General features: G+C 40.8%; 7 protein-coding genes across 8 annotated transcripts; 4 read left to right on the top strand and 3 right to left on the bottom strand.

Moving 5' to 3' along the window:
- Positions 1–1,396: 1,396 nt before the first annotated feature.
- On the top strand, positions 1,397–4,562 carry LOC104448200 (ribonuclease 3-like protein 2). Its single transcript, XM_010061990.3, has 4 exons — positions 1,397–1,906; positions 2,997–3,149; positions 3,270–3,643; positions 4,022–4,562. Exons 1-4 carry the CDS (start codon positions 1,517–1,519, stop codon positions 4,191–4,193), a joined length of 1,089 nt encoding a protein of 362 aa, XP_010060292.1. The 5' UTR covers positions 1,397–1,516; the 3' UTR covers positions 4,194–4,562.
- Positions 4,563–23,638: 19,076 nt separating this feature from the next.
- On the top strand, positions 23,639–26,524 carry LOC104448198 (GDP-L-galactose phosphorylase 2). Its single transcript, XM_010061988.3, has 7 exons — positions 23,639–24,323; positions 24,458–24,579; positions 24,716–24,775; positions 24,916–25,158; positions 25,255–25,440; positions 25,547–25,795; positions 25,887–26,524. Exons 1-7 carry the CDS (start codon positions 24,206–24,208, stop codon positions 26,226–26,228), a joined length of 1,320 nt encoding a protein of 439 aa, XP_010060290.2. The 5' UTR covers positions 23,639–24,205; the 3' UTR covers positions 26,229–26,524.
- A 2,328-nt stretch (positions 26,525–28,852) lies between these two features.
- LOC104448197 lies at positions 28,853–31,620 on the top strand. 2 transcript variants are annotated; one of them, XM_039315027.1, is made up of 2 exons: positions 28,853–29,075; positions 31,057–31,620. In XM_039315027.1, the coding sequence occupies exon 2, from the start codon at positions 31,068–31,070 to the stop codon at positions 31,272–31,274; it is 207 nt and encodes a 68-aa protein (XP_039170961.1). In that variant the 5' UTR covers positions 28,853–29,075; positions 31,057–31,067; the 3' UTR covers positions 31,275–31,620. The 2 variants fall into 2 exon arrangements, with proteins under 2 accessions (XP_039170961.1, XP_010060289.2); XM_010061987.3 differs by lacking the exon at positions 28,853–29,075 and adding an exon at positions 29,103–29,291.
- Positions 31,621–32,894: 1,274 nt separating this feature from the next.
- LOC104451330 (stigma-specific STIG1-like protein 4) lies at positions 32,895–33,542 on the top strand. The gene has a single exon (XM_010066024.2). The coding sequence runs from the start codon at positions 32,895–32,897 to the stop codon at positions 33,540–33,542; it is 648 nt and encodes a 215-aa protein (XP_010064326.2).
- Positions 33,543–34,400: 858 nt separating this feature from the next.
- On the bottom strand, positions 34,401–37,908 carry LOC104448196 (adenylyltransferase and sulfurtransferase MOCS3). The gene is made up of 11 exons (XM_039316184.1): positions 37,452–37,908; positions 37,212–37,304; positions 37,035–37,090; positions 36,846–36,910; positions 36,695–36,761; positions 36,484–36,570; positions 36,086–36,124; positions 35,873–35,981; positions 35,558–35,676; positions 35,302–35,418; positions 34,401–34,931 (listed from the first exon to the last, which is right to left on the bottom strand). Exons 1-11 carry the CDS (start codon positions 37,726–37,728, stop codon positions 34,554–34,556), a joined length of 1,407 nt encoding a protein of 468 aa, XP_039172118.1. The 5' UTR covers positions 37,729–37,908; the 3' UTR covers positions 34,401–34,553.
- A 2,662-nt stretch (positions 37,909–40,570) lies between these two features.
- On the bottom strand, positions 40,571–43,066 carry LOC104448195 (endoglucanase 11). The gene is made up of 5 exons (XM_010061984.3): positions 42,805–43,066; positions 42,458–42,670; positions 42,006–42,206; positions 41,542–41,796; positions 40,571–41,325 (listed from the first exon to the last, which is right to left on the bottom strand). The coding sequence occupies exons 1-5, from the start codon at positions 43,048–43,050 to the stop codon at positions 40,642–40,644; spliced, it is 1,599 nt and encodes a 532-aa protein (XP_010060286.3). The 5' UTR covers positions 43,051–43,066; the 3' UTR covers positions 40,571–40,641.
- Positions 43,067–49,451: 6,385 nt separating this feature from the next.
- On the bottom strand, positions 49,452–52,096 carry LOC120294286. The gene is made up of 4 exons (XM_039314292.1): positions 51,778–52,096; positions 49,998–50,143; positions 49,737–49,909; positions 49,452–49,583 (listed from the first exon to the last, which is right to left on the bottom strand). Exons 2-4 carry the CDS (start codon positions 50,092–50,094, stop codon positions 49,452–49,454), a joined length of 402 nt encoding a protein of 133 aa, XP_039170226.1. The 5' UTR covers positions 50,095–50,143; positions 51,778–52,096.
- Between the last annotated feature and the right edge of the window lie 8,852 nt (positions 52,097–60,948).

Here is a 60,948-nt window from a genome sequence, read left to right as displayed (position 1 = left end):
TATGGCAGTTGAATCTCTACATTCACGGCAGTTTTTTTTTTTTTTTGGTCGGACACATTTATGGCAGTTAAATCGCTAAATTTGTGAACAATTCTTAATAAGTGAGGATATCATTAATAAAAACGAGATCTCCAGAATTAAACTATCGCGTTTTCGCAAATGTGCAAGGAATTGACATTTTAATGATTAAGCAAATTATTTTGCTGCGAAATAAGCAAACCATTAAATATTGGAACAAATTATTGATAAAATTACTCAATAAAAAATTATAGATATATGCAGAAAGAGAAAGATATTTGAGATTTCAAATTTTTTAGGAAGGTAATTGTGGAGTAGAGAATGTCTAAATTTTGGCTATAACAACAAGTGAGAGACATGGAATGATTATTGACCTACGCAGCTGTCCATAGACAAAATGTTCATAAAATGAGTAGCTAAGCTGTATTTAGGGAAGGAAAAAAAACGATTGAAGTTTCTTCGAAGAAGAATATTCATTTTACTTCATATGTTAGTTTGATATAAATTAAAATTACAAATATAGTCGGCGGAGAAAAAAAAAAAAACTTCTCCGAAGGATCTTGGTGCCATTGTTAGAACAGTTGGAAATTGAAAGAAGCGGGAAAAGGGTCAAAGGCAGCTGCTTAGCAACAAAGAGAGCTGTCGTCAAAGAGAAGGTGCGAGTTCGAACTTGCAAACAACATCAAAATTCGAATAGGATTTGAGTATGAGTAAATTTAAGTGATTTAAGAAAAGTCTTTATGTCGATATTTAGGAAAGGGGAACCCTATCCCAAGCATCTCCTAGAAAGGGGGCTTCCCATGTTTGGAGTGAAAGGATGTTGTCATCTCTTCAGCCTGTGGGCTTCCCATGTTTGGAGTGAAAGGATGTTGTCATCTCTTAAGGCTTAGAGATCCTGAAAAAGATGCTCTTTTTTTCTTTCTTTTTCACTTAATCGAAAACTGGTGTCCTTATTAAGGGATAGTCCGTCGAATGAATTTTTCATTATCAAAAACGATGGTAATGTGCACTTAGCATTGACTCCAACCAGATTTTTGTTGCCTATTTTATCGAGTAAATGCACATGATTAGCTATGGAAGGCAAATAAAAACTAAATCATCCATTCATTAGGATAAATATGAATAGATTACTCAATATATACATATTGGCAAAAGTGGTGGTAACGTGCACTTCGCATTGACGCCAACTAGACTTTTGTTGCCTATTTTATCGAGTAATTGCACATGATAAGCTATGGAAGGGAAATAAATACTAAATCATCTCATTTTGAGGATAAATAAATAAATATATATATATATATATTTTTGGTCAGAAAGGATAAATATATAAATGAATTACTCAATATATGTACTGGCAAAAGTGACCTGCCCACCTAATAACGACCAAATTCAAAACGCACCAAAGCACGCTCTCTCTCTCTCTCTCTCTCTCTCTCTCTGTCTGCGGAGTAAAAATCCGAACTTGATCACAGAACTTGCCTAGATTCCAGACAAAGGGATGTTTTTTCCGAGCCACCGCTTCGTCTCAGGCGACCCCGCTCCCCTCCCTTCGCCGCCGCCGCCGCCGGCGGAGGAGAGGAGCCCCTCGGTCTCCGCCGTCGAGGCCATCCTGAAATACAGGTTCAAGGAGCCGAAGCTGCTGGCGGAGGCCCTGACGCACTCCTCCTTCCCGGACGCGCCGTCCTACGAGCGGCTCGAGTTCGTCGGCGACTCCGTCCTGGAGCTCGCGATCAGCAACCACCTGTTCCTGGCGCACCCGGGGCTCGATCAGGGGCAGCTCTCGAACCTGCGGTCGGTGAACGTCAGCACCGAGAAGCTCGCGCGGGTGGCCGTGCGGCACGGGATGTATCGGTTCCTCAGGCACAATGTGCAGTCCATGGATGACAAGGCGAGTGCTAATGAAAATTTTGATTCTTTTTGTGTTCGTTTTTGTTCGTCAAGAAATCGGCTCTGTTGGGTGAATTACAGAGTGTACGGTATGAGATGAGCAGTTGCTTCCTGAGTATTAATTAATCTGTGAAGTCGAATGTTGGTGAGTAAAGTTCGAGGGGCAAGCAACCAGGCGTCAGTCACCAGTGTAGTTTTGTCAGACAATTGTCCTTTGTTATCAATTCTTTGTCCCAAAGTATAATCCTTGGTTTTTTTAGAGAGTTCTACCAACATGGCCTTGATGCAGTGGTAACAACACGCATGTGTCTTGGGCATCACGCGATCTGACCACAAGGTTGGCCGATGGGTGACTTGAATTTAAGGAGGCTCATTGCATCTAGCACAACTTATCACAAGTTGTTCTTTTTAACATTCCATCAATGTTGGTGGATTGGAGAGTAGCAACCAACGTGGTATGTGGGTAACAGATTTGTTCTAGATCAGTGATTGTCGTTGGTTTATATGGCTGAGCTCACTCAGAAATTGTTCGAGTACCATGTTTGTGTGACTGGGTGACTAAAAACGAGTGTAATTTTGGTGAAACGGCTTCAAAGCTTAGAATTCTGACTTTTTGCTGTGTTTTGCTGAGCAACACTTTAGCTTTTGGTGCTGATTTGGTGATGAGACTTGATAAAGTGAGGCCAATAGTCAGATGTCTATGTATGTTCGATTTTCAGAAGCATGAACTTTCTTTCTCTTTTGAGTTAATAAGCTTCAGCGGGTCCGCTGATCGAACTGATGGATAAAATAAAAGCCCTGGATGGCCACTTTGGGGCTGCTCAGATGTTGAAGGTAGCCACAATGTTCTTGGTGGTCCTGGATGGCTTTTCGGTGGTTGGAATATTGCTTGCAAATTTTTGTTTGTCTGGAAAGTTGGAAGAATAATGGCTGGATGAAATGCAACAATCTATTTATCTGTTTTAACTCTGTGCAACTGTGAATGTACGAATTGTATAATATGGGAATGAGATGTAGATCAAGTTTCTATCTGTTACTTCTTAGTATCTCTATCACTCTTTTTCATTGGGATGTTTCTAGTTATTTTGCAGGTTAGAGAGTTTGCTAGAGCAGTTGAGGAGGAAGATGACACTGTTGCACATGGGGGGTCAGTTAAAGCCCCAAAAGTTCTTGCAGATATTGTGGAATCTGTGGCAGCTGCTATCTATATCGATGTTGACTTTGATCTAAAGAGATTGTGGGTGGTACGGTGTTTCTTTCTTCAATGTGATGATTCCTTTTTCCTTTTTTCTTTTTTTATCATCAAGTTATCTCTTTTGTTATCATCGTCATCTTTAGAACAGATTTGTTTGGTATATGTACAGATTTTCAGAGGTTTACTGGAGCCTATTGTTGGCCCTGAAGAATTGCAGCAGCAGCCTCAACCGATCACAATGCTATTTGAGGTTTGTCAAAAGCAGGGAAAGAAGTTAGAGATAAGGCAAGGGAAGAAAGGTTCAACTAATATAGCCAGTGTCTATGTAGATGGCGAGTTTGTTGCCTCATGTTCTTCTGAGCATAAGGAAATTGCTAAGCTTAATGCTGCCCGGAGATCTTTGTCTCAATTAGCACAATCAAAGCCCATCAAATGTGGAATGATCGAAATAGATGGGTTTGATGGCCCATTTGAAATTGAGGGAGCCAAACAAAAGTTGCATGAGCTCTGTGACAAAAAGAAATGGCCCAAACCTATCTACCGGTACAGTTCCTTCTTCATTTGGTTTATTTACCATTGTTGTGCACGCTTTGCAGCTGTTTCCAGGCAGTTTTCTTTCCTCTCTGCCTCTTCTTTTGGATTTTATTGCAAGAACCAGCGACATGTCCAATCTTCTTATTATGTTATTGATTATTACTCGCTTCAAGGTAGTCTTGCATATACTCTACAAAAAGATATATGAGTGATAACCTTGGCAAGAGTTTATCATGGCCATAATGTTTTTGGTATTTTCCAAATGAGATGTAATGCCCAATGCCTCTTTTTTCCTATCTTTCCCAATTGTGAGTGCTCTCTTCTGTTTCTTTCTGCTGAAATTTCATGTAAAATTATTCTCTTGACATCAGTCCTTTTGACTTGCAGAAAGGGTGAGTCAGGCCCTCCTCATAATAAGAAATTTGCTTGTACAGTTCAAATAGCTACAAGCGATGGTGTCTACACTATGGAGGGCGAAACAAGATCAAGAGTAAAAGATGCGGAGAACTGTGCTGCTTCCCTAATGTGCCGTGCCTTGCACCAATATAATTATCTATGAGTCTCCCCCAAGCATAAGAATGTGAAGAGAAATGCTTTGCTAATTCTTTGCAGCAGCTTCGTCCAGAAGATAACCCCATAACCAAGGGGGGTTCTCTGTCTTGTGATGGAGCTTGCAAAGAAGCAACTATAAAAGGATGCATTCTTTCATATTATTATGGTTGGTTGAGACTCATAGTTAATTAGATTTGTTCAAAGCATGGAATGTTTGGGTGGGTTGATTATTAGAATAACTGTTGTTTTTACCATTGGATTTCAAATTTCTCAATGCTCTTAGTTCTCTTTCCTTTTGTTAAGAACTGGCATAAATGTTTAGGTTACCATTTCAAATAATTAGTCATTTAAATAATCAATTTGGTAGTCAGTATGATCTTTACTGCAGAAGTCCTAAAGGACTCAATATTGCATACTGACGGTATCTTCATTCATTACCACCTCGTTTACAGTTGAAAACTCTGATGAATCCTTGGGGACTCTGTTTCATTGCTTCAGAAAAATCTCAATGAGATGAAAAATATGCAACTTAAGCAACATTATTGCCCTATCTCAACAGGTTTTTAATTTTTCTAAGCTTATTTGTTTCCGAGTAAATTATTTTCAAAATGAAAACAAATTCATTAGAAAACATTTGGCTGGAGAACCATTTACAAACCATCTTTTCCTCGAAGGTTTGAAAGATGGTGGTCAGTGCTCGACCTGGAAAACTTAAGTGGTGGCTGAGAAGACAATGACTTGCTCACAGTTGTAGGAGGAAGTGGCTGCCTCTGCCAAATGGTGGCGGTGATGGGTTTGGCGGCACTAGTAATTGGCTATTATGGTTGTGGTGTTGACGGTGGCAAGTGGTGGCAGTGGCCGCTGGTGGTGGTCAGGTGAAATACTAAGCCAAGATCAGTTAGAAAATAACTTCCACCTCTTGAAGTCAGGGATTATGCAGACTTCAGAGTTTCTGACTAAATGAACTTCCGGGAAGCTCTTCAAGCCTATTCCATCGGCCACATTGCATCTTGTGGTTTCAAAAAAGTCACTAATCATCTACACCAGGAGTTGTTCAGCCCGAATCTCATTCTTCTCTTGTTAAGCTGATGCCAAATACCAAAACATGAAAACTGACGCAAAAGGAAAGATGAGGAACAAATATCCACGCAAGCAGCAAACATTCGTGGACAGTGTTGCGAACGCTGACTCTTCTCATTATTGGCAAAGATTGAAAAAGTAAAAAGGTACTTCGCTTTATAAAGAACATACAAAGGATGATCGTTTCAACGTGCGTACAGCAAGAACATTCTATTGAAACGAACTCCTCGCATGAATCCAAGGGTGTTTGTGGACGACATCAAGTGGTGGGTAGACAGAGAACACTGCGTGGTTCTCAGAGAGTGCTTTCAATCAATTCTAGCGGAAGAGGAATTTGTATTCACGGTTCCTCCAGAAAAGGCGCACTGCAGTGTTGATTCTGTATACCACCATGAGCTGATCTGAATTTCTATAGTTAACTCTGAGATGTTGCAAGAAAAAGATAACATCGTAAAAAGGAAATATTAAAAAAAGATGTTTCGTGAACTACAACTTTAATGCTTTAATGACCATATTAAAATTCGAAAATAGTGATGATGACCGTGGCTTCTAGTAGAATTTCGTGTAGAGAGAACTATCAATGTCACTGTTAGCATCTGTTCTCCACTAAATTAGTCTTTTCGAGTTAACGAAATAAGGCAAGTTGACCGCTTCTAACTGCCGCTGATGATGTGACCGATTGGGATAAACTGAACAGAAAGACAAATAAGCCAGACACTGTTGTGCGTAGTCACGGTGTCAAAAAATCGTACGCTGCAATATCCATATCCGCCTCCTACATGGATTGCAGTGGAAGAAATGAGGTCTCCCTCCTCCATAGAATCCCGTTACATGAAATTGCTTACAAAAACCAAGTAAATTCTGATGAACAATGATGTATATCAGCAATCGTAATTGGATAACTGCATTGATATATTAGTTTGGTACAAATGACGTCCCTTTATCAGGTTCCAAAAGACCCGAGCAGATTCTCCTAATTGCCATCTTGACTAGCTAGACTGATCTGATATTCCTACAGAGGAATGATCAATGTGGAGTAATATAGAAGAGATACTGCATAATCTCGACAGACTTCTAGACATGACTAGTAGAACCTACTTACAAAATATAGTTGGAGAAAGATGAATGAAATGATACTTTGCCTTCTTTTCATATCCTTGCCCACAGAACCAATGATCCTAACAAAGATACTGTAGTAAATATATGATAATATAGTTATGTGATTATATGATACGTGAACTAACTGATCTTCAAAAGGCTTTCTGATAAAACCCATGGATCTTCTTCCACGATTCTTCCCTCTGCATCTTCAGCTGCCTGTAAAGTTCCCGATGAAGGTCTCAGCTTTGGTGAACAGCTCTTGCCCGCTGATCCCCTCGGCTGGCTCTGTCTCTTCGTCTTCTTCACTGTCCTCCTCACACTCGTATTTCTCTGCCTCAGCCTCTCCACCACCAATGAAGAACAGGCTCGGCATGGAGGGGCACTTCTTGACCTTCTCCTTCTTTGCTGCAAGGGCACTCATCTTCGCAGAAGCAGATTTATGCACAAGCGAGTCTTCCTTTCATTGCTTTCGGGAGTTTCCTTCTCGATGCTTTCGGAAGCAACAACGGGTTTCTCTACGGTAGTATCTCCTTTATTAGGAATCGGAGCTGCATCTGGAGAAGCACTCACGGCGGTGATTGGTTTCGGCACATAATTTGCAGGTTTTTTGTCATCTGAAGGTTTTGAGAAGACGGAGAGAAGGCCAGCTTCTGCTCCGAGTGCTATGATGAGGAGGTTGAAGACGAAGTAGAGGTACGGAGACCTCAAGTTTGAGGAGAGAAGCGGTGTCACCATGAGAAGTGCAAGCAGAAGGGTGAGCATCAACACTTGGGACTTCTTGAACTTCTCCATTAGGTGGTGTCTTGGAGGGAATTGGCGCTGGGTTTGTGGCTTATTTGTCTGATAGTGAGATGATCTGAATGTTAACTCTTGGGGCTTGTGGAAGTGGGGACTATCCAGTGAAGGTCCTCAGACAAATATATAGAGCAGGCAGGCGCGGGAGAGAGAGAGAGAGAGAGAGAGATGGACATTTTCTTGGAAATTCTGTCCGAAGAAAAATTTGAGAGCTGCCAAAAAGTGGAGAAGGTGTGCATTGACTGACCAAATGGGCGGTTATCGATTGCCAAAGACGTTCATCCAGTCCTGACCTTGGATTTGATATGGAAATGACTCGGTGTTTATCCAGTAGCTCATAATAATTCTTGAACTAATGGCCCTCTGAAAGTTCAGCTGTGAAATCTTTTAGTTGTTTGCTGAATGAATGGATCATGAGTGAACTTGTTAAAATGGTCATAAATTCATTTCTTAACTTTTATATTCAGTCAAGCCTAAAAAATATATAGGTGTTAAACGGTTCATAATTTTTTTTTGGTAAAATAAATGATTCATACTTTATCCAAATCTAACCCAACTTTGTGTCATCACCTTTATTTAAAAGATCAAAACAGCATCTTTTTTTTCTCCAATATTTTTTATTTTTTATGTTGTTTCGCCTATTAGTTATTGGAGTATATCTTTCCTTGATCGCCTTTCATATTGTTATTTTTACGTATCGTTCTAATCTTAACTTTGCCATTACAATTCATGGTCAACATGAATTATCTTCTTCAATATCTTATTCATTTCCTCCATGTTTATCTGTTGCTGTAATTTAATAAATTCACCACTAAGTACTAAGTTTCTCTTATTCTTCTTGTGAACATTGAAAGCCAATTATTTAGTATCTTACGGTCTACATAGCGATTTTAGGTGGATACAAATTTTCATAAGTTGAATCGAGTATGGTAATATTTAAGTAAATGGGTAAAGAAGGATATAGTATAAATTACTAAATTTATAGATGAGTCGATATTAGTCTGATCATTTCCACCGAACTCAAACTTGACTTGACCAATTCATTTGACTGCCCTAATCGCGGGTTACAAACTTGAAAGAGTAAACTATACGGCATTTCACCAACCAACCAATCATCATCAATCACATACACCCCTAGAAGACGAATGCTCTAGAGAATCGGATGATGCGCGGTGCATTAGTATCGAAACGAGCGCGACGGGCACGTACTTCACATTAGCAGGCCCCTGCAACGATTGATAATCCGGAATCCTTGAAGCTAAAAGCAAAGCAAGCACCAAATGAGATAACTATTGACGTTCGCATGCATGCTCAAGGAGAGGCATAACAAGATAAGTCACGCCCTACTTCTAGAAGAAAAAAAAAATCAATAAAGTGTAGAGAGAGAGAGATAAGGTCGGTAAAAGCATTATTCTTTGGGGGCTCAAGAGCACCAACCTTTTCATTTTCTTTTTTCCTTTTTTTTGTGGGGCTGGATGGATGATCGTGGCCGAGCGAGCAAGGCGCCAATTTTTTTATTTTGGCTTCGTGGGGGCTTTGCCGGACGTGAACATGGTAGTCACACGTGGGCCCCGCGTCAGGTTGCCGTGGGCCCCACTAAAAAAGGGAGCATTTGAAAGATTTAAGGATCTGTTTTTTGGCCATTTTGGACCCCCTTCCACGGAATCCCTGCCCCTCCCTGGAATTCTCCACTGACCCACTTGTGCCTCGGTGCGGTTCTAGACCCCTGCGGAGGTCGATAAGGTACCGCACCATTCTAATTAATAAATAAAAAATCGGAATTTGAAAATTCAAATTTGAACTTAATCGAGATAAATATCACACGAATAATATAATTGATCAATCTCAAAAAATTACCAAAATAGTTCTAGCATTTTTCAATTCAATCATAAATATTTTTTTTGTCAATTTTTTTTTTAAAATTTTTTTTGTCAATTGAATCATAAACATTTTACTATTATCTAACCATTTTTGGCCAACCAACACTGATGTACATAATTTTTTTAATAATATTTTGTTTTATTAAAAAAAAATTATTTTTCCTTTTTTTTCCTATGAGTCTCTTTTTTTTTTCTCACTTCCTTCTCCCTTCCTCCAGTGACGACTAGTTGGAGGCAAGGTCAACAAGGGACCTAGTTGGCCTTGAGTAAGCTTAGTTGTGGTTGTGCGACACTATGGCTAGGCGACCTCGCCCAAGCCGCTTGCTAGGCTAGCTCACCACCCCTTGCGTCGGCCATGAGCGAGGCCCAACTTGTCGAAAGGCCGCAAGATTGAACGTTGTGACCTTGCACAATCTCTAATGAGGGCTGCCAATAGCTGGGTGACAGCCAAGCCTCATTGACCATGGGCGAGGCCTGACCTTGCACGTGGTCTCTGGCAAGGGTCAAGCCTCGCCAACTAGGGTGATTTGACCATGGCAATGCCCAACCTCACCAAATTTGGTGAGGCCGCGCCTCACTAGAGGCCGTGAGGTCGAAGGGCCCAACCTCATGCGACCCCTGGCCTTGGTGAACCTCGTCGGCCATGGGTAGGTCGCAGCCTTGTCATGGTTAGATGAGGCTGAGCCTTGCCAAAACTAACAAGGCCAAATGAAGGAAGAATGAGGAAAAAAAGGAAAAATAAAAATAATTTAAAAATCTCAAAAATTAAAATAAAAATAAAATACTATTAGTAAATTATCCACGTGTCGGCATCGGTCGAACAGCCAACATCAATTGACATCCACGTCGATGTCAACTAACAAAATTAGCCAATGGATAAATTAAGTACAATTGCAAAAAATTTAAGATTAAATTAATCATAAAAAAATTAGGACTAAATTGGAAAATTTGCAAAAGGTTTAAAACTGTTTTGATAATTTTTTTCGATCAATTTCACCATTTTCCCTATGCAAGCGATACTTTGGATACTTCTCTTTCCAACACATTCGTTTTCTTAGCACGATGCGCCGGAGATATTTTTATGTGCAAGCAAGACCAAACATCATTTGAATAACCTTCACGATCATAAAATGCCATCTCATCTTTACTTGAGATGCTTTATCACTCGATTCCTAACAAGCCACGGTCCACAAAATGTCCCATTCATGAATAATGCACATGCATATTACTCGAATCAAATATATCAAAATCGGACCTTTTCGATTGCTATAAAAGAACGCGAAAGGCAGATTTAATACTCTGACCTTTCAGAGGCTACTTGTATACCCCCAACTATGATTTCCTTAGACTATGTTCGGCAAATCTATTATTTAGACACACCTTTTATCTTGAAAGAAGGATCAATCTACAATTAGTATGTCTTGATCCAATGACCTCAATATAAACTCTAGCAACTTTACATATATATAACTTTTTTGGTTGAACCATGTACAAGTGGCCTATTCGGATGGCCTCTAATATTGTTTCCAAAACATTGCTCAAATCCCATTGCACACGAGTTGAAAATCGAACTCAACTCCCTACTTAAAGATTGAATTAGTTCTATCATTATTTGTAAGTTGGAATGCTCTAACATCATCATAGCTTAATTTGAACATCTACGAAACAGTCAATCTCGTTCTCACAGCCTACTCATCGTTGCCCAACACATGACTATATTTACATTATTAAATCCGTCAATAAAAACCGTGACATAAATCTTATCTAAGATCAAGAATACATAGTTGTTGGACTTGGACATAAGAGTAGCTAGAGATTAACCATGATATGCTTATGATCTCGCACTTTTATGGGAGATGTCGGGAGATGTCGTCTAGAGGCAGCTTATCCCTTACCCTGCTTGTGTTTATCTGTATTTCTTTTCGTCTAATGCCCTTCCGTCTTTTCACATTTGGCCCCGTTACTTTTCTTTTATTCCCAAACACATCTCCATTTTTTAGGGGAATGCACTTGAAGTCAAACGAGTAAAGGAAATCTTCCATTTTCTGGCCCGCATTCATGTCCAAGTTCTATAAAAAAAAAGTGCCTAAAAGCAACCAAGCATATATTCCTCAGGTAACCAAAAGACACTGGTCACGATCCCTACATTTAGTAAGTTAAAAATCCTTTGATAATATTATCATAATCACTTTCTTATCTAGTCAAGATTTTGTGGATGTGGGTGCGTCGTGCTTATGTCCATTGGATTTGGGCATAAAATGAATAAATAATGTTATCGTCATATATACCTTCTTTTTTTTTTTAACGGAAACCCTCATAGTATTAAGAGGAAAAGCCCTTACATCCCGCGGCTAGTGCATCCGCGCATAACAAGTTCAAGAGAGCAGGGGGCAAATTAAGAGCCCAATTACAAGTCAAAGAGGTACGATTATGGGCCTTGCAAGCCCAGTCAGCGACGGAATTCGCTTCTCTTCGGCAGAACCCTAGCGTGAGGTTGGGAAATAAGGTTAGGAGGAAAGCTGCCTCTGCGAAGAGAGAGCGATCCATCCATGGCGGCTGTGAGTGGCTGTTCAGAGTTTCGACTAGAGTAAGGTTGTCTGATTCAACGACGACTGTTGCTGTTTGAAATCCTTGGTGCAGAAGATGGCGAAGCGAGAAAGATAGAGCTTGAATCTCAACCTGAAGAGCAGAGACGGCCACTACCCCTAAGGAAAACCCATCGGTAAGCCGGCCTTGATGATCCCTACTAATACAAGCTATCGATCCTTTGTTACTGCCCTGATGAAATGAGCCATCTATATTGACTTTCAATACCCCAAGATCTGGAGGACGCCATAGATGAGATCGCCAGACGAAATTGTTTTGATGCAGATTTGAGGCTGAAGATGATCGATCCGCTTGAGCACCAGTCAATGCTGCTTCTACAACTTGAGATGGTTTGGGATAAGTACCTCGGAAGACGAAGGCATTCCGAGCGCGCCAGATCTGCCACAAAAGATGAGAAATAAAGGCCAGCCGAGGTAATCGATTTCCCCGTCCCAATCGTAGAAGCGATCCATGAATCCGGACGGTGGATGTTAATGGGAAGGATTGAAATCCGGATCCGGGATGATTCCACACCTGTTGAGTCCACGAGCAGAGTAAGAGTAAGTGCTCTAAAGTTTCTGGAGTGTTTCCTTTACACACTGTACAGCAAGGACTATCTAAAATGTGTCGTCGATACAAGTTTTCTCTCGTCACCAAGGCATTATTGCATATGGACCAGAGGAAGACTCGGATTTTGGGGGCAGCAGGCATTTTCCAGATAGAATGCCATAACCAGGTAGGAATTTGGTGTGAAGATGATGCATTTAAGGTTGAGATACCTGATTGTGTGTGAGTGAGTACATAATATGCAGATTTCACCGAAAATATGCCTTGCTTGGTTGCTGTCCATATGAGTGTATCTGTGGTGAAGTTAGGTCTGAGTTGAATGTCTGTGATCTGTTGAATAATTGGCATATCGAAAAATCTGGATAATGAATCAATTTTCCATGAACTGGTAGTTTGGTCAATAAGATCAGCTACTAGTGTAGGTTCATCAGGGGCTTTAGGTCCATTTAGAATTCCCATAGGAAGCCATCTGTCTTCTCTTATCTTGATGCTTGTTCCATCTCCAACAGACCAACTAACATGAGGTGATATTGCATTCCTTCCACATAATAAGCTTTGCCAGCCCCATGATGGGCGAGAACCCTTGTTTGCTTTTAAAAAAGTGGAAGAATGGAAATATAATCCCCTAAAAAGCTTACTCAACAATGATGATGGCTGATTCGGTAGACGCCATGCTTGCTTACCAAGCATGGCGTGATTAAAACTCACTAAATCCCGAATCCCAATCCACCAAGTTCTTTTCGGTTCTCAGTAGATGTTTCCGGCTCGCTAATGTACTCCGGATCTGTTTGTATCATTACTCCACCAGAATTTGGCCATTCTTTTCTCAATAACTTTACATAAGGATATAGGGATTTTAAACACGGACATTGCATACTGAGGGATAGATTGAATAACCGCCTTTAAGAGAACTTCTTTCCCTCCCTTAGATATTAGCTTCTCCTTCCATCCTTCTAGTTTCGATTGAACTCTACTCAGCAGCCAAGAAAACATATCTCTTTTAGATCTTCCCCAATCAGTAGGTATCCCTAGGTACTTCCCACAACGCTGTAAAATCGGTACCCGTAATTCAGCAGCTAAATTTTCCTGAAGGTCAATAGGGCAAGAGGGACTAAAGAAAACTCCAGATTTGTTACGATTGATTGTTTGTCCTGAAGCCAAGCAATATTGGTTTAAAATGTTAGAAAGGTTCTGACACTCCAAGAAGGTACCATCTAGAAAAAACACAGCATTGTCGGCGAAAAAAAGATGTGAGAGAGTAGGACACCTTTGGTTCAACTTGATACCTTTGAGAGAGCCCATATTCATAGCATTCCTTATGAGGAGGGATAAGAGATTTGCAATGATGATAAACAAGTAGGGGGATAAGGGATCTCCCTGCCTCAACCCATGAGTTGGTTGGAAACTCGGTAAAAACTCCCCATTCATCTTAACAGAGAAGGATGGCGTGGAGATACACTGCATTATTAGGTGGACCCAATGAGAATGAAATCCCAAGCGAAGTAAATAATCTCGGAGAAAGTCCCACTCAACACAGTCGTAAGCTTTCTACATATCTACCTTTAGAATGGCTTTAAAATGACGTTTCCGTTTCCTTGTTTTGAGCTGGTGAATGATTTCCTGTACAACTAGAACATTATCCTGAATTTGTCTGTCAGCAACAAAGGCACTCTGCTCCTCGGTGATCAGAATAGGCAGCAAGGGTTTCAATCGATTAGCAAGCACTTTAGCGAAAATTTTATAGCCATAGTTGCATAAGCTAATAGGGCGATACTGATCCAAGCTTTCCGGGTTAGGAGTTTTGGGAATCAGGGTTATAGCAGTGCTGTTTAGAGATGGGGGTAATGTGCCATTCTGAAAAAATTGATGTACTGCTCTGTGAATGTCCACTTTAATAATTTCCCAATGCGATCGGTAGAATAATCCGTTCAAACCATCGGGTCCTGGTGCCTTTGAAGCACCTAGTTGAAAAGTAGCAGCGCGAACCTCTTCAAGAGTGGGGTGAGCGAGAAGGCCTGCATTCATTTCTGCATCCACCAGCTGTGGACATTGTTCTAAGATCTGTGCATAAGGTCTAGATCCTGAAGTGGTGTATAGCTGTGAGTAATAAAGGTTAGTCATATGTTTGATATGTTCACGATCCCTAACCCATTGCTGATTGTCATCTTTCAATATAGTAATCTGATTTCGTTGCCTTCTTTGAAGAGTGGTAGCATGGAAGAACTTAGTATTACGGTCTCCCCATTGTAACCAGTTTATCCTCGATCGCATTGCCCAATATTGCTCTTCCCTTTGCCATGCTTGTTGAAGTTCTGCTTTAATCCTCTGTTGCTGAGATAGGTTCATTGAAGTAGGTTGCTGATTTGATAAAGATTGTAACTGCTGATCTAATTCCATTGCCTTTTGCCTGTTACCTTATCCGTGCATGTTCATCAATTATCTGCCCCCACCAATTCCAAATGGTGTTCCTCACAATGCTGAACTCATCACATGCGCAATTACCTTGTTTTGGAATGGAAATACTTCGAAACTTATATATGGCTTTTTATCTTTCAAGGAAAAAATTACATAAATTAATCTTAAACTTTGGCTCAATATACAATATTATCATTGGATTTTTAATTTTTGCAAGGGTAAATACAATGAAAAATCCTAGACCGCTACACGTGTGATAAATTTTCCCAAAACTAGAGTAGTATCGTTTTTGGTTGTTCGTCAATTCCAATCTAAAATAAATATCTATGGACTCTATTGTTCCTTGGGTTTTGACACGTGTAGATATACATTTTGAAACACAAGGAATTTTTTATCCTAAATTAAAACATAAAAATAAGAGGTTGGTCTTTCTCAACGTGGTGTATAGCACGAAAAACCTTTCGAGACAAGATAGAGCCGTTCACATGAAAGAAGAGAATCAAGGATTGATTCTCTTCCCATATAGATTATGAAGAAAAGACCTTTTCGAAGTTTCTATATCAATTTCATTATGAAACCGAGATAGTTACCTTTGAGAAAATTCTAGCAATAGTAGAAATGTCTATGCTTTATTCTTCTGGAGGTGGGGGTGGCTTCATCGGCTTGGATTGGAAGGAAGGGCTTTTCTTTCTGATCACTTTTTGAGGCCGATTTGGATGAGCGTAAGCCATCTCCTTATTGGTAAGAAAAAAGATGGCAGACTAACAGAAATTTCGATCAGTTAATGAAAGAGCCCAATGCAAAAAAAAAAAGGCATGTTGATGGGAAAAGTACCGGCTTGGACCCCCAAAAAAAGAGATCACCATCAAGACCGGTATTGCTACTAGATTACCCCTATAAAGTAAACACTTTTTTTATCACAAAAAACTACAAACTAGTACACTTATGATAAATTTACTCCAAATGACCATAAAAGATCTCAAACTAGTACACATATGATAAATTTATCTCAAACCGTTTTTTTACTGCCAAAACCCTAAATTTGAATATTTATGACAAATATACCCTCTATTAAATCAGATTAATACAAAATAATCACAAAACGGTACAATTGTGACAAATAAAGAGTAAAATCTCAAATTGGTATACTAGTCAACTGTTATGCATTATTCAACTCAACAATTTTATAGTAAAATTTAATGAAACTAATAAAGGATAAATTTTATTACAAGTGTACCAGTCTAGGGTAAATTTGTCAAAAATATACTAATTTAGGGTTTTTTGTGATGTTAACTTTTTTTTTCAACGTCCTTACCAAAAAAAAAAAAAAAAAAAGCTCTTTTTCAATGTGATCCCCAGACTATTGGTAAATGTTCAATGTAGTCCTTTGTTGCCCAAGGATTACCATATGCTAAGTCGGAGTATTAAAAATTACAAGTTGTCATCCATCATTTTATCTACATACTTTAGAAAAGGAAAAAGAAAATTAGGGCATCGGCAAAGCCATCGTAATTTAATGATGTGGATTGTTATATCTTGAATTGAGATGAGTTTTTAACTTGGATAATCCACATGTAACATTTTTGTAGTTCACCATTTTAAACTTGGATCGAAAGCCGAATTAGCAAATTTTGCTAACTTGAATTCATGGAATTGCAATATTAAACATTTTCATATAATTGAGAAAGTAAATTGAACATTTACCAATAATTCCAAGACTATATTGAATAAATTAAAAGTTTATGAGCGACATTGCCCATTGGATCAAAGTTCAAATATCGTCCATGACAATTTCCCTCTTTTTGCAATCCTAAATTATGTTTGGTAACATTTCTATTCCTCTCAATTTATGTTGTTTTGTTCTCCATAACAAAAAAAGAATAAAAATCCGTTTGATAATGTAAATTAATTTTTCTATTCCTTTTGAATAAAAAAAAGTGGTTGGGGAATGGATTTGGAATAGAAATAAAAAGTAAAAAAAAAAAAATTAACTTCTTGTTTTCAAGAACAATTTTTAGAAATAAGTTTTTTTTTTTCTTTTCTTCTTCCTTCTTTGCCCTCGCCACCGCCCCGCCCCCGCCCTGGCTCGCCCGCCGCCGCCACCCGCCCTCATCGGCAGATCGCCGCGCTGACCACTGCTCGTCACCCATCGGTCGACCACCTCCCACCATTGCCCGCCACGGCCCACCGCCAATGACCATCGATGCTGCTATTGGCCGCTCGCCACCCATTGTCACCGCTGCCAGCCACCACCCACCGTCGATGACTATTGACGCTTCCACCGTCGCCAACCGTTAGCGATGGTAGCAGTCGACGATGATGAGAAAGAATAAGAAATAAATTAAAAGAAATTCTATATTAAATCTTATCAAACACATCTTATTCTTTTCTCATTCCGAGAATATAAATTTTCTATAGTTATTAAACGCGTTTTTTTATTGAGAAATTGTTCCGGGGAATAGAAATATAAAAAGACTATTTTTTAAAAGAAATTATTCTCCGGAACATAAGTGTTATCAAACATACCCATAATTTACTAAATTCTATTTAAGGAGGTCTAGGATCATACTCATATTTCATACAGCTTGACTTGGCCCACGGTAACAAACAATTCACAAAAACGAGCTCTGGGCCGACTTGATACTTGAGCCCAATGGGCTTGGACACAGCAGCCCATTAGCAACGAAACAAACTTGTTTAATCAAGAGCCTGTACTTTAAGTCTCCTGTAAATATGATATGTACAGAGGTAAGCATTGCTGGCGAGAAGCTTACAAGAGTTTGCAAAACATATATATACAAGATGTCCACAACATGGGGCTGAGCAGTCATCTACCCCTTATTAGTTACTACTCGTGAACGTATACACATTAATAAGCACATAGAAACCCAAAACTTCTGAGGTATTATCACTTGCTCACCTCTTTTGTTTATTAACAAAGGTGTGTAAATTATATTTAAGAACTATGAAATGTCGGTATAAGATTCATTATTTTCATTGTTAATCGAGAAACTTGTCTCAGCGATTGCTTATCTTTATAATTAGCATACCGAATATGCACCTTCCTTTGGAAAAGTTCATCAATAAGAACATTTACATTTTTAAGGTTTTCCCACGTGAGATTGTCTTTTAATTTGTTGGGCCCGACCATAAAATTGGATCACAATGCTGTGGACCACGATTATTTCTTAGGCAGAAGTACGCAAGAGAGGAAGGTTCCTAGACGTTTCATCAGCTGACGTTGGCCTCTCACCCATAATTGGAGAATCAAGCTAACCATCAAAAGGATAATTAGATGTATTGCGAAACTTATTCTAAGAGAGACTGCTATACAATTAGGAAAATGTTGGTTTTATTAAATGATGGATATATACCTAACTGGTCTTATCATTAGAATGATAATAAACAAAATTATACCTAAACTCACATGGGCTGCATTTATTTTGTCACGTTCAGATGGCTTATTTCTTAATCAATGAAAGATCTGGACTTGATTCGAAGCTTACCTGGAAGTATGGGTTCTCCGACAGATGTAGATTTTTAAGAAGTGCAGCGTTAAATTCGCGATGGATTGATTTGCTGGGGGAATTCGAGAAGAAGTTGTGAAAAACATTAGAAAAAAAGGGTGGAAAGAAAGCTAGGCATAAGTTTATTTTACAGAAAATGGTACATTTCTAGAAAATATTTTTTAGAAAAATGATAATATTTTTTTTTTATTTAGTTCATAAATATACCTATACTATTTGAGCTAGTAACATGCGTACGGCTTGCCAAGGACCCAAGCATGAGCATTATGATCCCAGATCCGACCTCATAGACCTTGACTCAGGTGTCGAGAATTTGGCATGGGCCCATACGTAAATCCCCACCATTCAAGCCTTATTCCGCAAAAGCTAAGTGCAAAACCCTAATGCCCTAGCCTAGGCCCATGTCTATAGAGGCCAAGCTAGGGACCTAGCACTCAAGCTTGGGTCCCTGTTACTAGAGCCTTGGTCCATCGAGACTAGTCTTGAGATGTTAGTACATGTGCATGAGTCCCCAACAATCAAGCTTGGGTTCTCGATGCCCAAGCCCAAGTCCATTGAGGTTGAGCCTAGGACCCTAGTCCTCGTTCTTGGGTCCTTGGTGCTCAAGCTCGAGACCTCAGTGCCTATGCTCGAATCTCAAGCGCCCAAGCTTGAGCACAGATGGACTTGGACACGGCATTGAAGTCCCAAGCCATGATCTCAATAGACTCTTGTTCGAGTCTTAGGCTGCGTTTGGCAGTCGGGATAAAATTCAGGATAGGATAAATTATATCATATCCTATGTTTGGTGCTCACTCGGGATAGGATAAAGTCGGATATAAGGGGGATATAGACAGGATAAAATTATCCCATGGGGGAGGTGGGATAAAGGTGGATAGGATTTCTAATTATTTTCTTGAATAAAAACTTATTAAATTAACAAAATTGAAATTATATTTCAATATAAATAATATTTGAATTCTAATTTAAGAAAATAAAAATAAAAATATATTTTTAATTAGTCTTATTTTAATTTATATATTCAATTTTAATTCTATTTTATAATAAACATTCAATCTATAAATTAAATATTTATATTTATTATATATTTTAGGTATTTTTGTATTTTAAATATTTTAGTACAGTTTACTATTTGATAATTTTTTTTAAAAATGATGAAAGGGAAAAAGAAATAATAATGAAAATAATATAAAAAAAAAGGAAAAATATAATAAATAATAAATAATAAATAAATTAAGGAATAGTGTTACGAGATATTTTCACCGTCTTCATTTATGAAGATTTAGGTTCATTTATAATGATATATATATATATATATATATATATATATATATATATATATATATATATATATATATATATATATGATGTGAACATATCCGACTTTAATACTTTGCGATTCACCAAACACTAGACATGATATAAAAAAATCCTGGATTTTATATCCTATCCTATCCAATCCTATCCCGATTATAAATCCTGGCGACCAAACGTAGCCTTAGGGTATCTACACAGGATACTAAAATCTCAGACCCTATCTCAATATAGTTATAATTTAGGAAAATTACCTATCTACAACATGATATACTTGGCATGTGGAAAATCTCAACAACCCAAGATGGTGGGGAAGAACATCTTGGCGCTAAAAATAATCAAGAATTGGTTTACGTTGACGTATTCAAAATTTTAAAAAGAGTCAATCATGACAGCACTCGGAGAGAAGCATGCCCCTATGAGATTCCGAATCCGGTCGCTCTGTGTGGCAAGTTTCTTCTTGGTCTCTCGCTTTATTAGTTGTTAAATCCCACTTCATCAAATTATTTGCCCTGTGAAATGTTGATATCTTCAACTTTTGATAGCTGCCCAGTCCGATCAATTAATTTATGCCGGATGACGTTGAATAGCGCTTTGAGAAAAAAACCGTCGAACACACTCGATAAAGAAATATTATAGACGGGAATTTATGGCGCTCTTTACTTTGTTACTTAGATCAAATCACAACGATACTTTCTAGTAAAATTCGCCATAATTCACCCCGCCGTTAATTGAATCGATTTTTAATTCTAAATTATATCTGGGATTATCTGTTGCGTGATCTTTGCAAATCGATTTGTCCTGGCCGTTTCCTCAATTTATTATTATTAATTTCTTTTGGGTAAGGGAAAATGCTGGGGCCCCACGTGTTTTGAGCGCGGAGCACGTGGTGGAAAACAGTGCCGCGGGGGGCAACTCGCGTGAAACGCGATGGCCCCATATCACGAGAAAGTTCCAATCAGCAATTGGAGATAAGTGGGGCCCCCACCACCACCACCACCACCACCACCGCGACGAGACCCGGCTGGCGTACGACCGGGTTTGCGTGGCCCGGGCTCGGACCCTCCCCCGGCCCGAAACTTCCTCGCCTGGACTCTTGCGAAGAATTTTCAGCTTCCTTCCTCTCCACTTCTCGCCAAAACATTTGCCAACTTCCAAAAAAATTTGCAGCGACTTCCTTCCTTGGGCACGTTACAAGAAGCTTCGCCGGGCTTGGAGGTGACCGGGAGAGCGGGACGGCAAGAAGCTTCGTCGAGCAATGGGCGAGTTTACTCTCGTGTGACTTGACTTCGCATTCACGGAATAATTGCGTACGCCTGTCTTGATCGTTACATCTAATCTTTTGTTAGTGTTGGCATTGAAGCTTATATCTTGTCCGGACTTAGGAACGGCATTGTTTGGTTTCCATGTTATATATTTTTGACAAGGTATATATGGATGCAATAACCTCCACTCACCAAAATCGTGATTGATGAATTTAAAGTTCAAGAGTTTAATTGCACATGCTATTCTCTTAAATGGATTGGACCAAACTCAAATTTGGGGTTTGTTTATTTGAGAAAAAACTGATTTCAAAAAATCATTTTTTGACCTTTCAATATTTAGAGATGGTGCAATAGTCGATATAAAGAAAATATTTTACATAAACCAAAAATAGTAAGTTTAAATTAGAGAAATATAATTTCTCTTCTTGACAATAAGAAAATCAATTTTTCAAAATTACTATATAAATAAAAACTAACTATTTTTCTTAAAAATGAGTTTCATAAAAAAATATATTTTTCTTTTATCATCAATGTTTTTTAGCGAAACGACCCATTCTTGAGCATTGAAAGGTTTGCAGTCTCCTTAGTCAATATTGTGTGTGAAAATAAAATAAAAACACGACACGTGTCTTGTTTTAACCTGGAGAAAAAAGTGATGATGCACGCGTAACAGCATAGATACAAAATTCCAAAGAATCAGAGGGTGAGAAAAACAATCGATTGACCGCAAAGTCACTATTTTCTCTTCGTCGGCTTTTGGACACATCTGCGGGGCCTCTACTCTTGATAAGACAACAATCGAACCGGACACATAAATCCATCGTCAAGGATGGTATCGCGGTCTTGCGTTCCCACTCATCGTCTTTCTTAATTGACAAATTTCAACATCGTTGGGCCAGGTGGTTGTGGCAAAAGGGATGGACCATGCTGCCTTAGGGAAGACGCACTCCCCTTTCCTCGTCATAGTTCCACGCCTCTTTTAAGTTAATAATTCACCTTATTATATTTGCTAGTCCATTTTCAACTAGATACGACATCTAGAAACCAACCATGGTTTCGTTAATAATTTCTCTTTTATGATAATGTTTTAAATGTGGCTTATTTTCTATTCTTTTCCATTTCCTTTCGGGATCGTACCATCTCTTGAAATTTGGGATTTTTGAAGTCGGCATTTTGTCTAATTTTTTTCCAACCACCTTTTGTTAATTTCAACTTTCAAAAGATTTTTTCAGGTGTTTAGCTACTAAAAAGATAGTTTGACAATTAACGCCATGTTTGATTCAATTTGCCTAAGGGGCTTTCAACTTCAAAGATTCCTTAAGTCAAAAGCCCCTTAGGAAAATATTAACATGTTCAGCAAGACTTTCCAAGTAGCTTTCGGCCAAATTCTATCCTTGGGAAGGTTGAAACTAGGATTAAGTAATCTTTTTCTTTCAAAAATTGTCGTTACCTATTCATTAGTTTTCCGATTTTGCCCTCCTTGTCACTGCACATCTTTGCACGAGGGTGGTCAAGAGGGGTTGCTCGGGTCACATGACTCTTACCAGGGGTTGCTCGACCTTGAGGGACCTGAGCCAATGACCATTGACACCAAATTTGGTTCAACAGCAGCTTGAGCTCCAGCAAAGGATTTGAGTAATTTTTTAATAAAAAAATGCAGCCAAAACTCCTTATAAATTTCTTTTTTGCCAAACATTACTTGAATTCAAAGTCACTTTACAAATAGCTTTTACCAAATGCAATTCATATTTCTTTGAAGGGCTTTATTTTTAGGATTTGCACGACACACAAAACCTATTTTCTAAGTTGAACCAAACTAATCATGATTCTAATCATGTTTAGAATGATGACATGTGTTATAAATGCTTAAACTATTAAATAAATGTGTGGCTTAATATTTAATGTGATTTGTGATTTAATATTTAATTATTCTAACACTCCCTTTCACGCTTAATCTAGTATTTAGAAATTTAATTTGGAAGATAAATGGGACTTGGAAAGATTCGTATTTTGGGCTTTCGGCTATGATATTATGTGAGATTTGATAAGATTACCATCAATTTTTTTAAAAAGTTTAAGATGTTAAATAAAGATGTGATTTATTATATAATATTCTAATATTTTTCCTCATGTTTAATTGAGTCTAAACATGAAATATAATTGGGGAGGATTTTTTGCAGAGAAATTATATTTTGTTCATTGACTAATAAATAATTCATGTGCTTATTTATAGGTTTCAAATAAAATTTCTTTGCTTTCCCAAAAGCGTACCCACGAAGGAATAAGCCCAGGGAGGTAAAAGCCATATCTTGCAAATGGGTATCAATGAGAATATACATAATCATAAAATCATAGAATATTCTAAATATCCCTTTAACAATATGATTTGCCAGGAAAGGAGGAATATGCGAGGAGGCATAGAAAAGGACATGAAAATCATGTGTCCAAAAGTAGGCGCCACGAAATCAATGCACAATTAGTAAAATATAATGTGCGCCCACGAGCGCGTGAACGTGGTCTCATCACGGTACATTAGCCGCCTAATCGCGGCGGGGGCGAGGATGACGTGGAAAAATTCCGCTGACTAAAAATAGAGAACATCAACCAAATTTAAAAAAATAAGAAAAAAATAATAATAATAAATAATAAAAATGGAAGAGAGCCGTGGCGTTTTCCCCGTCCGGACCGCATATCCGAACCTCCAGTGGTCCATCTCCAGTGGCCCGCCAACAAATCCGGTCGCTTCGGCCGAACCCGAAGCCGAACCTCCCTGCGCTTCGGACATTTCGGTCCTCCTCAAAAAAAAAATCAGACAATCATTGTCCCCCTTCTACAGTCCGGGTCGGGTCGGTTCGACCCGTTTTTGCTCCCGCCGGTCGTCCTCGAGTCAATCTCTCTTCTTTTATCTATAAAAGCGAGCCAACCAACCTTCTCCTCCACCCAGCCAATCAAACATCCATCGTCGCTCGCATCGCCTGCGAAAAAAATCTCTCCTTTTACCTCCGCCATCGCCCGCTTCAAATCCTAGGAAAATCCGAACCCAAGCTTCTCGATTGTTCGGTCGGTCGGTCGGTCGGTCGAAGGAAATCGCGGCGAGTGTTGTGTTTGTCGGGGGGTAAAACCCGGGGCAGACGAGTTGAGGACATCACGGCTATACACGGCGTAGCCCGGCCACTCATCCATGCCCGCTCCGTTCGACGCCGCAAGGGTTGCCTGATCGCCGCCTCCTGCGTCGGCAACCCTTCGCCGCACGGCGGACGAGGCGCCCTCCCCTCCGAAGGCGGCAGCCCCTCCGACCTCCTCTTCCTCGCCGGCGGCGGTCCCTCCTCCCTCCTCTACTGCTAGATTATTCTTTCCTATAGGAGTCTTCGTTTTCGTCCTAGCTACGACGTATTCCGCCGCGTGTAACGAGCAAGTCGCTGTTCTTTTTTTTTTTAGATCTCGTTTTTTGTGTTTTTTTCCTCGTACCTAAAAAACCGGGGAGGGAAGATGATGCTCAAGATTAAGAGGGTTCCGACCGTCGTCTCGAATTACCAGAAGGAGGAGGTTGAAGGCGGGCGCGTCGGGGGTTGTGGCCGCAATTGTCTCAACAAGTGCTGCGTTCAAGGTAAGAATTTTTTTTTGGCTGAATTTTCTGTTTCGTGGGTTGGCAATTTATGTGATTTTTGTGAATTTCATCCGTGCGTCTTCTGGGTTGCGTAATTGAGCTGTTGTCTACCTTGGTTTTGGGATGGATAATAGGAGCGAAATTCCCTTTATACGCTTTCAAGAAGGAGAAGGAAGTCCCAGGCGACAGGGCTTTGCTTGGGCATGTGGAGAGGGAGCCTCCCGTCGCTTTTCTCGACTCTCTTCTGCTTGGAGAGGTAAATTTGTGACCGACTAAGAATAAGACGAACTCGAAAAGGGAAATTCGGCAAGTTCTGTAGTTGTAATTCTGTTATATGTGTCCAGCTCAAGTTGCTCGATACGTGTTAAGATGCTTGTTCTCTTGATTTGCAGTGGGAGGATCGGATGCAGAGGGGTCTGTTTCGCTATGATGTCACTGCCTGTGAAACTAAGGTCTCTTCCTTGGCTCCATAATCTTATCTTGTAGCTGTCCCAAGCTTTTGGGTTTGTTTCAGGTTTAGAAAAAGGCAGTTTGGTTGCTTATGGGGATTTGGGGCTCTGGCGTGATGTTTAGTGTGATGATTTTGGTGTAGGTGATTCCTGGTGAGTGTGGCTTCATTGCTCAGCTGAATGAAGGACGCCATCTCAAGAAGCGACCAACTGAGTTCCGTGTTGATAAGGTGCTCCAGCCTTTCGATGGAAGCAAATTCAACTTCACCAAAGTTGGTCAGGAAGAGGTGCTCTTTCAGTTTGAAGCAAGCGAGGATGGTGAAGCTCAGTTCTTTCCCAATGCTCCAATTGATGTTGAGAGTTCCCCCAGTGTTGTTGCCATCAATGTATGTGTTTGTCTACTTGAAACTAAATGATCGTCTTGCTTTTAATATCTTTTAGGAAGCTTTTTGGCTGATCCTTCTTCTTCTGTATTTTTGCAGGTCAGTCCTATTGAATATGGCCATGTGCTGTTGATCCCTCGCGTCCTGGAGTGCCTGCCACAAAGGATTGATCGTGCAAGCTTTTTGCTTGCTCTATACATGGCTTCAGAAGCTGGAAACCCTTATTTCCGACTAGGTTACAACAGCCTGGGGGCATTTGCCACCATCAATCACCTGCATTTCCAGGTGCCTACTCCATCGATTTGTATTTATAATTTGTTGGCTTTGATGAATATTGACTTGTAAACTTCAGTACGATAAAAGATGTAACTTGGTTATCAATATTGAACAGGCATACTATTTGGCTGTGCCCTTCCCTGTTGAGAAGGCTTCCACTCGAAACATAACAGCCCTGGACAGTGGGGTGAATGTATCTGAACTTGTCAATTATCCAGTCAGAGGTCTTGTTTATGAAGGTGGAAATACCATTCAAGACTTGGCCAATGCAGTTTCGGACTCATGCATCTGCCTTCAAGACAACAATATACCTTACAACGTCCTCATATCTGATTGTGGAAAGCGCATTTTCCTCTTCCCACAGGTGATTGACAATCTTTATTTCTCAATATTTTGAAGACTTAATGAATAAACTCCCTGAAAGATCCTGACTAATGTGTTGGTGTAACGATCAGTGCTATGCGGAGAAGCAAGCTCTTGGAGAAGTCGATGCGGAGGTTCTGGACACGCAAGTGAACCCGGCAGTGTGGGAAATCAGTGGGCATATGGTCCTGAAGAGGAAGAAAGACTATGAGGAGGCATCTGAGGAGAATGCATGGAGGCTCCTAGCGGAGGTTTCCCTATCTGAGGAGAGGTTCCGTGAAGTGAGCGACCTGATCTTTGAAGCAATCTCTTGCAGCATTGAGGACGTTGCTCCAAGCTCGCTTGACGAGCCCAATGCTGAACCTCTGGCGGACTTTGCCGCCCCCTGCCCCAATATGGTGCGCGGGAAGAAGGATTGCCTGGTTCTGCAGTGAGAAGCGATCCTTTCAGTATTTGTGATCCTTTCAGTATTTGCATTGTGGGACTCTGTGTGTGTGTGTGTGTGGAATTTCCAGTTGCTATGGCATTGCCAGCAACTGCAGAATAAGCGAACTTGGTTTCGTTGCTCTAGCGTCGGTGCGTCGTGTAGTGTCTATGTGAAATGTGTCGTCTGTGTTCACCTAAATTCTGTTGCTGTATATTACTGTATTGGTACGCTTCTCAGGTATACCATCAGGTTACTCTTGAGAGCATGATACTCTTTTAAGTCTTAGCCAATATTTTTAGTTCAGATCGATGTTTATCCCCTTCAAATAACTGCTAGTCTTCTTCCTCTCCCTCTAGCCTGAAGAAGACGACTACTTTTTAGGGGTGTTTTGGCAAGTTTTTTCAAAGAGCTTTCGGTCAAATGTTGGTCTTAATTTGACCTTGGGAAAGTTAAAAGCTCAAGTAGGGGTGTCAAAGGGTTGGGTTTTTATAATACCCGACTTGACCTGACTTGACCTGAAATCCTGCAGGACATGCTTGATTCGACTCAACCCAATTTGATACTCGAATATCATATCGAATATCATATAACCTAAGAGAATGGGTCGAGCTGGTGTTGGCACCATTTAGCTAGGTGTTTTGTCCTCGTTGCGCATGCCTGGAGAGAAAAGAATTCGCGTTGGCCCGGCCGACCTAACCTGAACCAAAACAATACAAACACCTACAAAGGCTCGACCCCAACATATACTAATTTTATGATTAGGCTGGGCCAACATAGGTTTTTTAAACATTCTTAGCTAATAGGAATTATCATTGGGCTTTTAGCAATTGACCAAATATTGAAATTATTTTTTATTTATTTCAAAACTATCCTCATTAATTCTTTAATTTTTTGATTTTGTTCCCTTATTACTGCTCATCTTTTTTGAGAAAGGGCAACCGACGAGGCTAAATTAGGCCATTGAAGGGTTGGTAAGAGGCTAGCGAGGGGTTAGCGAAGTCGTTTGATGATTGCCTAGGGTTGCGCGACCTAGGCCGATCACTTGGGCAGTGACACCTAGGGTCGCGCAATCCTTGCTAGCGGTCTCACAACCTTTGAGTGATGGTTGCTAGTGTTAGATTTGGCTCACTAACTACCTTAGCCCTTTGTTGGAGGGTTCTGATATTTTTTTTTAAAAATAAAAATTAGACCCAGCCAAACACTATTTAGGATAGAAGTAGTAAATGATTTTTTTATCAAACGCAATTTACACTTTTTCAAATGACTTTAGGTCAAAGGCATTTGCATTTCCTCAAGGTTCATTTACAAAGCTCAACCAAACGTGCCCATTGACAGGTTTTGACTTAACTAATTATAATATAAAGTTAAGTGGGTTGTTAAATTATATTGCTTTCATTTTTAATTCTCAATCATGTAGACTTTATTGAATCATACAAATTATCTATAACTAGATACTTGGCCCGTGCATTTGTTTTGACGAGTGTGTTGTGAATGTCTTCACAGCAATTATGTTTTTGCTGTAGGTAATATAGAAATATTATAATTAGGAAAGTGCAATATCCTGGTGATAATTAAACCACGAAATGTTCGGGAAGTAAAGTACTGTGCAGAAAAGCAAGTTCTAAGTAGCAAAAGTAGTATTATCATACAATGTTGTGAAATAAATAACATAAGGAATGATACGTACATCAGAGACCTATGTATTTTGGTCCGTTTATTGATATTGCTCTATGGGGAGAGCCGGGAGTATAGATTTTACAATGGCTCCATCGCTCGAGTATTTCTTACCCCCTGATCACACCTAAAACTAAACCCAAAAAAGGTTTATTTTACAATCTCTCACAAAGTACAGAAAACTCGAATAGAAAATCCTGACAATCTTCCTCTGTTGCTCCGGCGTAGGTTCCAGCTCATGTATATGAATAATTGTTGCATCCAAAGTAAGAAGCTGGGAAAGTTACCCAAATTAAGAAATCAACTGGGATGGGTTTAGTTTCAGGCTCGAATTCGAGATATATTCTCAACACCAACTGCATTTTTTTTTTTTTTGTGTACAATAATGATCTAATATATGTTAAACGGGAAGTAATGGCATTATGAATGTAGGAATTGAAGTCTCTTTCTTTTCATTACTGTTTTGGAACGTTGGCGTTATGGTGCCCTAGTACGATTTTCTTTTTCTTGTGGATATACTTTTTCTTTTTTTTTGGTCGATCTTGTGGATATACTTAAATTAGTACTTTATTGACATTGATCCATCGCATGATTCCATATTGTAAAGATCTGCCCACATATCCTTTGGTTTGGCTGATGTAAATTGGTTTTTCTCTCGTTTATGTGTGAACTTCTTCTATAAATTGTTGCATTAGGCAATCTTTTGACATATATGTTGCTGGTCTTTAAAATTATTAGATATAATCGTAGTCATTAGAAAAAAATCAAAACAAAAGTAAGAGTGAGCAAAAGAAACCGTCCAGACCAGCCGATTGTGAAAGGTTCTAGTGGACATCGGTTCAATTTCTAGTTCCACTAGTGATTTTATGGTCTAATTTCCAATTTCATGTGCAGAACTGGTCACCCGGATCGGACCGGACGAACCGATATTTTTATTTTCATTTATTATAAAATATGTTAAAACTAAAAAGCTCTCTAATGTGTCGAACCCAAACCCTCAGCCCGGCCAATCGTCACATTTCTACTCTCTCCCTCGACTCACGCTCCGTCGCTCTTCTCCCTCTCCGGCCGAAGCCTCTCCGCCGGCCACCGGCCGCCGCAGTTAAAAGCTTCTGAGGTCATTTATCTCCTGCCCGATCCGGTCCTCTCCTCGCTCGTGGCCAGAGACTGCGCGTCGAAGGTGCGAACCTCCTTGCTGTTCCGGTGAATTCAAAACGTGACGTTCGAGGCTGATGTTTAAGTGACGGTCGAGCGTGATTATGCATCCTGTTCGTAGTTTACATACATGTTGGTGTCGCTGAGGTTTGTTTGGATCGGAATCGGAGCATAAATGGGGACCCTGTGTTCCGCGTTTGAATTGAGCACCATGTGTTCGTCAAAATGCCTGAGTGAAACTGTGAGTATATTGGCCCGCCCGGCAACCGAGCACCCCTAAATGAAAGTGTGGGAATCTTGTTTTCTTGTTCTTGTTTCATGGAAAATTTTGATGAGCTCTCTGGTGCTCTACCGTCTAGATTGATTGTTGAATCTCTACGGGTAACATGCCCGAGGCAGATATCATATGCCAAGGATTGAGGTGCTCTTTTTTGTGTTGGTGAAATGTAGATTTTCGGTAATTTCATGGGTTCTTTCAATACGAAGTGGGTAACATTTTCTTTTGATTATTCTGATGATCTGGTTTTTTGGAGTTTTCTTCCGAAGGTTCTTTGTGAACAGAATTCATAGTGAAACTGCCTTCTTCCTTCTTGTTTTAAGGAAAATATGAGTTCATCGGTTGACGAATTTTCTTGGATCAGTCTTTTGCAAATACTGTTGGAGTATATCTAGTAGAAAAGTGCAAAAGAACCGGGAACCACCTGGAACACCTAAACTGGACTGAACCGGCTGATTATGGGCGGTTTGCATGGGGTCCAATCCAGTTCCAATGTGGAACTGTAAGTCCAATTGGAACCTGTGAGTACTGGTCTGGTTTCCAGTTCCAGTGTGGAACCGCCTACTCAGACGACCTGAACCGGATTGGACTGGTAGTTATATCTTTTTCTTTTTTAATTTCATGTTTTGAAATGGAATTGGAAACCCTAATTTCTACTTCCTTTCCTAGTTTCCTACCTCTTGCTCTGCCTGTTGCCTCATTTCAAGCGGCCTCGCCTGCCTCTCTCACTCTTGCTCTCGATGGCCTCCAGCCTTTTGCTCCCTGTCTCAATCTCGCTCTTGGGCCTCCATCCTTGTCACTCGCTCTCAAGTCTCATGCCTTCGGCCTTGTTGCTCCCTTTCTCACTCTCGCAGTCGCAACTATAGGTCCTCCTAAAATCATCTTCAAATTGCCCCTTCCACTGAGCATGGGTTCTCTTTTATCTCTGAATCAAAGGAACATGAAAGACTCCATTTTTAGGATTGAACAGCCTCGTCCTCCCTCTTCTTGCACAGGTTTTGATTGCTGTCTGAATCATGATTGTTTGATCTCACGGTAATGTTGCTTCTGTGTTAGGTAGAGTTGGCCTCAATGATTGATAGGTGTGTGGAGATTTCTTTTTCCCCACTTTCACTTCTTTTTTGATGAATTGGGTGTTCAAGAGATATGATTGAGCTGCCTTCTTTGCTGTGTCTGTTGTGTGCTTGGTTTGATTCTTCCTTTTTAAAATTATAGCCATGGTGTTCAGGCACTTGGATTTTCTGATGACCAGTTCCATGGACCTGCCCAGGAATTTCTGGCCGGGTCCATGGAACCTACGGGTGGATCTTGGTTCCCATTTTGTGGAACTAGTCCTTAGTGGGGGTTCCCAGGACCAGGGTGGTCCCAGGTCTAGGGTGGGCGACGACCCTGGAACTGATCACCCCTAATCCCTGGCTCCTCTTATATGAAGCTAGGTCACTCTATTTATTGGAGAGTAGCTTTTGTCTGCCAATAATTTAACTTTTTCAAAGTTGCTTTAGGCCAATGACTTCTCCCAGCAACATTCAGGGCTGAAACTCATTGTTTTCATACATATGACGACCCTTGCCAGCATTGTTAGTTTTTCATAAGTTATAAATGACCTCTTGCGTACAGGAACTGCCTCTTTAATGATTAGTTATGGAGAATGGTGTCCCCCATGTGAATCGTTTGGTTTTATTTTGTGTTTACTTCTGCTTATTATATATTCTTCTGCATTCTTCTGCAGATAAGTGAGAAATGAAGAAAGGAATACACCCTCAGATGCAATGGATATCATATGTGACCCAGAGTGGGAGATTGATGAATGTTATGATGACAAAGATACACAATACCGGCAAAGTTTACCATTTCCGAGCAAAACGTCAGATGGCTCAGAGCTTGGGGCAGATTGCAAAATTCAGGCGCCGTTATGAGCAGCAGAATGTTGAGGACAATGAAAAGTAGTACCTTTGAAGGTCCAAATAGGAAGTCAAAATTGACCATTTGTTTTCTGGGTTTGACCTTTTCAGCACGAGCACTTTTGAGTCTTATGGGCATTGCATGTTTCCGGCCTTGCTTTTTAATAAATCCAGGGAGGAACCCTTTTCATCATTTTACAGAAAATCAGATAGAAAATGAGAAGTGTATCTGTCAATAGATTGTTCGGTTTGTCCTTAGTTTAATAGATTTTGTTCTTCCTTAATGATGTATTGGATTATTCCTGCTGCTTTCATTTGTCTGCCCTCCATTCAGATCTTGTGAAAGCATTAAACTGGAGCTTGTCCTACAAATTGCTAGAATGCTGTTCAATTTTTGTTGTGAGTGATGAAACGTTGCAACATCTTTCGGTTTAAGTCTAGGATCATAGATCGTGCCAGTTAAGAAGGGCTTCAGTGAGACCTTTCTTTGATGACGGTCCGATTGAAATAAGCTCTTTTTTGAACAATGTTTGAAGACTTACTTAAATGGCATCATTCAAATCTAGGATTTTGATCACATGCCAAATAGGGCCCTAGAGTACCGATTTGATTGACCTCATCCTCAAACCTATAGGGGCGTAAAGTGTTCAACATGATTTTATGCGTCAGTTCAGGGCGTAAAGTGTTCAACATGATTTTATGCAGCAGACTTGATTATCTTTTGATTGAACTTAGACCCAATTTTAGTTTCTCAAGCTTCATCTCTAAGTGACTGAGTTTCCAATACGCTTTAAATTCAACTCAACCCAATTAATTAGTAAACTTGAGCTCGAACTTTGAAATTCTTATCATACGGTATAACTTCCTAGTAATTCGGCCACTCGATTAGGCACATGTATTACTCAAGTATTTCTAAGCCTGAACTCGACTAATTATTCGAGCTATTCAAACTCAGGAGAGTTCAAGTGAGCCTTGCCTAGACATGAGAGTTCTATCAAACATTTGATGTGACTTATGGCTTCGCTTTGTCATTTGATGTAGGTGCACATAAGTTAGATTTTTAAGCATCTTATTTTGAGCTTGCACACAGTATCTGCTGCAATGATCATTAATTTGCTGAAAGAGCTGGTCAACCTAGCTCTTTAACAAGTGCCTGTGGATAATCACTAAGATTAATGATCTTGATGTGGAATGTCAAAGATTTTCGATATAATTAGTGTTCTGTGGTCGTTTAGTTGTCCTAGTTAGCCTAAACCTTTTCAGCTAAATTAAACCACATTTTCACTGGAACCTTCTGATAGTTCACGCTCATCTCGGATAATGACGAAGACTTTAGCTTTTCTAAACATGTGACAAGACATTACAATGCAGTAGCAGCCTGCTAATGCCGTTACAGCTTTAAATCAGGAACTTAATAATAATGAAGCAAAAGGCCCTTCAACAACAGAAAATACAAAAGCTAAACCCTCATCACGAATTAAGCAATTCACCCCTCCCCCCTCACCAGGGTCACCACCCGCAACATGAAACCTCATGACCCAACGAGGTAAGAAAAACATGAATTCAATCTTCTCGGACAAGATCAAATTAAAGAATGGACCCACCTCCTAACCTTATATAAACGCAGCATCAAGCTTGCCAGTTATCCTAGCACATCATCTCGACGATGCAGGTACACAATGTGCGAATCATGTTCTCGTGGCTACTCTTGTTATATGCATGTTCCGTGACGGCGGAAGCTAAGCCGACGACTTCAAGGGTCGGGAAAAATGCGACCAATGCCTCATCGTCGTCTGCATGGCTGCTAAAGGTGGTGTCCAAGGGTGGAGATCCAAGGCCCATCGGGTGCTGGAGCAGGCCATGGATATGCAACCGGGGGGAAACTCCGCCGTTCCGCATGCGGTGCTGCAGAAACCGGTGCGTCGACATCACTTCGGACATTGACCACTGCGGGTTGTGCGCCATCAGGTGCCCTTACACATGGAAATGCTGCTTCGGCCTCTGCAGGAACATAAACATCAATCCATTACACTGTGGTCGGTGCTTCAACCGCTGTCCTTTTGGGGTCCCTTGCCTCTTCGGGATGTGCGGGTATGCCCGTCCTCTGCCACCGCGCCGCCCATTCCCTTTCCCTCCTAGGCCTCCCCGGCCCCGCCCCTGGCCTCAACCACCCAAGGGCGATGATCCCCGCAAACCGCCCAAGGGCGATGATCCCCGCAAACCGCCCTCCAAGGGCGATGATCCCCGCAAACCGCCCAAGGGCTATGATCCCCGCAAACCGCCCAAGGGCTATCAGCCCCCTGCGGTCGCTTGAAGGCCGAATATCGGTTGACTTGTGTGCGCTTTGATTTTGTAGCATTGAATTTCATATCTGCATGTTATTTATTGTTTTAATTATGTCTAAATTGATGTTTCTTATACTATACAGCATGCCTGTGACCTCCCACCCTCCTAAGAATAAGCTCAGTTCAGGTCTAATATTCAAGAAATGTATCCTCCGGTTTAGGAGGTCATTTTACCAGTAAGAAAACAGGTGGTCTCGTGTTTATTGAGTCCTCTGTCTATGAACTGCTTTCATAGTCCAATCTCTCTGCCTTGATTCTTGTTTGTTTTTGGCTCAAGCTTGATGCTATGCTAAAACATAGCGACATGAACTTAACTAGGCATGTGGACTAACCCATTTCGGGAAAACATATGCAAATGAACATCATTATCTATGATAACGGGATAGATCAAAGCTAAGACAAGCCAGCCTCTTGCAACACAGCAGTTTCCACCTGGAAAATCCTTCAGACGAGAACAAACTACTCCAAAATCGAAACAGAACTCCCTCCAAAGAGAACAGAGAAATAATAGAACCGAACTTCGAATCGTTACGCAACAGGAGCGAACCGTAAATGATGATTGGTCTCAAGCCTCTTCTACTCGTCCTTGTAAGTAAAACACGAACATATTGTTTGGAGGCTCGTGAAAGGGACAGACACGGAGTAATAGAAGCTTTAGCATATTGCTTGCTGTCGCTAGAATCCATTAGAAATCTGTTATTGATGCAATAAGCAATGATGGTACAGATTGTCATTAATACGCACGAATATACTAAAGTGTTAGCAGCAGAGGGTCCTCAACATTCCACAGAGAGAGAGAGAGAGAGAGAGAGAGAGAGAGAGATCACTTAAGCACCAAGCAACAAATATTTTCTTTATCTGAGAAGCTGTGTATCCGTTACAAAAAAAGTCGAGAAAATTACATATTAAAGCATAGGGGAACTAATTGAGCACAAAGCTATCACTCACATATGCGTTTTCCGCAACCATAAATACTTTTACTAATAAGTAGGGAAGCTAGGATCCACATCCCGGGCCCAGGACTCCAGGCCCCCCATGATATCCTTGGCAGAAGTAAAGCCTATCTTCTGGAGGTGGTTGACAGCCCTCTGTGAATCATTTCCTCTTCTGCAAATCACGTAAAGGCTCGCATCCCTCTGGCCTTCTGCTTCCTTTAAGGCTGATGAGATTTCAGCTACTCTTTTCTCTAAGGTCGAGAGCGGAATGTTCAAGGAATTGGGAAGAGATACAATCCTGAAGTGGTGCTCAGGGCGGACATCTACCAGTATATGCGCTTCACCGTTTTTAAGTCTTGCACTGTAGTCCTTACTGCTTATCCTGGAGTCTTCTGAGAGCAGATTCAACTTCGGAGGGGCAGACTGCATCCAATGGAAGATCATTGGGACAGAGAGATTCTTCAATAAAGCATAAAAAATCAGGGCAGATGGTATTTTCTTTCATTAATCATCAAATGTTCCATCTTCCAAGCTAGGATATTTAAGTAGTGATTGACAGTTTACAAATGCCAAAAAAAGCACCCTGCTTCATTTACTCTTTGTAAGCGCATTTTCCCCAGATGTGACATGATATGATATCATTCCAGGCTCTTATGCTTGTCACTAGCAATTACAGTCAATCATTTGCCTGGTGACCTTATAAAACATGTCAAGGTAATAGGAGTACAAGAAGAAATACACCCTTAATAGGATAATGCCAAGGGGAGGAGAAGAGCTGAAAAACACATATTACCGCAGACAGTGGGGCCTGGGTGAACTTCTCATAGTCAAATTCTTGAAATTGTTGTCGTGAAAATGTTGCATTCTCTCCACACACTTCACAGAGCAAAGACCTGCCTCTTATCTTGACCTAGACATACAAAAGAGAAACAGGAAATAGGTTGTAAGCTCTTCGAGTATTTCACAAACAACACACTAGAAGAATGATCTGTTTTTAAAAATGGTGGGAAAAAATCTGAGTTCATAAAATATAATGCGATGGTGCATACAATTCGTATCCGTCCAGATAAAGCATCAAACAAAAGCATCCTTTCCACTAGTGGTTCACCAACTGCACTTGCAATCTTTATTGCCTCCAGTGCCTGAAGACAGCCAATGATACCCGGTACTGAAAAATTCACAGCAAGTAATCATGCTCAAGATCTTGACTCATAACAAGGGAAAAGAATGCTGTTTCCCTAAAGTTCCTATCTCCATTAATGACCACTAATAGGAGAATGATGAAAATACAATCTCCACTCCAGACCATACTTCGCAAGAATGAACAGGAAATTCCACAAGCCACCCCATTCAAAGCCTCTTACCTACTCCTAGAACTCCACTGTCAGAACATCGCTGGCATGCTGTTGTCGGTGGTGGAGTAGGAAACAAGCACCGGTAGCATGGACCTCCACCGCAGTTATAAACTGTGAGCTGTAAACAAGTAATTTACGTTTCTGTTAATCTCACAAGCAATATATTCCTGGTCCCTCTGAGGAAAAAAAAATGCAAGTAATAGAAGTAGCTGCTAAGCTTACCTGCCCCTCCAATCCTAGTGCAGCGCCTGATACAAGAGGCTGCACTATCAAAAGAAGCAACTCATCACAATTACAGTTAAATGCTAGGTGCATAAAAGTTTAATACCTCAATCAACATGTCCAATCAATAAACCCAGAAGAAGTCTGAGCTCTTATTGTGATACCCCAGCTCAATCATTTAAAAAGGAAGAATTAATTGTTACATTTACATCTCTTAGGTGCAAACTATCATAGGAAGATTTACTCCGGTGGATGATGCGTATAAAGAGCTATATGCCTCGCTGCTAGGGACATCTCCATTTTCACAGATAAAGGCAGCCAACCAATAGAAGTCAACTGGCGACTTGGCATCTTTGCCAAGCAAAAGCAATCAGAGGCCTGACAGAAAACCAGTATACCTTCCCCAACACCACACAGCAATCACTGATCATGTACTGGCTTGGCGCATTATCCGTTGCATCTACCACAATGTCATACCTAGCAAGCAAAGCAGACGTGAAGATTAAGATACTTCAATCACCAAGAAGTGAGAAAGAAAGAAGACCCAAAAGTTGAACGTGAAAATAAAATGTCAAAATTGCGTATTATCACTTCAATCATACTTGCTCAGATTTCCAAGGCATTGGAAGTGCGTAAAGCCTCTCTGTGTTCAACAATCTGGACAGTTGAGTTGATGCTGAACACGATAAAATTCCGATTAAAACCCAGCATAGGAAATTTCGGAAAAAAAGAAGAGAAAAGAGCCATTGGTGTCACGTACGCATGACAAGCAGCGGCAGCAGACTCAACCTTTGACCGGCCTATATATGCTTCAGTGTGGATAATCTAAAGTAAAGCATAGCAAAAGGAAGCACGTCATGTTGCAAACTCACAATGGCGAAACAGCCAAGAAAGAAAAAATGCGCAAACGCGATCGGGACCGTGCTCAAGAGCAAATTCCAGCATGTACCTGCCTGTGCATATTATTAAGCTCTACCACATCGTTGTCGACAATACCCAACCGACCTGGGTTTAACCAACAAACATATCAAGTTCAGCAAATAACAAAACTACAGAGCCACAATTACAAGCGATCCATCAATAAAAAAATGTGGTAACTACTAACTAGTCAGTAAACATAACATACCGACTCCACAAGCCGCGAGATATAACAGAGCCGGCGATCCCAATCCTCCAGCTCCGACCACTAAAATCGACGACTTCAGGAGATTCGACTGCGCTGCGCAAATTAAGCAAAGAGCGACATAATCAAAACAAAATTCGCAGCAAATCAAAAGCCATCCATGAATCTCAACAAGTTGCCAAAAAAGCTCTAATCTTTTGCAATCATTTCTCGAGCAGACACCAATTCGAAGGTAGGACTAACCTTGAACTCCGAAAGAAGGGAGCAAGAGCTGGCGGCTGTATCGGTAGATCATCTCGGGCGCCAGGCCGTGCCCGAGGCCGAGGCCGAGGCCGAGCCCCTCACCGGCGGCCGTCGCCGGGGGACACGAGCCGTTGCTCGGGACGGCGTCGTCCCGGCAGCTCAAGCCCTTGAGCTGAGCTTCGAGGGCCGAGATCTTGGCCTCTATGTCGCTCCTCGTCGCCTTCAGGGATTCGATCTCGCCGAGGATTCTGGCTGCGTCGGCTCCGGCGGAATCCATCTCTCTGTGCCCCCCTCGAGACGGTGGGTGCGAGGAAGCGATTGAGATGCGAGAGCGAGGCCGAGACGGAGACGGAGACGGAGAGGGAGATGGAGATGGAGAGGCTTCGAAGGTGGCCAAAACCCTAGCTCGGACCGTTGCAGAAGGGCGACACTGATGAAAGAGACGAAGAAAGGTTTTGACTTCTGAGCTTGTTGACTTGTTGATTAACAAGTGATGTGATGACTTTCCAGTGCCACGTCTGATAACAAGATGGGGTCCAGCTCAATGGGAAAATCCAGCGTGGACGTGTTTCGTTTGCTTAAAAATGATTATTCAAGGAAAAATCATTTATGATTGAAATAATAATATGTATGCTTAAATTAGAAAGGTGCATTCTGTAAATTGAAAATGGGAAAATATTTTTTTTTGAAAGCGTATATCTTTATCATGAAATTTCACCAAAACAAGCACATTTCTAGGCTGATTTATTTTCGTGGAAAATGTTAACAAATGATTTAGAAAATGCTTTCCTAAAAAGGATCTTGAAAGTTAATAGAAAAATGTTAGTTATATAATAATTTATGTTTAAATGTTTTCATGGACAATAAAAACTATTTTCCTTCATTCATTTTTACAAACAATGCTAGTCATCAATTTTGAGAAAATATTATATAAGCCATTCATTTTTTGTGAAATAAAATGAGTTATAGCCACTAGGGTTCTAAAAAATTGATACTAAACTCATTTATCTGTGTTCAATTAGTTTGGTTGTTTAATGGGTTTAGTAAAATTTTGACAATAGGTTGATGTGGTTTATTATAAAAAAAAAAAGAAAAGGCCCACCTAAATTGGTTTAAAGGGGCTTCAGGTTCAACTCATGGAAGCCATAACTGCAGGCCTTGCTCTTTCTCTCTTTACATCAAACACTCAAAGACGCCCGCTCGCAGGCGACGTGGGTGCCACAAGGCTGTTCATTCTCATCCGAGCAGCTATTCACACTCATTTTCACCAAACTTTTGTTTTTCCCCATTGTGGAAATAAGTAATGTCAATCATTGTGATTCATCTTTTTATAATGTTTGGGTGTTGGGTTTGCCACCCTTCACGTTTGTGAATATTTGGATAAGGTTTTTAAGCAAGCCTACTCTGTTAAACTCAATAACAACATGAAATTTATATTTTCAATCATTAGATGCAATAATAATAACATTTATTTTGACTATGTACACTTCAATTTTATTCTCATTTCAAGAATAAATATATATGCATATATATATATATATATATTACAACACGTGGATTAATTTAGGTTGGATATTTTTTTTATCTCGATATAAATCTATCTACTAGATATCTTTATTAGCTACTAAATTACTTCAAATTCCGGAAAACAAGTTCTCTAGAGATTGAACAATTCAATTCTTTAGAATAAGAAGGCGTTGATCTAAGATGTTCGGTGGCAACCGACTTACATCCGTTTAATTGTCCATGGCATCTCATCGCCATGTTATATGTTACTGCGGTGAAGCGAGGCGAGGTCGACACGGCGACCGCGTAGCACTTGACTCCGAAAGGACTTGCCACGTGGCGTACGGGCAAATGTAAAAACGAAATCATTTTTCCTTCGAGCAAAATTTTGTCCACTTTTTTTCTGAGCCGCTGGAAAGGCGAGGCCCAGGCTCGGCCCAGTCCCTTCCGGCCCAGTGATTTCGAGCCCAAAATGCCACGCCACGGCCACGGACAACCCGAACCGCATCGCCTGTGCCGGTGCCGCCAAAAAGACACTTCCCCGCACGCGCTGAGGTTGGCGCGTGGGCTGCCGAGGAACGAGACACGTCGACGTTGTCAATTGTCACACCAAATCCGTCCTTTTAAAAATACTCGGATGATCGACGACCCTGTCGGCGCTAACGGCTTTAGGAACACCGTCAAATGGGCAGTTAATATAGTCCATGAAAATAGCGTCTCCATCGATAATTTGCCAAAAGATTCAACGCGAAGATTTCTTTGGACAAACTTCACGAAATTGACAATTGAAAGACGCCTACCCGAAAAAATATTCCTTACAAAACTTCGGCCAGTCGTCTTTCGTTTTCCTGGCGTCATGCATTTTAGCGGTCGAAAAACCAATTTCAATTGGCCACGAACGAAGAGAAAGAGAGGTGGGTGCTGATTTGGATTTTCGGATTTGCGGGCTTCTTTGGAGCCGCAATTGAAGGAAACACGAAGTTGATGAAGCGAGAATTTGAGGAGAAGCGGAGGAGAAAAAAGGCTGCCTGAATCTCAGCGGAGTTCGACTAGTTTAATGTTTCCTTCCTCCTAGGATGTTGGTTTATTCATCATTCACGATGCGTGCATGTTCCACAAAATCAGGACAATGACGATTACAGAACGAGGGCGTAATCGCATCTATCATATAGCCGACAGCCAAAAAACCGCCCTAACCGATGAGGGACATATAGAATAAATGTACGAACAGAGTGTCGGAGTTCGAAATCCTAAATTGTTCTCTGATTCCATATTAATCGAGGCTTTTTTTTGTTTGTTCACGGAGTACTCATTAAACACACAGATGAAGAAAAATAGTTCTTTCAAATGCACTATCATTGTCATGTTATATGCAATCGGTGTATGAAAATCAATACGTTCTCTTATTAAATAAAATTAAAGAGTTCTTTTAGGATACTTGCTAACAAGACTCATAGACATATAGATATGTATGTGCTAGCATGTTTAATACCTTCTTAACAACAAATTCCAAATTAACACTCCATTTCTTGATGAATTCCTACTCTGCATATGATCCGAGTAAAAGCTTCAAGAACATCTCCAAATTCGGATAAAATGAATTTGTTCTTATTTCTCTACTCTGGAACTTTTATCTGTGTGTGTATGAACATGTATACAGCTTGAAAGCACCAAAAGCAATTTTTCAGATTGAGGCACGCGATGACAAGTCAGAGGAGTCAGCACCCTCATCATCAATATCATCCAATTCTAAGCTACTCAATCTAGCCAACGCCCCGACCAAAGTCGCTGTGTTGTAAGTGCACGCTTCCGTCTGCATGAAATTCTTCCTCTCATCCCTGAACCGGTCCATATCGTCGGGCCCGCCCACGAGCGCCCCGACCACCACGTTCGGGTTCGGGCTGCGCCGCCCGAACCAGTTGTCGTACCCCTGCGTGCACCCGATGAACCCCTTGCTCTTCCTGTATGGCGCGATGGACGCGCCCCGGTGGTGCACTCGCAGAGGGTACTTGTCGCCGTAGCCCACCAGGTAGCTCGTGCCGTGCGGGTTGTCGCCCAGGATGTAGTCGACCTGCGACTTCGCCAGGCGGAGGAGCTCTTCCGGGCCCACCCGCTCCCCGTTGCTGCAGCCGAGCGTCTGGTCGGCCGCCCGGAGGTGATCGGAGTAGACCGACAGCAGGAATGCCGCACTCGACACGTACTGCATGTTGTTCCACTTGCGGACGTACAGCAACCCGCCCGGGGTGCGGCGCACGTTGGTGCCGTTGTTCTTGTTGAGGCAGGCGCACAAATAGTGCTCGGCCTTGGCGCGGTACTGTTCCAGGATCCGTCTGTGCGGCTCGTGTTTTGCTCCTTCCTCCATTAGTAGCTGCGCCCAAAATCGACACGAAACTTTCGATCAGTCGAGAGTTAATGTGGCGTAAAGAGGGAGCAGCCGGCAATAAGTTATTGCACGGTTCGGTCCGACATTTCCTCGTTCGTACTTTCAGAACGATCACGCAAAGACGAGCACATCATTGAATCGGAACGAAGATCTCGTACGTTCAATGCATGCTCCCATTAAAGAGGAGAGATAGAGACGTACTATGGAGGCGAGGGTTTGGACGCCGGCGAACTTGACGTCCCAGCTGAACTCGGCGATGGCCCAGGTGATCCCGCCGAGCGACGCGGCGTTGTCCACCACGTATGCCAGATAATCGGCATCGTCGGTGGCCTTGTAGAGCCACAGCGCGGCCCACAGCAGCTCGTCGCCGTACCCACTCACCGACGGGTAGTATCCCTTCGCTGCCGCCACGCTCGCGTCATACTTCCCCCTCCTCCTGTCGCCGAACTCGAACAGCTGCGGGAGCCCACCAGCAAATTAAACAAATTCCACTTCAAATTAAAGAAAAGGCTAAGATAGAAGGATGTTTGTTCTAGCTGTAATGCCACGGTTCACCTAAACGCAAACCGTTTTTGGTTTGAACGCGGTGCACCAACTTTAATAACATCGCTCGGACATATGTCGCTATAACGGTCTCAAAAAAATTACATTTTATATGTACGTACCTGTCGAGCGTGGCGCAATAGTAGGTGGGAGTAATGTGGGTTCGTTTCCCTGAACACGATAGAGGCTGCCGCCATCGCCGCTGCGGTCTCACCGGCGATGTCCGACCCTGGGTTGTCCTCGTCCACCTTGTATGCCTGCCGGGACGTCGTCATGTCCTCCGGCCGCTGCCAGCAGTAGTGGTCCGTGTCCCCATCGCCCACCTTAATAAGTGGAAAAACCGGTCATTATTGTAATCTGGCATTTAATGGACCAAATCTGCCTAAATTGGCTTATCATATGAGTGCAGCCGTCGAATTTTTCTTTTTCCGCTGTTTAAGAAATTTCATGATTGTAATCAACTCGATTCATAAACTCGATTTATAAATGGCCCGAGAAGTCATGACGATTTATCGGAAAATAAAGAAAAATAAGATATTATGAAAAGAAATAGGGGAGACAAAATAGATGATACCTGAGCCCAGAGGACGTTGGGGTGGGTGTGGGCTTTGATGAAATAATCGGTGCCCCATTTGATGGCCTCGAGCGTGTGCGCCAGCTCGCCGGCGCCGGCGATCTGTTGGCCGTACTCGATCACCCCCCACGACAGCATTGTGATGGTGAACGCCATCGGGAGGCCGAACTTGACATTGTCGCCGGCGTCGTAGTATCCTCCGACCAGGTCCACCTTCGCATTCCAAACACAGGACCCCGTCAAGGATATTCATTCAATGCACGACCCATATGGAAAGGGAAATCAAGAAAGGAAAAACAGATGGAAAGAAGATCTGATGGCATTGGTTGAAATGAATCGGGACGAACCCCTTGCTCGAGGCCGTCATTGAGGCCGGAGTGGTCGCGCCAGGCGACGCGCTGGTTGTGGGGCAGATGGCCGGAGCGCTGCGCCTCGAAGTAGAGGAGGCTCTTCGCGAGGGCCTCGCCATAGTCCGGAGGCCGAGACTGAGAATGAGAGGCAGCCGTGAGCGTGACGAATAGGAGGAGGAGGAGAAGGAGAAGGAGGGCGGAGCGGCGGTGGCCTAGAAACGCGAACATGGCGGCGGCGTTCATGCAGGGACGGCGTCTCTCTCTTCCTCTCTCTCTTCTCTCTCTCTTCTCTCTCTCTCTCTCTCGGCGGGTATTTATGTGTTACAGAATATGCGTGCCCCTTGGCACTTGCATTGATATGATTAGCAGAAAAGAAGAAAAAAATTTGGGCTCAAAACCTCAAACGAGCTCAAGCATGCGTCCTAACTTAAGGTGATGAGAAAAACAAAACAATAACTTTCCAACAATTTGGTCATCAATCTGGTTTTTATGGGAAAGCATTAATTATTTTGCTCGGGTAGTAATAAGAATAATGCTCCGCTTAGTAGGCATGCTCGCTAAGAGTTTTTAGGACACCCACTGAAACAGAATAAGTCTCCCATATGTTGCTATACATGTACACACTATTGTTTGTTGTGATTTTTATATGAATAATGAAATAGAACGTATTTGATCGAGTAAACAATATTGTGGCAGTCCATCGCGATTGGTAAATATTAGGAATTGCTCGAATTTTGGAGTTCCGAGGCTACGTTTAGGTACCCACTTCGTGGGGGTTTTGATTTGACGGAGTAAAGCCGAAAACCCAGTTGACAGAATTTTCAATTCGAAGCGGGTGGAGATTGAATGACTCTCGACTTGTCACTGCTTTTGCGTGTTCAACCTTACCAAATGTTCCTTTCGTCTGGTGAGGCGCGGTTGGATTAAGTCGCACAAGCAATGGTCAAAGCCATGGTCCGGTGAAAAGAAAATTCAGACAACTGGTGAACCCTTTTCGGATCTGAGCGCGTGGGACGCAAGCAGCGGTTTGGAAAGAGATGGGAGAACAAACTCGTGATGGCGGTGGAACGAGTTCGGGAGAGTAAGTAAGCACATAATTATTCATGTATTATATATGATTTCTCACATAATCTAATGTGGACCGGAGGAAAAGAATTGATTTTTTTTTATGAATATAACTAAATGGTTACAGGTTTTCAGGAGGCGTGCCGATTAAATCTCAAATCCATTCTAAATCATATAGGATTTTCATAATGGGTACATCAAAATCATCTTGCGACTCGAAATCCGATTGCAAGTTGGTGTCGATCCTGATTTAATCCCATTTGCCTCCATCTCTAGAGCAAAGTATAGGTTCTACTCCTAACTCATTTACCTAGATACGTTGAGCATGATTTATATAGAAGTTGAATTGTCACCGAGAGAAAAGGTTGATTTTTGCCTTATATCTATCAGGAAAGTCTGCTGGAGGACAAAAAAAGAGGAAAAGATGTTACATACCGCACAACTGCAAATTACACTAATAGATTAAGTGTCTATTAAGGATCTTTAGATAAGTTTGGATCGTACTATACATAAGATCAATGCAATCTGCATATTTGGCAAATGGACTTCAAACAGAACCCATTTTCAAGACAAAGCATTTGCTCTATACACGCATGAGGTTTTTTTTTTTTTTTTAATTTTTATTACGACCAACTTTTTTTTTTTTTTTTTTTTGGTCGGTCTTTACGTTTTACAAGACAAAGCATTTGGGTACATAAACTTATGATGAATCTATACATGCCATAAAAATAATGTATAGACCAGCTATTCGAGTCAATCTCCAAAACAATATAATTCGAAGGTGAGTTCAAGCTTCAAGTCTCCACCGCCTGGAATGTGACTTTGCGAAGCAAGAGCAGGTCGACCCTTTTCATATATGCTCTTGAAATATGATGATTAGGTACCTAAAATTGTCAGTAGCGTGTCTTTGTCCATTCACAAAGGTCGTCATGGTTTAGTACGTGCTGTTGAGGTTCAGATCCAGCTCATTATCTTAACCTTAACTACTCGTATTAAGTGGAAACCATGGACTTCGGGGGTTAAATTAATTGAGTTTTGAGAGAAGATAAGCGACTTTGGCTTCTAGAAAAAGTTGGTAATTGAGGAACGAGTATGGTACATTGAAAAATAATGTGTATTCAGTGAGACTGATTGCATCATCTCTTCACACCAAAGACATAAAGAATGACTTACTCCAAAGAAGGGAGAAAAGACAGAACACCGCCACAAGTGTAGGACTTTCCTCTGCCTGGTCCTTCGTTTGCAAATCTTGCAGCTGGGGCTATGCTTACTGAGACTGATGTTAAGTTTGTCCTACCGGGACTCGAGAATCCTATACATGTATGTTCATATGTACATACATGGTTCATAAACTAGAGACAGTATGTGCTGTTGTGGTTTGTGTGTCTATGCAAATGCAGACAAGGGTTTAAATTGCGATTATAGGATTCTTTCCAAGGGGGAAAAAGAGAGATTACAGGCATATAAGCAAGAGCGAAAAGGCCCAAAACAACATTTAACAGGAACAAGTATAGGCTTGTAGATTGCAGCGGAGGAAACATTAGCTGCTCCAAGTTTTGCAAATCCCTAGCGTCTATGGTGGCTTGGGCTTCGACGACCAGTAAGGTGGCGAATAATGTTCATGGAGCGTAAGAAAGGGGTTTCCGCAACTACATCCATGTCCAGGGTACCGGAATCATCTCTAGAGAGAGGTGCCGGCATCTGCTACGGCGAGCAGATGGAGAAAATGAGCGAAATGGGCTCTCAGGGAGGCAACCAATCGAGGCAAATCCAGGCCCCTACACAGCCAAATCAATCAACACCCTTTATTCAAAGTTCAGTCTTAAGCCAAGTCCAAGCCCTATACCGCCATGCGAAAGATCATTCTCCATCTCCAGCACAAGAATTCTCCCGATACCCCATTATCACTCCTAGTAGAATATAAAGAATGCTTTCTTTGCAGTCCGATCTCACTTCAACAGATCTAGAACCTAGTCTCTGACAAAGAAATTTGGGTAGAAACGAATTTTATGTTTCATCAAATTAACTTGCAAAATATGTACGATCGGTTGGTAGCATCAATGTGCAGAGTTATATTCGTAGTCGAAGGTGAGTACAATTCGTCGATTTCGATATCGTAAGTTTCTGCTGAACCTTGGTCCTCAAAACAATTTAGAATCATCTTTAACTAATGCTCTGTCTTTATGAGTGAAAATCAATTGCCAAGAGTTTTCTTTTCATGCCTTCTTTCTCCAATAGGCCTCTTGCTAAGCATGGCCCATCCACTTGTTGGGCCTTCCAGCCAGTATGCTTTGAGACCATTCCTTGTTCTATCGTTGCTTTTCAATGGTGGGACCATTTTTTTTTTTTTTTTTGAGATAATGACATAAATTGCCCCTAAATTTTGGTTCAATATACAATATACTCCATGTTGATCAATTGGATCGTTTCTTTGTGGATTCCTAAACTTTCATTTTGTTCAAAGTGATTCTTGGATTTTGGGTACATATTCAATTTAGTCCATGAATTATGAGAAAATGTTCAATGTTGTCAGTCTATCAATTCAAGTTTATGGACAACATTGGTTATTTTCATATAATTCAGAGACTAAGTTGAACATATACCAAAATTTTAGGGACTGCATTGAATAAATTGAAAGTCCATGGACTATATTGAATAAGTTAAAAGTTCAAGAACCACATTGTATGCTGAGCCAAAGTTCATGAATATTTGTGTGATTTTCCCTTTTTTCTTTCCTTGTTAATTTGGACTATCTCTTGTTTTAATCACATCTTATATGTGATTGTATTCATATATGGTATCTTTAGTATTAGAATTTCTCTAACAAATTTCATTTCAGCTCATACGTTTGATGTGTGCATTCAATCCAAAAGAGTGATTTTTAACTTACCTTAGCCTTTTAAATTGAATGTTCATTTAATGATCTATGCACACAAAAACCTAAGATAATCAAGAGAATCAAAGGATTGACTCCCACATTATTAAAATCTCGTAGTAAACGTGCTTTGACTTTTGTTCTATCCAAAACACCTAAAACTTTCACAACATACAAATTATTGACACGTGGCTTTATATATAATCTGTTCATTTTTTTTTTTAAAGTTAAGAATAATATTTTAACTTTTGACATATTCTTTGCTTTTGCTGTTGAATTTTAAATAGAAAAGCCTTTTATTAAATAACTAGATGCAAATATGTTGTAATGTTTAAAAATTATTGATTAATAATTACTGATTAAAAGTGCTTAATAAAATGAAAATGAACTGATTTTTTAAGATCGGAGACAATGATGGAAGTCGGATGAGGAAGGCAAGGGACGTGCGGGGCCAATCGGAGGGACAGTTGGCCCTTAAAGCAAAGCCACCACTCGAGGCGACAAATCAAGGTAGAAATAAACCGGATCCCTTCTTTTTCCCCATATTGGAATTGATTTATTTATCTTTTATTTTTCTGACGGAATACATTTTCTTTTCCGCAATTGTAGTTGATCTCGTGAATTTACTTTGTATAAGTGAATATAATTTAGCTTACTTTACATACATCACTTATGAGCTTTATTTGAATGTTGCGAAGTAGGTTTGTCTTCGAACGTCTTCTGGCTAAGCGTGTTCGGCATTGCTCTCGACTACTGGCATGAAGCCATTTTCCGGGCATGGGCATGAAGCCATTTTCCAGTCCATGCCCGTTTTCATCATGGCCTTGAATTCATCATAACTGATTCGACCGTCCTGGAATACATCCACCACAGAATGAGCACTCTATTTCGTATATGAACAAGATATACACAGATTCCAAATTGCAGGTTGTTTTGGTTGTTTATTACCGTTTGTGGATCAGCATAAAAAATGATGTCTTCAATAAATTTTTCGTTGTTCGGACCAAGATTGTCATCTATCAAAGCTTCTTTCAACTCATCGAATTTAATATATCCGCTTCAATTCTTGTCAAAGAATTCAAAAGCTCGAGTAAGGTGGTCATCGTTGCCAATCCTTCTCAAGTGGACTGACATAGTCACAAACTCCTTTAAGTTCAGCATTCCGCTTCCATCTTCATCAGCCTGTTCTCATATAAAATGGAGTTCTATTTTTAGATGCTAATACAAGAAATCGTGACTCATTAGATTATCAGAAACCCACTTGATTTTGCAAGAAGTTCTATCAATTATGTGAAATGGTGATACAACCTCATGATCAAATCTTTGACTAACTGATGAAAAACATATTTTCGTATTATGTAATCCATCCTTAATCTTCCAAATGCCTTGCAATTTAAGCAAAATAATGCACTTCACAGCATACAATGCGTTGACATGGAAGAAGAAAACATAAACCATGTCCAAAACAAAATGTGCTAAGCTGTTGAATAGGTGATCTTCTTGCATCCACCAGCATATGCACATCAGGATCAGCAACTTGCTTTCCATATTTGTGCAGGCCATGTTTCAACTCTTCAAATGTCAGATCTCCATTTTTATTGGTGTCCATCACGTCGAACAGCTCTTTGATATGATCCACTTGCTCATCAGGCAAATTGTCTGCTACTACCTACATTAACAATGCGGGAAACACAATTCGAGTTTAACTTTGCACTAAGAACAGCAATGAAATCCAACAAGGCAATGTTCAAGGACTCACTCTGAGAAGTTTCTTCTTGAACTTATTCATCAAAGAGAATTGCTTTATCCTCGTCCGGACATTTTGTCCTAGTGAAACGTTGGGAGCCCTGTCCACATTCTGTATCCACTTATGCTCTGCACGAATCAATTAAAAATACAACCTTAAAACTATTTGTCACAAGGACCACCTTACCAGCACCTTCTGGCGTGGGTTCAAATATCTTTGCCTGAAGATCTGTAGGGAAATTAGCATATATCGGGCATATAATGAGTTCGGCAATTTTGGGGCCAAAACCCCTTACCTATGCTTCAAAAGCTCTTCTGCTGCTTCAATTTCCTCTTGAGCGACACTTGCTGTTTAGTGATGCAAGAGTAGACATCTTAAGTCAAAAACACTAACCCTTTCCGGTACATCAAAAGCTTTCTTCCTTAGATTTTGCACTTTAATCCCCTAGATTTTGCACTTTAATGATAAGAAGAATATAGAAAATGAAATGGCATAAAATCAACATCTTTCACTATAATAGCTGCAAGGCAGCAAAATGGCCAGGAACAAATGATGAGAAATCTAGAGTTTCACTCTCACTCTCCTGTGAGATATCTCCTTCTATGGTGCAAAGAAAGAACTCAATGGCATGTTTCTCTAATCTCCAAGGTAGAGAAGCTGAACAGAACATGCCTTAGCATGCCAATTGCTTGCCACCTTCTGGTTTGACTACCCCGAATTTCATTCTTTACAGCAGTTAAATCCTCCTCAGCATTATGAGCAACAGTTGGCTTGACTACCAACAGTTATGGTCCTGGTCATCATATCAATAGCAGACCCTGTTATCAAGCCAATGTAACATAAACAGCAACATCTCAAGAAGTGTGAAAGTTCAATCTCAAGGTGGCAGCTAAACTAGAATCTTAAAATCGAAACAAGGTAAGATCAGCGAAACCAGAATCTTACGAACCCTTCAAGTTATGAGCAATGCGATCTGCTTACCTCCTCTAGAGCAGTTTTTGGCACAGAGGTTCTCTTGTGCGTTAAAAATGAGTGAAGGTCCCATTTCAACAACTCATTTGCAGTCACTTCAAGATTAGATGCAGAGCCCTAAGATATAACAAATTCATAAACAGGGGAATAGACACCGAACTTCAGCAATCATTAGAACAGAACCAGTGGAAAGATGTCATGAAGAAAATAAAACACATTTTCACTGCATCATTTATTAGAACTCACATTATGGAACATTTACTGTAGGACATTTTTGCAGCTCTTTGATGTATCAATTTTAGCCTTTGATCCCAACGAGGACCAAGCACTGTTCATGCTTCCATTTCTAGGGCCACATAACTCCTCCAAGCATCTCAAAGAAACAACTTCCTCCATATTTTTTCCCAAGTGAGCAGGTAACTCTGGAGCCGCTTTAATGATACCTGAAAAGCATAAACCATATGAATGCCCAACAAAAATGATGAGAAAGTGGACCAAAACTTGCAAAATGCTACTGTTGAAGGTGAATACCATGCAAGAGGGATGGCTTAACTTGCTCGAATTTTGCCAAATACTCAATAATCCAGAACCAGGGAAGGCTCAACTCAGATGAGCTTTTGCCATCCATGGAAGCACTGTTGAGCAGTTGGGACAACAAGGATTTTTTCAACTCATGCCTTCATCGATCCATGACAAAGATTGCTTTCTACAGAGAGAAAAAATAATGATGATTTAAAACTGATCGTGCATTTTGCAAAATTAGCACCTGGCATATGATGGGCAAAGAACTCTTAGTATCGGCCTAAAAGCTATGAATCCAATATAACTACAGCATGAACAAAATTTTTCTGATCATGCACCATATGAAAAGATTCATTTGGCAAGGACACTCTAGAGTAGTGATCCTCTTTGTCAAAAGAAGCAAATATGCCATGACATCTAAATGGAGTACTTCCACAGTGGAATCAAATGAAAGCCAATTATTGCCATGCTCACTAAATTCTCACATAAGTGACCCAAGTAACAATTGAATGCAAGCAATATTAAGAAGTAAACTCGTTAGTTTTGATACTTTGCTTATACTGAGAAAGTTATAATAGCTAAATGGAACCAAAGTCAAAAAGCTTTTCGTGCAGCACATGGAAAGGAGTAACGAAAAGTGCTGAATCATAAAGGTGCAGTCAGGTGACAAATCCGTACAAATAAACCATTTAACCATTCTGGCATGGCCTTCTCAGATAATATTGCACAACGCACGAACCCATATGAACAATCAAAATTGACAAAATTATAAGATTAAAATCTTTGAACCACCAAGTCCCATGAACTCAGTAAGACCGATAGAATTAAAAAGATAAACTAACTCAAGACAGAGTGTGAGCAAAAACAAGGTCAAAAGGTTAACCGCAATCATTGATGACAAGCCATTCGACTAATTCCCTTTACGGCAAAACCAAAAAAGAGAATGAGAAAACAAGAAAAATGGACACTACAGTCAGATACAAAGCATGAGCAGTTGAGCAGAAAATGCTTATCAATAGAAGAAATGCAACCATTTAATTCAATTCCAGGGTGTTCATGAATCTAGATACACCCACCAACTATTCCAAGAGATCTCAAGTAATATCAGCTTCCTCATGTGTTCAGTTCATCGAAAGAGCCACATTAGTTCAGTGTCTACTCTTCCTATAATTTTTCTTGACGAACAGCATCTAAAATTAACTAGCTTTCAACAAACAGAAATGCCGTGACTCCCAACTTGTCAATAATCGAGACAGATAGATACCCGTGCATGATTTTGTTACGACAGCTTGATATAAAAATCCACTTCGTGCGGCAAAATTGGGTCCACAGTTCAGGTTGCGGAGGGACGTATAATCGAAAGTCCAGTCACAATTTCCAAAGGGAAAATACACAATCAAAGTCCCACTGAAAGAAAGGAACGGATCAACACAAGTATTTCCACGCATAAGATCGTGCTCGCGCGACCAAGAAAGAGAGAGAGAGAGCCCAAAATCCAAGAAAATCCCTACCCTTAAATCCAACTTCAACAAGATCAAAATTTTCAGCAAAACCCACTTTCTTGCTCGTTCCCCACCAACGCTCATAGCTCATGCGAACCCGCTTCCGTTCAAAAATCATACCGTTCGCCATATACGGGACGTGGGGTCGACCACTCCCGCGTTAATCTCTCACAATTCAGGCGAAACCTCACGGCCCGATTCCTTTCTTTGACTTATAACATCCCCACCACTTCCCGAAACCAAACGACGAGGGAAAAAACGAAAGCAGAGAAGGGATGACGATATACCGAGAGAGGACAAAGGAGGCGGTTCGTTGTTGGGGTGATCATTGTGGGCACATTTCTTCTCGCCTGGAAGTTTGCAATGACGGAACAGGCGATTGCCCCCCCGGGGAAAATCTTGAAGCCCCTCGGACACAAGCGATTCAACAGCTCGGTGGAGCAAAGCAGCGAGATTACGTCGGGCTTCGACTTGACAGGTCGGCCTAAGATCATGTATCCAGAAGTGGGCTCATCTTCGAATTTGCCAAGAATGGAAAAACCGGACAAGGGTAGAGAGAGACAGTCGTAGTTTCACTTCTCGCGTTGCTGCGCTTAGAATCAGACGCAATAAACCAGTGAACTTCTGGTCGCAGATTTAGGCCAAGCTTCCTCCCCCAAAACAAAAAGACGCGAACATAAAAACTCGGGAATAAAATCGAACCTGACTTGCGGTCGCAGATTTAGGGCTTCTCGAGGACTGCTTCGAGCAGGCGGAGCGGTGCTTCTCGGTCGCGAGTCGGGGGACAGAGAGGCGAAATCGGCCGTCGAGAGAGCGCGATTTAGAAAGAAGGGTAACAAGAGCTTCCACCCCAATCCCATCCATCCATCTATCCGCCCAAACCTCCCATTCTCTCTCCATCTCTCTCGCAGCATGATTCCGAGCTGAGCCCAGCTGCGGCGGATGACGTCCCAGAACTCGTCGGATCGGCCCGCCGGCACCAACGGCAACAACTCAGCATTTTAGGCTGCGCATGACAACGCTTTTGTTCCGGAGAAGAATTTTTTATTTTTATAGAAATAGTTCTTTTCTATTTCTTTTGGAGAATAATTTCTGAGTAAAAGAACCTATTTGGTAACTACACAAAATTTCTATTTTTTTTATATTTATTTATTTATTTTTCTTGCTCACGGATCGCCGCTGCCGGCTGCGGCGGCCGGCCACCGACCACTAGCGGCATCGACCGGCGGCGGCGGCGGACCCGATGCCGGCGGCGGTGGCGGCGGTGGGCGGTGGTTCGGCGGTTGACGGAGCGGCGGCAAGAAAAGAAATAAGAGAAAAAGAAAAAAAAAAATTAGCTTATTTCTAGAAATTGTTTAGGGAATAAGAAGTAACTTTTTTTTGCTTCTTGTTTCTCCAAATCTATTCTCGGGCTAACTTTCCATTCTCGGGAATGAAAAAATAACTTAGCGTTACCAAACGGGTTTTGTTCTTTTTTTTTTTTCAAGAAACAAAAGAACGAAACCATGAGAAACAGAAACTTCTCATGCGCTACCTTAATGGAAAAACCGGCCATTAAGGGCCCGTTTGTTTGTATTCTTTTTTTGTTTCTAAACACTTTTTCTGTTTTTGTTCTTTTGTTCTAGGAACAAAAAAGAAACGAAACAAGAAACACAAATTTTGTGTTTCTTGTTTTACGAAACACAAATCGAAAACAAAAAAGGAACAAAATTGTGTTCCTTTTTTATTTCTTGGATAGTCTCGAACAACGCCTCTCTCCCCCGCGACGAGCTTCTCCTCTGCGACTGCGACGGCGACGAGCTTCTCCTCCGGCGACTGCGACGAGCTTCTCCTCCTGTGACTGCGACGAGCGGCGAGCTTCTCCTCTGCGACTGCGACGGCCGTCTCCTCCTAACGGCGAGAGAATTCCATCGTCTTCTCGGCGCCGACAACAGCCTGCATCTCGACAGCCGCTGCTCCTTCACCAGGTAAACGTGGTCCTTTGCTCCTCCTTCACGATTGTCTTCACTTCGGCGAGAGCTCGAGTGTTAGGGCTCGCTCGAGCCGGCGCTTGCCCCCAGTCTGCGAGCCGCTTGCTCGAAGCGAGTCTCGCGGATCTGGCGGCGTTGCTCACCCCTGATCTGCGACAGCGGCTCGTGCTCGATCGAGATCTGGCGTCGCTGCTGCTCGGGCTCGGCTCGAGCGAGCGGAGCGGCCGAGCGTCGCTGCTGCTCGAGGCTCGGCTCGAGCGAGCGGCGAGCAGCGTCGCTGTTGCTCGAGCTCGGCTCAGCGAGCGAGCGCGGCGTCGCTGCCTGCTCGAGCTCCGCGAGCCGCCCGTGTGTCGGAACTGGAACCATCGGCGGCTCTTACGCCGTGCCCAATGGTGCTGGCCAGCGGTGATGGGGAAAGGGCACGAAGCGGGGCAAATATCTGCCCTTTCTGGTGTTCCTCGACACCATGACGAGTTGCTGTTACGGTGATCTTTGTCCTACGATCATGTTGTTACGTGGCAAAAAAAACGATGCCCTATCTAGGCCAATATCTTCCAGTGGGTATTTTCCTAGTCTTTCTCCATTTATTGATCTATTAATGTCAATCAAAGTAGTTAGCAAGAATCATGCAAATGCCTGAATTGAGCGAGCAGAGCAGTGAGCCCTACTCTGCTCTCTCGAGCGCTCGCAACAGCGAGCATAGAAGTTATTGTTGCCAAGCGAGTGTCTGCTTACTGCTTCTACACTTTTCATTGTGTGTGGACTGTCAATTGACAACATCGGGCATGACAAAATAGCCTTTTATCATTCTCGAGTTCTATACATTATTGTTTCTTTAATCTCGGTCTCTATGACATCATGTAGATCTATGGATTTGTGGCTGAATATATCAAAGTGATGTGAATCAATGTCGAAGTTATTGTTATTTATTTTTCTGCCTTTGTGTTAAAGCTTCTCAATTTGTGTTTTGTCCCGTATTGCTTGGATTTGGTCTAATATTAGTATTTTCTGTGTGTCTCTATGAACCCTTGCGACTCAGCCACATTTTGATCCAATCGGAAGTCGAGGAAGAAAAAGGAAAAAATGGGTGTTAAAAGTGAGAAAGACAAAAGGAAGAAGATGACGCCCGAAGAAGAGAACGTGTAGAGGGTAGACTAAAGGGGAGGAGAAAAATAAAAGTGAAAGAAAAGAAAAGAATAGAAAAAAAAAGGCACGTGAGAAGAACAACGTTGTTCGACTTTTTTTTGTAGGAATGTTGGGGATTATACATTATGCGAGATCCTTCATATCTTATGGCTATAATGCTTCGATTTTTCTCTTTAAGTTATGGATTTGCAGAGAATGGAGGGTGTTGTTTCGTTGTTGCCTTATTGCTTATTGTCTTGAATTTTCTTTACTTAAGGTACATCCTCAATTGGTTGATTCATTCTCGGGTGAACGCTGATGCTTTGAGAACTTCGGTGGATCCATCCAAAGTTCCGCCTTGCCGGTGCCAATCCACGAAGACATATTCTTTTTCCCTTGCTCTGTCCGGAATTTGCCGGTCCACCACATAAATCGCAATTTGCTGAATTTTGAAACAATCATCCGCACGCTAAGGTTGGCCTCTCGGCTTTTTTTTTCTTTCATTTTCTTAATCTTAGAGATCTTATAATTTAGTTGGACCATTCACAAAATAGGATAGGGTATACGGATCCATATAGGTTACCATGCTAATTTTGTATATGGCGTGTAGTTCTTACGGTTTTATGTTAATGATTTAATTCATAACTCATGTGATGCTCAACCGGTCGAAGATTCAATGGCATCCGAGAGACACTCATTCAATGCAAAGTGGACGGAGTCTATAACCAATATACTTATTGGTTTATTGGTGGATGAGGTCAAAAGGAAACCGCACCTCTTCCACTTTCAACAAAGTCGGGTGGAGGAATGTGCAGTCTGAACTCGTAGGACAGACGATTCCAATTTACCATGGTTCAGCTGAGGAACAAGGTAAACAAACTGAAAAAACAGTATGGCAGTTTTCACAAACTCATTTCTTAGTCCGGATTTGGTTGGGACAATGTCAACAAAAGAGTTACTGTCGACGATCCAAGTGCATGGGAATCTCATATCAAGGTATTTCTTAACTTTGTGGTCATTTTGATATCATTACAGATGTCAATTATGAAATGTATGATTATATTGCTGAAATGTCATTCCTTTAAAAATTGTAGGATAATGTCGAGTGGGCAAGATTCGGAAGAATGGACTTCCTCGGTATCACAGCTTTGTATTATTTTTGGTGGTACATATGCTAGTGGGAATTATGCCGTAGGATGTGCTCAAGAAGACAATCGTCGGATGATGATGACAATGGTGATGACAATGTACGGGGTGACAATGGTGATGACAATGTACGTGGTGAAAATAGTGGTGGCGATGCAGATGGTGTCAATGCAGGTGGTGACTATGATGGTAGCAATGCAAATGATTTCATTGGATACCATAGTGATGACAGACTTTTTACAACGAGACGATCTTTTGGAACTTCAGCTCGTGGGAAGCACAAATTGGATAGAACTCCAAATAGTAGGCGGAGAAGAAAGAGCAACCAATCCAGTTTTACTGAAACTTGTAGAGCCATACAAGATTTTCTAAAAGTTAGGTCATCAACTCCATCTGGTGATGGCTCTGCGAGCTCGGGACTTCACAACCACAAATTGACCCTTTCTCCCGTATCTACCGCGGTCAGATTCTAAACAATATGCCGAGCTAGAGCAAGATGTTTACAATAAAGCAGTGGAACGAGCATGCGTCAATCGTGAATGGAGGAGGCTTTCATTACATGCATACCTGCAAGGAGGATTGGCCTTCTTCAATTTCTTTAGTAGATATTTGAAATATATTATGAATTGCATGGAGTTTCATTAGACGTATAACGTATATTATCTATTAATCTTTAGTTTATTCAAATATGATTAGTGTTCAGACTCTTGTACTTATATGTAATGGCATATCTTATTGAGATTTTATGACTTATGTTATTAATTGTTATTAGGATGTGTTTTCAAAATTTATATTGATGTTTTGGTCATTTTTGTGATTGTATAGGTACTATGGAAGGGGGATCAAATAGTGTGTCTAATGAGCAAGTACAACCAGTTGAACAAGTCTCGGGTGATGACATTAACATATTGGTAGCGTGGCTCTGCTTAGCTACGATGGAGAAATCCCTCCATACGAGAGAACCTATTAGGGACGGTCAATTATCAGGAGGAGAATGGATAAGGGAGATTGTTCATGGACATTCAGATATGATATATGAAGCATTTAGGATGGAGAGACATGTTTTTCTGAATTTATGTGACTTAATGAGGCAAGGGGTTGGTTGAAAGATAGTCGATTTGTTCAAATAGATGAACAAGTTGGGATATTTTTAAGTGTGGTTACTCACAATAACTCAAATAGAGATTTATGTGAGAGATTCCAACATTCAGGAGAAACGATCAGCAAGTATTTCAATAAAGTGTTGAAAGCAATGATCAAACTTTCAAAGGAGATAATCAAACCACCGTCCTTTGACGTCATTCCACAAGAAATTCTTATTGATCCTAGTCATAAACGCTACTTCAAGGTATGATTTTTATATTGATTTAATACCGTCAAATACATGTAGTTGATAATCTTATATAATATTAGATTGTTAATATATTAACGGGGCTGCGTAGGTGCTATGGATGGCACCCATATAGATGCTACCGTTCACGTGTCTCAGCAGATTCCATTTAGAGGTAGGAGTGGGAGAACAACCCAGAATGTGCTGTGTATTTGCTCTTTTGATATGAAATTTTACTTTCGTGTATGCTGGATGGGAAGGATCTGCCAACGATTGTCGAGTGCTTTCAGCAGCACTCGAAAATCCACAACTGCAATTTCCCCGACCACCACCTGGTATTTACTTTGTTTATGAAGACAATTTTATGATTATATATTATGGTTCAATATCGCAACAAATTTTATATATATCATGTTACGGAAATATTACGTGGTAGATTCAGGTTATGCAGCACTTCCAGGATTTTTAACTCCATTTAGAGGCGATCGGTATCATCTAAGCGAGTATAGAGGGAATGGGGGACGACCAAGGACAGCAAGAGAATTGTTCAACAAAAAGCACTCTTCACTGAAATGTAATTGAGAGGTCATTTGGGGCATTAAAGAATCGATTCACCATTTTGAGACAGATGCCTCCATTTACAATTCGGAAGCAAGCATTTGTTGTAATTGCTTGTTGTGCTCTCCACAATTACATTCGTGATCAAGATGCGATGGATAGAAACTTTTCCCTATATTGAGATCCAGAATATCCATGCGGACCTACAGAATTGGAGGTTGCAGATGATACAATGCATGATGCACCTGGAATAAACATGCTTAGGACAAGGATTGCAAATAAAATGGCGAGGGATCATAATATGCCTGAAATTTCATGACTTTGTGTTTTCGACTTTTGTAATTGTGTTTTTAAGTATTCACTTATCAAATCCAATGTGATGAAGTTGAACGATGAACTATATTACTTCATTATTGTGATGTTATGTATGAAAGGGTCTACGTAGAGATCTATGAAGTATTCTTCTTTTAGGTAGCTCTTATTGTGGGATTTTTACTTACGAAATTTTGTTCCAAGTATGCACATGACCATGTTCAAAAGTTTGTCTTCACCAACCATGAACAAAATTAAATTGATGAACATTTCATTAGAGTGATAATGCAATACCAAGTTTAACACTTTATTGAAAAAAAGGGCACGTGAGAAAAATTTGGAACAAAGTTTATTTATAAAATTTTCTTCAGAGTATGCACTTATAACCATGTTCAGAATGATTGACTTTACTCACCATGAACAAAATTAAATTGATGAACATTTCATTAGAGTGATAATGCAATACCAAGTTTACACTTTATTGAAAAAAAGGCACGTGAGAAAAATTTGGAACAAAGTTTATTTATAAAATTTTCTTCAGAGTATACACTTATAACCATGTTCAGAATGATTGACTTTACTCACCATGAACAAAATTAAATTGATGAACATTTCATTAGAGTGATAATGCAATACCAAGTTTACACTTTATTGAAAAAAGGCCCGTGAGAAAAATTTGGAACAAAGTTTATTTATAAAATTTTCTTGAGTATGCACTTATAACCATGTTAAGAATGATTGACTTTACTCACCATGAACAAAATTAAATTGATGAACATTTCATTAGAGTGATAATGACAATTAAAATTCAAGTTTACACTTTATTTAAAAAAAATAAATGGGAAAATTTTGATACGAACTTAAAAAAATTTCTTCCGACTAAGCAAATATGATCAAGTTTAGAATGTTTGTTTCACTTAATATGAACAAAATTAAATTGATGAGCATTTCATGAGAATGATAATTCAATACCAAGTTCACATTTTATTAAAAAAAAAAAATTGAATAGAAATTTTGTACATTACCAAACGTGTTTCTGTTCTTTTTCTATTCCAGAAACAGAATTTTTATACAGTTACCAAACGTGTTTCTGTTCTTTTTCTATTCCAGAAACAGAAATTTTATACGATTACCAAGCGCGTTTTTTGTTCAGAAATTGTTCCCAGGAACAGAAACACTTTTTTATTTCTGTTTCTGGAACAATTTTTAAACAGAAACGCAAACAAACGCACCCTAACTAATTCCCTTGAACATGATTAATTAACACGCTTGCAAAATCTGGTATTTAATGGACACAATTTGCCTAAATTGGCTCATCATATGAATGCGTTGTCGATTTTTCTTTTTCAGCTATTTAGAAAATTTCATGGTTGTACTCGACACAATCGATAGACAACTCGACAAGCTGTGACAACTTATCAGAAAATGAAAAGAAGAAATTATGAAAAGCAATAGGGAGACAAAATCTATGATACATGAGCCTAGAGGACGTTGGGGTGGGTGTGGGCTTTGATGAAGTAATCGGTGCCCCATTTGATGGCCTCAAGTGCGTGCGTCCGCTCATCGACGCTGGCGATCTGCCGGCCATACTCGATCAACCCCCACGACAGCATTGTGATGGTGAATGCCATATGGAGGCCAAACATGACGTTGTCACCAGCGTCATACCAACCTCCGACCAGGTCCACCTTCACATTCCAACCAAACATAGGACCCTATTGTCGCGACCCGACCTTGCCACCATCCCCTCACAAGAGGAGAGGAAGGGGAAATGTTGGATTTAGGGATACTTGACTATGAGAGTTCCTTTACGGCTCGCGTTTCAAAGGACGTCATCACCTCACCTTTTAGATCGAACCTCTTGTATGTTCCCTCTACAAGGTCACGAGCTCTCCCAAGCTTGTACTCCCATGATAGCAAAGTGTTGCAATCTATACTCATACAAGCGACACACCTCGAGAGAGGAAGTCGGGTGTGGATATTGGATTTAAGGGTACCTTTACCATGGTAACCCTCCCTCCGGTACTCTCTTCCCTAAGAATGGTATCACTTCATACATTAGGAGTTTTCCATGGTGGGTATGCTAAACCATGGTGAGTTTTGTCGAAACTCGAACCCCTTGCGACGAGTTCATTTATACGGCCTAGTTGCTTAAGACAACCTAGAAATAAGACGGGAGTTGCCACTAGTCTCATTTTTGGGAGTTGGCTAGAAAACCCAATCAAGGGTCAGGAGTGTTTCCTCGATTCCTACGCAACCAAATATCTAAGTTCAAGGACTTAGGTTATGCCAATATTTCTATTAACACCCTCTGGGTACCCAACAGTATGTTGTGTTTACCTAAGGTGTCTATGCATTTCTTCTTTAATTTTTTTAGGATTGTTTATCTTAAACTAGGCGATCATGCGTGGGTGGTCATTTTTATGTTATTCTATTTCTAAAAAAATGAATAAAAAGCAATCAATTATATTGAAATTAGGAGACAGTAAGTAAACAATCAATGAAAGCAGTAAATCTACCATACAATCCTAGGAAAGATAAAAGAGAAACACAACTAAAAGAAATAGGAAAAGAAAGAGAAGAACCCAAAACTCATCAAACTTTTATACAAATAATAAGACATCCGAGATATATGATGGGAATGAATGATACAAATATATGGTCGAATTGGATATCAACCTTTCACCGTCTTCACGTTGTCTTCGTCGTCAGGATCCTATTCTAAAACTAGTCTAAGAACCATAACTAGGTATATACAATGAAAAGAAACAAGCATGCACTTCAAAACAACCAAAAAAACAATATCATGCTAGGGTCAATCACTCAAAGGAAATTTAATTCACAAATCAGATTTGGGCCTTGGGGTCGGCCTTTTGAAGTTCACGCGTAAGTCCCTCTAAGACACCTACCTGTATCATTTTATGACTTACATCCATTATTGACCAATTGTATTCTCACATGGCCAATAACACTTATAAGTCCCTAACAAAGCGTTCTATGTGATTTCATGATTTTCC

The sequence above is a fragment of the Eucalyptus grandis genome, chromosome 6 (genome assembly GCF_016545825.1).
Source record: "Eucalyptus grandis isolate ANBG69807.140 chromosome 6, ASM1654582v1, whole genome shotgun sequence".
Classification (NCBI taxonomy): domain Eukaryota; kingdom Viridiplantae; phylum Streptophyta; class Magnoliopsida; order Myrtales; family Myrtaceae; genus Eucalyptus; species Eucalyptus grandis.
Note: the sequence above shows the minus strand (reverse complement) of the source record. Positions and strands in the feature narration are given on the sequence as shown.

Excerpts from the sequence above, each read along its gene's own strand:
- LOC104448200 (XM_010061990.3), top strand. The coding sequence starts at position 1,517 with ATGTTTTTTCCGAGCCACCGCTTCGTCTCAGGCGACCCCGCTCCCCTC. Across the intron at positions 3,150-3,269 it reads ATCTAAAGAGATTGTGGGTG|ATTTTCAGAGGTTTACTGGA; the intron begins GTACGGTGTTTC and ends GTATATGTACAG. Across the intron at positions 3,644-4,021 it reads TGGCCCAAACCTATCTACCG|AAAGGGTGAGTCAGGCCCTC; the intron begins GTACAGTTCCTT and ends TTTGACTTGCAG.
- LOC104448198 (XM_010061988.3), top strand. The coding sequence starts at position 24,206 with ATGATGCTCAAGATTAAGAGGGTTCCGACCGTCGTCTCGAATTACCAG. Across the intron at positions 24,580-24,715 it reads ACTCTCTTCTGCTTGGAGAG|TGGGAGGATCGGATGCAGAG; the intron begins GTAAATTTGTGA and ends CTTGATTTGCAG. Across the intron at positions 25,796-25,886 it reads GCATTTTCCTCTTCCCACAG|TGCTATGCGGAGAAGCAAGC; the intron begins GTGATTGACAAT and ends TGTAACGATCAG.
- LOC104448197 (XM_039315027.1), top strand. The coding sequence starts at position 31,068 with ATGAAGAAAGGAATACACCCTCAGATGCAATGGATATCATATGTGACC.
- LOC104451330 (XM_010066024.2), top strand. The coding sequence starts at position 32,895 with ATGCAGGTACACAATGTGCGAATCATGTTCTCGTGGCTACTCTTGTTA.
- LOC104448196 (XM_039316184.1), bottom strand. The coding sequence starts at position 37,728 with ATGGATTCCGCCGGAGCCGACGCAGCCAGAATCCTCGGCGAGATCGAA. Across the intron at positions 36,125-36,483 it reads GCTGTGTGGTGTTGGGGAAG|CCTCTTGTATCAGGCGCTGC; the intron begins GTATACTGGTTT and ends TTGATAGTGCAG. Across the intron at positions 35,677-35,872 it reads CAGTGGAGTTCTAGGAGTAG|TACCGGGTATCATTGGCTGT; the intron begins GTAAGAGGCTTT and ends TGAATTTTTCAG.
- LOC104448195 (XM_010061984.3), bottom strand. The coding sequence starts at position 43,050 with ATGAACGCCGCCGCCATGTTCGCGTTTCTAGGCCACCGCCGCTCCGCC. Across the intron at positions 42,671-42,804 it reads ATGACGGCCTCGAGCAAGGG|GTGGACCTGGTCGGAGGATA; the intron begins GTTCGTCCCGAT and ends TGGAATGCGAAG. Across the intron at positions 41,326-41,541 it reads TCCAAACCCTCGCCTCCATA|CTACTAATGGAGGAAGGAGC; the intron begins GTACGTCTCTAT and ends TTTTGGGCGCAG.
- LOC120294286 (XM_039314292.1), bottom strand. The coding sequence starts at position 50,094 with ATGGATGGCAAAAGCTCATCTGAGTTGAGCCTTCCCTGGTTCTGGATT. Across the intron at positions 49,910-49,997 it reads TAAGCCATCCCTCTTGCATG|GTATCATTAAAGCGGCTCCA; the intron begins GTATTCACCTTC and ends TATGCTTTTCAG. Across the intron at positions 49,584-49,736 it reads CATCAAAGAGCTGCAAAAAT|GGCTCTGCATCTAATCTTGA; the intron begins GTCCTACAGTAA and ends GTTATATCTTAG.